A 72,089-nucleotide genomic window follows, 5' to 3' on the forward strand; every position below is an offset into this window, starting at 1 on the left:
TGGGACCATTAATACAAGCTTTGGCATACAAATATTGTCATATTAAGTTCTTATAAATATTGCTACGTATATCTTTGTATTTGTTTGAAAAGTAACTAAAAACTAGGTTGATTAGAACTATGAGAACTAAACACTTGAACTTTTTTCAAAAATCATACCAAAGAAATAAAATATACTTTTTGACACTTTTATCGACTTGATATAGATGTTCTTTGGCATAAATTTTGACACTTCTTCCAACGTGTATATAGAAGGCTATTTCAACAAATGTTTCGACAGTTATTTTGATAACATGAGTACCATCGAAATTGACCCCGTCTCGAAGGCTAAAGATCTTGTAGTAGTGAGTAATTAATGTACACTTTGTTTTAGACATTTTTAAAAATAGGCATTAGTTACATGGTGGCATATAAAGAGATAGTTTTATGAGATATTGTTTATAAGGCACAACCATTGTCTATACGGCACAGGCCGTATAGACATTTTTAAAAATAGGCATTAGTTACATGGTGGCATATAAAGAGATAGTTTTATGAGATATTCTTTATAAGGCACAACCATTGTCTATACAACACAGGCCGTTGTTAAGCCATTGGGAGTTTATTAAAGATATTCCTTAACGAAAATATAAATTAAAGATTCTATTTATGGTTATATATTCATAAGAGTTTTTAGTTAACTTGTTTTGGTAAATGAGAGACCATAGTAGTTAATGTACACTTTGTTTGAGACATTTAAAAAAAGGCATTACTTACATGGTGGCATATAAAGAGATACTTTTGAGACTTTGTTTACTAGGCACAAACATTGTCTATATGGCACAAGCCATTGGGAGTTTAAAGATATGCCTTAAAGAAAATATAAATTAATTTTTTTTTTGATGTATGGTTATATATTCAAAAGAGTTTGTAGTTAACTTGTTTTGGTAAATTTTGACATGAGGAATCTTGGCTATTTTCTAACGAATGTAGATACACATAGTTTAATTTCTATAAATGTATCTACGTAGCTCCATCAAATCTAGTAACTCTTGGAGTGGTGTTTTTAAGACAATCACATAGTTTTCCATGTAGAATAGCCCCAAACATTTTTCCTAACCCTTAAAATAGTGATCAAGCTCAATAACTAGGTTGTAGGTCAACAAGTATCACTAATTGTAGGTCAATAAGCATCATTAGCTTCATGAGCATCACTTAAGGGGGCAATGTTGAATGTGTCCTCATACTCAGAGCTACTTTTAATTTGGGCATTTTACGACAACATTAGGTAGGTTTATGAGCATCATCACTAAGAAAATTAAATGCCTTATATTATGTATAGCTTTTATGTGGTGTAACCCCTCAGGAACAAAAAATCAGATTACCCTTTCTTCCAAGGTTAATAATCTCTAGCATTAGCATGTGTATTTGTTGAAGTCACCCAATTAGACCTCCCTGTGATTAATTATGATTAGCCCATTGCTATTGTTAAGACCTTTTTACTCGAAAAATCCTTATTATTAGAGATGGAGAACATGAGAAGTGAAGATGTCCTTAGGATTTAATGTGCATGTGGGAGAGCATACATTTGTACGACGAGTCGAATCACGTGCATGCCTTACGCATGTGGTGAGAGGATGGTGGCCGAATGGGACCAATTGGATGAAGCAGGAGACATAGGATGGGGTGATTGGGAATCTCAAGAAGACATGAAGGGTCTAAGGAAGGAACAAGAAGATGATGGTGCCTCCAAGAGGAGGCAACAACAAGACTGGATATCTTCGTGGTTACAGGCTCAACAATGCTAAGAAAACCTGCACTGTGGCAAAGTACATGTGAATATCCCACTCAAGCTGGTCAAAAGATAGGTTGATGTCTTTTCCATATGTAGTGTTATCGTGTTTTGTCTCGAGAAGCCGCCTAACAAGACAGAGCTGGGGAATTGCTTCAAGATGAGGTTCTCCATGAGAAAGAAGTCTCTCAAATATACTATCTTGGAAAAGGATTCTTCAAAGCTCTCTTTGTCAAAGGCCATATAGTCATTGATTTATTTGTGAGGGCTCCATGGTGCATGTGCAATAAGCTCCTGCATGTAGCGATACCTTTTGACCCCGCATTTGACGTTAATAGAAGCCTGGGAGGCTTACCGGCTTGTGAGGAAGCTTTTCTCTAGGCCCACCCATGGAGCCAGCGAGCCAAGTACAACAAGGCCTAAGAGCTCATGAGAGCGTTTCCGGTTGACGATCCACGTATCTTGATGGCACAAGCTTATATCCATTACGCATTCTGCAATGATGTGTGGAGGTTCGATATCCAAGGTGCCCAGAAAAAGGACCACACCGATCCTAACTTCTTGGCCATGGAAATTCTCTTCTGTGACGAAAACGCAAATCTAGTCAAAGTGAAAGTTCGAGATGTGAGAAATAGAGGCTAAGGTCTCGAAAGCCATAGTTGTTGCACAGAGGAAAACAAAGGAAGATAGAACATGATGAACAAGAAGATGAGGACGGTTGCACGAATACCAAGTGTATTAATTGTTTTCTGTACAAGATACAATTGAGTACAAGGAGAGCCTTAATATTCAAGGTTGTGAGTTAGTTACAAATATGGTTATTGCACAAGAGAAGTGTTTGGTGGTGGGTGGCTATTGGTGCTTGTACATGATGATGCATGCTATGTGCATAAGTAATGCTGGTGTAAAACATACTTTAACACTCCCCCCCTCTAAAACCGAACAGTGGTTATGTAAGGGAGTTATGCATGATGCATGTATGGTATTTGTTTGTACAATATGTATGGTATTTGTTTGTACAATATGCATGAGAGTGGTTACATGCAATTCATCCTAGATCGAAGGGCCATGTAAAAATATGCACAACCTGTGTGGATGTTGATGATGATGTTGAAGAACCCTTCAACAGTAGAAACTTCTTCTTCGCGCGTGGTTGTGAGCGCGCTTTGCTTGCGAAAGCATGGACAAGTCGTTGGAGTGAAGTGGAGTGACGTGGACAAAATGCCGTGAAGTTGTCAGAGATGCGCCGAGCGCGCGAGCGTTGCTTGTTTGGTTAGTGGAGGAGATGTCGATGAAGTTGACCAATGCTGAGGCCAAGGATAAGTGAGTCGTTTTGCAAGACCCAAGATATGCACGAACCAAAGAGGCCGTTCAGGTGAGAACCCGAAAAAACATGAGACTTGTGCATCAAAGGATACATGCTTGTTGGTACACAGGTTACCTGTGGGTGTGGGTGGGGAGTTGGCTTTGTTGGGTGTTCGTATGGGAGTGGACAACACTGGTTGGGTGGTACAAGGTTGATGAAGCTCGTGTGCTTGGGTCAGGAGGAACACATGAACAAGGAAACACAACAATATAGAAGTAAACCCAAATAAGGAAACAAAATAAGATGTCTCACCAATTTCTCCCCCTTTCTTGAAAGGCACAAATAGAATGAGTTGATTGCAGAGGCTTGAGGTAAGCGGTTTATAGGGTCGGGATGAGATATATCTGCACAGCAACAGATTTTCGTTGGGTTAGATCAGTTTGAATAGATCCAAAAAAACAAACTTGTATGGTGAGTATACGATGCCAGTCTTGGCATGGTTCCCTTCACCAAGAGACAACAATGCATCATGAGTGGTTGGAGGTACTGCAAATTTGATGTAGAGGCAGCGAGGCATTGGTTCCTTGTGGAACCAGCAAGGCTGAGAGCACAGTGTTGTGCTAAAGATGCTATAAAAACGAGGGGACCCATAGAATAGGGTCCGACATCTCCTTGAGATGCATATGGGACCTCCATGGAGGTGAGGCAGAAGGATCCACCAAGGGGTTCATGGAGGTGAGGCAGAAGGATCCACCAAGGGGTTGCTACAGGCAACGGAGACCTCCAATATTGGAAGGGACCATGGCATCCTCTAGTGTAGAAGTAGGCCACAATCAGGGGGCATGCTGACTAGAACACAGAAGAGCCCCCCACTGTCGAGCTGGATTGACGTGTGCCCCTTGTTGATGCATAAAACGTTGAATGATGTGTGCCCCTTGATGCACTTTTTTGTTGGTGCAAGGCATGTTCCTCTTTTGATGCCACCCCAACTCGGCTCAAGACTAGCTCCTGTCCTGTGGATGCCCTTATAGACATGAGCATGGCCATGATTCTCCATGGATGACCTTCAGGTCCTTTACACTCTATTTAAATTACACAACATTATTATAGCATTAGTGCATGCAAAACTCCCTCACTATTACATGCCTCAACACTAGCTCCTCTTTCGTGGTGCCCTAGTTATAAACATGAGCATGTACCGTCTCCATGGATGGCCTCACGGGTTGCTTCAAATCGTTTTTTACACTCTATTTGAATTCCGCCATATTATTAGAACATAGCATTACTGGCATGCAAAGCTCCATCACTTTTACGTGCATCTTGTATGTGTGAATTTGTAAATGCTTACATTGATGCATATATTTTCAAATCTTAGTATACAATAAAGGGCGGTTACTATTTTGCCATCAGGTTCCGGCTAAAATGCTTGAAATTATATTGGATGTGTACATTTAGTAGTCGTCAAAATGGAGAATAGTTCTGTTCTCGCTAAGCGCGAGTAGCATTAAGGCAATTAGGAGGAGGGGAATGAAATGCCGTGAAGTGGAGTGAAGTGGAATGAAATGTCGTGAAGTTGTCGGAGATGCGCCGAGCACGAGCGTTGCTTGTTTGTTACTGGAGGAGATGTCGATGAAGTTGACCAATGCCGAGGCCAAGGATAAGTTAGTCATTGCAAGACTCGAGATATGCACGAACCAAAGAGGCCGTCCAGGTGTGAGAACCTGAAAAAACATGAGACTTGTGCAACAAAGGATACATGCTTGGTACACAGTTTACCTGTGGGTGGGTGTGGGTGGGGAGTTGTCTTTGTTGGGTGTTCGTATGGGAGCGGACAACACTGGGTGGTATGAGGTTGATGAAGCTCGTGGTTGGGGTAGGAGGAACACATGAACAAGGAAACACAACATAGAAGTAAACCCAAATAAGGAAACAAAATAAGATCTCACCAATTTCTCCCCCTTTCTTGAAAGGCAAAGATAGAATGAAGTTGATTTTGCAGAGGGCTGAGGTAAGCGGTTTATAGGGTCAGGATGAGATATATCTGCAGCAGTAGATTTTGGTTGGGTTAGATCAGTTTGAATAGATCCAAAAAAACAAACTTGTATGGTGAGTATGATGCCAGTGTTGGGATGGTCCCCTTCACCAGCAGACAACAATGCATCATAAGCGGTTGAAGGTATTGCAAAGGGCTGCTACAAATTTGATGCAAAGCAGCGAGGCATTGGTTCTCTGTGGAACCAACAAGGCTGAGAGCACAGTGTTGTGCTAAAGATGCTGTAAAAGGTAGGAGACCCATAGAATAGGGTCCAGCATGTCCATGAGATGCATATGGGACCTCCATGGAGGTGAGGCAGAAGGATCCACCAAAGGGTTGCTACAAGCAACAGAGACCTCCAATATTGGAAGGGACCATGGCATCGTCTAGTGTACAACTAGGGCACAACACAAGGGGCATGTTGACTAGAACACGGAAGAGCCCCCCACTGTGTCGGAAGGAAGCTAGATTGATGTGTGCCCCTTGATGCATAAAACGTTGAATGATATGTGCCCCTTGATGCACTTTTTTGTTGGTGCAAGGCATGTTCCTGTTTTGATGCCACCCCAACTCGCCTCAAGACTAGCTCCTCTCCTGTGGATGCCCTTATAGACATGAGCATGGCCATGATTCTCCATGGATGACCTTCAGGTCCTTTACACTCTATTTGAATTCCACAACATTATTATAACATTAGTGCATGCAAAACTCCCTAACTGTTACATGCCTCACGACTAGCTCCTCTCTCATGGATGCCCTAGTTATAAACATGAGCATGTTCCGTCTCCATGGATGGCCTCATGGGTTGCTTCAAATCGTTTTTTACACTCTATTTGAATTTCACCATATTATTAGAACATAGCATTAGTGGCTTGCAAAGCTCCATCACTTTTACATGCATCTTGTATGTGTGAATTTGTAAATGCTTACATTAATGCATATACGTTCATTCTCTTGGACATGTATCAGAAATTCATCCATATGTAATTGTTATGGCAAAATTCAATTATCTAGTGGACCAAAAAGGGGTTGTGTACTCGGGATCCTATAATGTGGTGCTACCTATAGCCAAAGCATCCCCACCCAAAATGTGCATGAGGATTACCTTTAGCGCCTAATATTTCCAACGTGTATACCCTTGCATGGGAGCTTTCTCTTGCACATAAGGGATTTCCAAGATAATGGGTTACCTAGGAGGGTGGGTTTATTATCTTGGCATCCCCTTGATTGCATTGCTACAATACAGATAAAACCACTACCAACTCAACAACCTAGTTGGTCAAACATGTTATTTTCAAATCTTAGTATACAATAAAGGGCGGTTACTATTTTGCCATCAGGTTCCGGCTAAAATGCTCGACATTATATTGGATGTGGAAGTCGTCAAAATGGAGAATAGTTCTGTTCCCGCTTAGCGCGTTGAATGGCGAGTAGCGTTAAGGCAATTAGGAGGAGGGGAAAGGCCCGTCAGTAAGAAACCGACCTGAGGTGACGTTGGAGCGCATGCAGGAAGCAGTCTCGATACGAAAGTGTGGAGATATATCTGCTAAACTGCGAGTAGCTCTGGACTAAGGTAGTGAGTGATGAGGTGGAGTTTGGACTCCTGACGTAGAGTGCCCAGTAGTTTGCACGCGTAAAGCTTGGATGTTCTGACCCCTAACATGCAGGGGGTGTGGCCTTGCAGATTAGAAGCTGTGGCATGCACTTGGAGTGTGCCTCCTTCTTCTAGCAGCTCGAGCAGCTGCATCACCAAGTGCTTTGTTGTGGTTATATGGGTCGTACCGCCATATTCCGTAATACAAGCCAAGACAATGATCAGAGACAAGTTTCTTGATCAGAGACAAGTTTCTTGCGTGCATCTGCTTGCATAAGAGACTCATACTCCCTCACAAGCGCAAGGCAGCCTTTCCACGCGTCTCAAATGTACCACTCCTCGAGCCACTCCACTTTGTATGGATCTCCACTAATTAGCAAAGCCCTCCTCCATGTACCCAAGTGGCCTTTGCCATTGGCGACGGTGATTGCAGCAAGCCGCATCAGATGCTTGTGGGGCACTATCTCCGTGCCGTTGTGTTATGTCATTTCTATAAAATCTTTGCAGAGCTTATACACAATCGGGGAGTTGTCCTCGGAAGTAAGGGCTGTGCAGCATGAAGGAGTGTACGTTCCCTTGAAAATCTTCTATGCTGAGGAGCTCAGACTCCAAACCATCTATGCAAGGTCATCGTCCTCAGATACATCTCCCTTGATTGTCCTCGACATGCTTGGATCTTCCTGTGATATATTCTCTCTTTCCAATGGCAACAACACCTCCACAGCCTTGTCCTTCATCGCTCTAGAGACTAGCACTGAAATGTAATGACATGCCTCCGTTTATCCATGGTGTTCTAGCACACACTAATTAATTTCCGTCTCCTCCGCATCGAGCTGCATACTGTTTGATCGGCAACCTCTGACAGTACTCATTTCCTGCTTGTCAGCATAATAGATTCGCACATGTCACTTACGTGTCTCATCCACTAAAAGTTAAATGTAGACTTTGGACATAGAAACATCATAGAGTGATTCTTTCTTGTAATCCACTACTATATGAACATTTCATTAAAAGAAGAAGAATTAATATTTAATGTGAACCAATCATTGCATGCATTTGTAAGGTATGTTAACATGCATTTATGACATAATTTTTATCTCAAATTTAAATAACAATGCTACTTATGCAATAATAAGTAGCTAGGAATCAAAGAGTAAATCAATTAGGACCCAAATATTGATATTATGACACTTAAGAATATTGAAGTGCGACAAAGTAGCCTAGAACAAAGAAAGCAAGGAAACTTGCACTTCTAGAGATTATAATTTTCAATGAAGAAATAACTATCTTTCATTAAAATGTGTGACACATTACTACCATGAACAACTCCCTTAACTTTAAAACATTTTTATATTCAAAGATGTTCTTTACTTTGAAACATTACTATTATTAAAGATGCTCTTCACTTTGAAATCAAACAAAAAAGCTAATATTTGTTACAGTTACTTTTCACAAAAGTAATGATACTTAATGTACACTTCATATAGTGCATATATTTCAAAAAGTAGTTTGTTCATCAAGTTTAAGGGTTCCCCAATGGCAAAGAGCATGACAACTCATTAAACTCCAAATTGACAAAAAACAACAAACTCTAGTTGCTTTTAGGAAACAATACCTCCAAAATCACGTGCCACCAAAATATCAAAAGCAAACCACTAAAAAACCCCAAAAAAAGCATGTGATCATAGGTGGTTATCAAAGAGCACCACCACTCTTTGAAATTGTAGAAGCTCCACTATGAATTGCCCATGTTACATAGCAATGCGATGGATGTGATTGCTTAGATTTACTTGAACAATCTTGATAGAAAGTCTTGTTGGAGATTCTTTAGTCTTTTATTGCTTCCCATAATCTTCTATACATTTTGTCGACATTGTGTAGACCCATCACTTCCAACGCAATAATCTCCATTTGTTCAGTCTCCATTTCAAGCATCGCCACTGTCTATGCATGCATAACATGACCAATACATACACAAAACAAGCAATATGAGAGAGGCATTACTCATTTGATTAATAAGTATGTGCACTCACATACAAAGTAGACAACTTAAAAAATGTTAATATTGGTAAAAAATTATTCATAAATTCCTTCTCTTTTTCTCACATACATTTTAAGACAACATAAAAACTATTGAGTTGCCTTGCTTTGGTTATGTACTTTCTCATTCTTCTTTTGTGATCTCTCATGTTTCTCCTAAAAGTAAAAGAAACATATGAAACAAACCCTTTCTACTATATAAATATCATAACAACTTAAGAGAACTCATGGTATGGACCTAGATATTAGGAAAAGAATGTTGACAAATACATGTACTCACGTTATTAGATGTATCATTATAACATGATGGTCTTTTGATGATCCCTAGATGATCTTGATGTTATCATTCCCTAAGAAATAGAGTATGAAGGAATGTTCATGTAAACATCACTTCAAAGTATGCTTGTGGATATACTTTTTCAATATGAAAACATAGTTTGTAGAAACAAAGACTAAAGCATAAGACCATTATAGAAGGTAAAGAGGGCTCACTTACATTGTCATGCTCCTTTGTTTCCTGGTTTGTCTTGTTATGCAACTCATTAAGGCCTAAAGAAAAACAATGAAAAAGATTAATTCAAAATATATTTGAATCTAGTGACTTCACTAAACTTTAAACTTAGACAATATATTTCCTTTTTTTATATAAATTCTTATTTCCTTTGCTTGGGGTTCTTGTATGCATTTTTTTCCTAAACCCCAAAAATCATACATATTTATATGATCAAAATTAATATGAGTTATAGCCTCTATGTTGAAAATTCTTTTGGTACACTTACCATCATTGTGTTGATACTAACAAAAAAAATCTTTTCTTTTTGGAGTATAAATTACATATACCTTTAAAACTTGAAAAATCAGAATTCAAGAATTACCTACTACCACCTTAAACTAACTTATAAAAGATGCCAAATGCCAAAAAATAAAATCTTCCCACATGATAAACTTGGAGAGAGTAAAAGAGATGTAGTCAATAGCATACAAGTTAGCCATGCCACTTACAAGTTTAGAGGCATGTCTACCCTTCCTCTTGAAGTCCTCAATGTCTTCATGCATATCTTCATAACTTGGTTCTTCAAAATTTATGTGGTATAACAATATATTTCAAGACATGAAAATGAGAAAATTATACATGATAAGTATGTGTTATATTAGAAATATGTGAATTTTAATGCTTTGAAAATTAATGCAATGTTATCAAAAACTAAGAATATTAAGGACATTCCACTTACAAGGTTGTGGGCATGTCTATTATGTATCCTCTTCTCCAAGTCATCACTCTCTTCATGAACAACTTTAAAACTTGGGTCATCAACATTGGTGAGCTATAACAACATATTTTTAAAGAGAAAATGTCACACAATTAGTAGAGTGACACAATAAAATGAGCCTTGGAGACATCAATATAAATCTTAGTATGTTTGTGAAGGCATGCTAATTTTTAATGTACATTGGATTCATGTGTTTTTGAAAACATATTTCCAAAAAGTCTAAAAGTAAAGGTGAAATATATTCAATAGCAGAAAAGTCAAAAGCCATGTCACTTTACAAGTTTAGAGACATCTCTATTTTGGAACCCTTCCTCGGTGCCCTCAATATCTTCATGAATATCCTTTGAACTATTTGGGCCTTCAACATTTATATGCTATGATAACATGTATTTTAGATACAAAAAAATGAGACAAACATACATGATAATAATGTATTATGTTATAAATATGTGGCACTGAATGCTTTCAAATGTAATACAATGTTATCAAGAACTAATAATTTTGAGGCCATTCCACTTCCAAGGTTATGGGCATGCGTATTATCTATCCTCTCCTCCAAGTCATCAATGTCTTCACATGAATATTCTCATAGCTTGGGTCTTCATCATATCTGGGCTATAACAACATACTTTATAGACAAAAAATGACACAAGATTAAAAACTTAGCATTAAGAATCTCATCTTACTAATATACCAAGTTGAAAGATCATGAAAAAACTTGTTAGCTTAATAAGAATCTACATGCATGCCTATATTTCCTAGAAGATTAAACCTCACCACAATAAATTTGTTTTATCGAAAATCATCCTTTTCTAGATGAATTTTCTCCTTTATGTAGTGTTGTGAATCAAAATCCGTGCTTGTGTGATCTCAAGTAGTCCTACCACACAAGCAACATGATGTGTGATCGATAGATTTGAAATAGAAGAGTTCACTTAGGTTAAATTCAATAGATTTGAAATATAAGAGTACACTTAATTTAAATTCAATAACCACCTAACTCATTTTGTAATTCAGATAGGTTTCCTGCCTTACCCAGCACATGTGGATGAACCAAAGATGTAAGAGAGTTAGTTTCCTTGAAATTCCTTGATTCTTTTGCACATTATCTTGCTTCCAAATGGTTCAAAGTTTCATCCTAGAAGGTATAAACACATGTGGCATTAAAAATCATTAGGGTAACTTGAAAACAACTCTTAGATACTATGTGTGTGTGTGTGTGTGTAATCCTTTGGCCTCATTATCCAAGGATAACAATAAACCCAAAAGTATCTATGTCTATATTCAAGAAGAGTGGTGATTGACCTTATGAATGCACCATTACCAAAAAGGGATACGTCACCATCTAGATGACAAATTTCAATGTACTCTATGCCACTAGAGTGTTGCATGCTATAGTGCCATGCTAGAACTTGCAAGGGAATCTCATTGATGCTCCCGGACATCTCAATATGCCATAAGAGACCCTGCTTCTTGCAAATGGAGCATCTCTTTTCTGTGGCATAACATCGTATTCACCTTGCATCCAATTTGATCTTATTACTATGAAGATCTTGTAAACAAGGGGTTGTAGAGATGGTGGCACGTGTATTCTTCTTTGGATTCGCACATGTCATTTAAGTCTTTTTTTTAAATTGAGTTTTCCCCTCATCCTATTTTCCTTTAGACATGGAAAGTTAAACTTTGAGAAATGAGCATTGCCTTCCCTAAAAAATTAAAAAAAAAATCAATAGTAGATATTTATATATTTATTTGTGCTTTTATAGAGAACCAAGTGGGAACTACGTGGCCCACAGTAAAAATTTGGTCAAAGAAAGGGGGCAGAGTAAAAATTTGGTCAAAGAAAGGGGGCAGATTGGAAAAACAATCCCAAGGGGTTGCACCATAGAACATTTCCTTCCTTATACGTTAAAGCAATATCAAAGTCAACAAAAGAGATAATATGCCTACAATTTGAAAAATGTCTACTTCATGTGGTTGCGCACCCACACAAGAGCCATTAGAGAACACTCAAGAAAATGAAAACAATGCACCTTTACCATCAATTATACTAATCGTGTTGTTTTAAAATCTTAATAATGAGTATGTGATGTTATCAATGAAATCCACATGTTTAGGCACAAGTTTAATTTTTTACGATCATGTGTGCCCTTAAGAAATAATGGCATTTCAAAATTTTGCACCAAGTATTGGTAGTTATAAATTTCCTAAAAGGGCCATGGCGAGTCTTGAAAGCCACTATGCTTCAATATGTAAATATTTAAAATGGCATAATGTATGAATCAATCACGTACGTGTCTCATCCACTAAAAGTTAAATGTAGACTTTGGACTTAGAAACATCATAGAGTGATTCTTTCTTGTAATCCACTAGTATATAAACATTTCATTAAAAGAAGAAGAATTAATATTGAATGTGAACCAATCGTTGCATGCATTTGCAAGGTATGTTAACATGCATTTATGACATAATTTTTATCTCAAATTTCAATAACAATGCTACTTATGCAATAATAAGTAGCTAGGAATCAAAGAGTAAATCAATTAGGACCCAAATATTGATATGACACTTAAGAATATTGAAGTGCAACAAAGTAGCCTAGAACAAATAAAGCAAGGAAACTTACACTTTTAGAGATTATAATTTTCAATGAAGAAATAACTATCTTTCATTAAAATGTGTGACACATTACTACCATGAACAACTCCCTTAACGTTAAAACATTGTTATCTTCAAAGATGTTCTTTACTTTGAAACATTACTATTATTAAAGATGCTCTTCACTTTGAAATCAAACAAAAAAGCTAATATTTGTTATAGTTACTTTTCACAAAAGTAATGATACTTAATGTACACTTCATATAGTGCATATATTTCAAAAACTAGTTTGTTCATCAAGTTTAAGGGTCCCCAATGGCAAAGAGCATGACAACTCATTAAAATCCAAAATGACAAAAAACAACAAACTCTAGTTGCTTTTAGGAAACGGTACCTCCAAAATCATGTGCCACCAAAATATCAAAAGCAAACCATTAAAAAACCCCAAAAAAAGCATGTGATCATAGGTGGTTATCAAAGAGCACCACTCTTTGAAATTGTAGAAGCTCCACTATGAATTGCCCATGTTACATAGCAATGCGTCAGATGTGATTGCTTAGATTTACTTGAACAATCTTGATAGAAAGTCTTGTTGGAGATTCTTTAGTCTTTTATTGCTTCCCATAATCTTCTATACATTTTGTCGACATTGTGTAGACCCATCACTTCCAATGCAATGATCTCCATTTGTTCAGTCTCCATTTCAAGCATCGCCACTGTCTATGCATGCATAACATGACCAATACATACACAAAACAAGCAATATGAGAGAGGCATTACTCATTTGATTAATAAGTATGTGCACTCACATACAAAGTAGACAACTTAAAAAATGTTAATATTGGTAAAAATTTATTCATAAATTCATTCTGTTTTTCTCAAATACATTTTAAGACAACATAAAAACTATTGAGTTGCCTTGCTTTGGTTATGTACTTTCTCATTCTTCTTTTGTGATCTCTCATGTTTCTCCTAAAATCAAAAGAAACATATGAAACAAACCCTTTCTACTATATAAATATCATAAAAACTTAAGAGAACTCATGGTATGGACCTGGATATTAGGAAAAGAATGTTGAAAAATACATGTAATGTTACTAGATGTATCTCTATATGGTGATGGTCTTTTGATTGTCCCAGATGATCTTGATGTTATCATTCCCTAAGAAATAGAGTATGAAGGAATGTTCATGTAAACATCACTTCAAAGTATGCTTGTGGATATACTTTTTCAATATGAAAACATAGTTTGTAGAAACAAAGACTAAAGCATAAGACCATTCTAGAAGGTAAAGACGGCTCACTTACATTGCCATGCTCCTTTGTTTCCCAGTTTGTCTTGTTATGCAACTCATTAAGACCTAAAGAAAAACAATGAAAAAGATCATTTCAAAATATATTTGAATCTAGTGACTTCACTAAACTTTAAACTTAGACAATATATTTCCTTTTTTTATATAAATTCTTATTTCCATTGCTTGGGGTTCTTGTCTGCATTTTTTTCCTAAACCCCAAAAAACATACATATTTATATGATCAAAATTAACATGAGTTATAGCCTCTATGTTGAAAATTCTTTTGGTGCACTTACCATCATTGTGTTGATACTAACAAAAAAAAAACTTTTTTTTTTGGAGTATAAATTTCATATACCTTTAAAACTTGAAAAATCAGTATTTAAGAATTACCTACTACCACCTTAAACTAACTTATAAAAGATGCCAAATGCCAAAAAATAAAATCTTCCCACATGATAAACTTGGAGAGAGTAAAAGAGATGTAGTCAATAGCATACAAGTTAGCCATGCTACAAGTTTAGAGGCATGTCTACCCTTCCTCTTGAAGTCCTCAATGTCTTCATGCAAATCTTCATAACTTGGTTCTTCAAAATATATGTGGTATAACAATATATTTCAATGAACATGAGAAAATCATACATGATAAGTATGTGTTATATTAGAAATATGTGAATTTTAATGCTTTGAAAATTAATGCAATGTTATCAAAAACTAAGAATATTAAGGACATTCCACTTACAAGGTTGTGGGCATGTCTATTATCTATCCTCTTCTCCAAGTCATCACTCTCTTCAATGAACAACTTTAAAACTTGGGTCATCAACATTGGTGAGCTATAAGAACATATTTTAAAAGAGAAAATGTCACACGATTAGTAGAGTGACACAATAAATTCAGCCTTGGAGACATAAATATGAATCTTAGTATGTTTGTAAAGTCATGCTAATTTTTAGTGTACATTGGATTCATGTGTTTTTGAAAACATATTTCCAGAAAGTCTAAAAGTAAAGGTGAAATATATTCAATAGCATAAAAGTCAAAAGCCATGCCACTTTACAAGTTTAGAGACATATCTATTTTTGAACCCTTCCTCGGTGCCCTCAATGTCTTCATGAATATCCTCATAACTATTTGGGCCTTCAACATTTATATGCTATGTTAATGACGCTTATTTCGACGATCACTACTTTTCATTCAAATTCAAAATCTTTCCAGATCTTGCATGCCCGCAACATTGCAAATTATCTTGCGCACGACCAGGTGTGGAAACTAACCGTGAAAAACAATGATTCTCTTGTAGTGAAATAAGCCACTTCTCTCAAACCTACAGAAACGTGAAAACGTGGACAAGTGACTTGGCGTGGATCAATTAGAAATCTCTAAAGTCAAAATAAACATCGCAAAATTTGCAAAAAGTGTTAAAAACACTTTTGTTGGTTTTCTTCATGTATTTCAATCCTCGCTATACTGTACTGGCTAGGCCATGCATGAAATATAAAAGAGGCTCCACCTTGCCCTCATTTAAACCCAGATTTGCATACATATTCACAACATACATGGAGCCCATCTTGAGTGTTATGAACATTTCAATTTTTATCAATTTATAGGAGAAAATGTTGTGCCTGTATAGTTGCAAGTACCAACTTTCCATTGCATCTTTAATGACTTGGCACCCTAAGTTTCAAGAGAGATTTCTAGGGAGGCCTCCTTGTGTGCTAAAGCCAAAGGATTGGAGAAGGACATGGGAAGTGGATCCAAGTTTTTTACCTCCACAAATGAAGTGGCTATCCACCTTCCATCTACTCCCATATTGGAGTTATCTTCTAGTAAATAATCTTGTTGAACCAATGCACATATTCAAGAACATAGAAAATATGCTTTGGAAAACCATCACAGGTACTAAAGAGATCAAGGCACAAAGGGATGTTGATCTACAAGAGGTGGATCGCATGCAACACTTATGGGAACAGACAGACTTGATGGGAAGGTGATTCTCCCTATATCACCTAGCGTCTTGCCCAAAGAAGAGAAACGACATGTAAACAATTACATCAATAAATTTAGTACTCCCACTAGTTGCATGGATTTCTTGAAGGGAGAATTCACAAAGGATGACTTCAGAGCTTAGTAGCTTGAAGTCTCATGACTAGCAGAGCATCTTACAATTTGTGCTACCAATAGCCATTAAGGATTGCCTCACTGAGGATAGAAAAGCGACAATATAAAAGATTGGTGTAGTGGTATAGTGGATATCAAAGAAGGATATTAGAAGAAATATATTGGAACCATATCCTTTAAACTCCATTGAAGTAGTTACAATGGCAAATAAATTCTTTCCAACAAGTTTTTTTACCATTCAATTGCACCTACTCGTTCATGTAGTTTGATGACGTTGCTATAGTAGGTGCTGTCCATAGCTGATGGATGTTTTTTCTTGTGAAATTTATGAAGACACTAAAAGGTTCTACTCGTCAAAGTGATCATCTTGAGTATAGTATGATTTAGAACCTACTCTTCAAGAGCTTTCTAACAATATGTCACATGAGGGGGTTTTGAAAAAATCTTAAAAGGGTTCATTGTGCCCCCCTATTTTGATCTTGTAAACAATGAATTGGGATTTTCCCAAATTTTGTAATATGGTCTTTTAAAGATATTCCTTAAAGAAAATATAAATTAAAGATTTTATTAATGTATGGTTGTATATTCAAATTAGTTTCGAGTTAACTTGTTTTGCTAAATGAGAGACCTTAGTAGTTAATGTACACTTCGTTCGAGACATTTAAGAAAAGGCATTACTTACATGGTGGCATATAAAGAGATACATTTTTGAGACTTTGTTTATTAGGCACAAACATTCTCTATACGGCACAAGCCATTGTTAAGCCATTGGGAGTTTAAAGTTATAATTCCTTAAACAAAATGTAAATTAAATATTTTATTGATGTATTGTTATATATTCATAAGAGTTTGTAGTTAACTTGTTTTGGTAAATTTTGATACGAGGAATCTTGGCTATTTTCTAATGAATGTAGATACACATAGTGTGATTTTTATGAATGTATCTACGTAGCTACATCAAAACTAGTAACTCTTGGAGAGGTATTTCTCAAACAATCACATAGTTTTCCATGTAGAATAGCCCCAAACATTTTTCCTACTCCTTAAAATAGTGATGAAGAACTAATATTAGCTCTTTTGTTAATTTTCTTCTTAGTTTTAGGTCAATAAGTATCACTAGCTATAGGTCAATGAGCATCACTAGTTGCATGAGCATCACTTAAGGGGGAAATGTTGAATGTGTCCTCATACTCAAAGCTACTTATAATTTCGACATTCACGACAACATTAGGTAGGTTTATGAGCATCATCACTATGTTTATGAAGAAAATTAGCTGTTTTGTTAATTTTCTTCTTAGTTTTAGGTCAATAAGTATCACTAGCTATAGGTCAATGAGCATCACTAGCTGAATGAGCATCACTTAAGGGGGAAATGTTGAATGTGTCCTCATACTCAGAGCTACTTATAATTTGGACATTTAGGACAACATTAGGCAGGTTTATGAGCATCATCACTATGTTTATGAAGAAAATTAAATGCCTTATATTATGTATAGATTTTATATGTACCCCTCAAGAACAAAAAATAATCAGATTACCCTTTCTTCCAAGGTTAATAATCTCTAGCATTAGCATGCGTATTTGTTAAAGTCCCCCAACTAGACCTCCTTGTGATTAATTATTAGCCCATTGCTATTGTTAAGACCTTTTTACTCAAAAAAGCCTTATTGTTAGAGATGGAGAACATGAGTAGTGAAGATGTCCTTGGAATTTAATGTGCATGTGAGAGTGCATGCATTGGTACGACGAGTCGAATCACATGCATGCCTTACGCATGCAAGTGGTGAGAGGATGGTGGGCGAATGGGACCAGTTGGATGAAGCAGGAGACATAGGATGGGGTGACTAGGAATCTTAAGAAGAGATGACGAGGCTAAGGAAGGAACAAGAAGATGATGGTGTCCCCAAGAGGCAACAACAAGACTAGATATCTTCACAGTTACAGGCTCAGCAATGCCAAGAACCTGCACTTTGCAAAGTATGTGTTAATATCCCACTTGAGCTGGTCAAAAGATAGGTTGATCTCTTTTACATGCGTAGTGCTATCATGTTTTGTCCCCGAGAAGCTGCCTAATGAGATAGAGATGGGGAAATGGCTTCAAGATGAGGTTTTCCATGAGAAATCAGTCTCTCAAATCTCGTATCTTGGAAAAGTATTCTTCAATGTTCTCTTTGTCAAAGTCCAGACAGTCATTGGCTTGTTTGCAAGGGCTCCATTGTTCATGGGAAAAAAGTTCTTGCATGCAATGATACCTTTTGAAAGGCCTAAAATGAAAGATTTGGCAAGTGCTTTAGGACCAATATTATTTCTGCTAAGGGATGATGATAATAGTCAGCATTCAAATAAGGTTTGGATCTCTTGGAACACTTTGGCGGAAACACCAAAAACGTTGGAAATGGATCTAACGGAACTAGGAAAAATCGAGTTGAAGTTAAAAATTGGGTGTCTTACACGAGCTTGCATCAAATGTGGAGACTTTGGGCACATAGCTAGAAATTGTGAATCGAAAATCAAAATGGAGATAGATGGAGTAGGAAGTAAAGGAAGGAAGAGGGTTTAGAACAGGGGAACAAAGTTGGAAATTCTAATAGATAGGCTGATAAGGAGGACAAGGGAAAGGGGAGGATGACTATGGAAGAAAGGGAACCTGAAGAGAAAGGTGCACAAGGGTGAGAGATAAATCTAAGGGGGCAAATAATCTTAGACAAGTGAAAGGAGAGGCTAGGAAGAAATTATCCAAGATGGGAGAAAAAGGGGTGGGTGCAAACCTTTGGAAGGGCGGAGTCCACCTATTTACTCCAATCCTTTCAATCCACCCTGATAACAAGATTCTAGTTGTAGAAGTTTAGTTAGAAGAAGAGAAAGTGTGGATTATTAATATACATAGGGCTCATAACCATAAAGTCAAAGGAGAAATGTGGGAGTGAATTTCTAGACTAGATTTTCATTGTCCTTGCATTATGATGGGGGATTTTAATATGGTTGAGAAGCAAGTAGATAGGTGTGAGAAAGTACAATTTTGATGGGGCAAGAGAAAAAGAAATGGGATAATCCTAGATAAAAGATGGGGTTGATTGATGGCTAGGAACTAGGGCATGTAGGTGTGCCAAAAGTCTAATTTTTATGGGGCAAGAGAAAAAGAAATGCAAGAACCTTAGAGGAAAGATGGAGTTGATTGATGGATGAGAATTGGGGCCATGAGGATCTCCTTTGGGGGATAAACCTACTTCAGCCTGCAATATTTTGGATCATCTTCTAGACATGATAAGGTTTTCTTTAACCATCAAGCTATGAAACAGGTGCTTTAACTTGCTAATACTCTTATATACGGGATGTTAATCATTTTTGGAAGCTCATACTTGAAAATGAAATTAGAGATGGATCATCATACCTTGTGGCTCATAGTATTCTTTGTCTTGCACCACTATATTTAGCTAATGAGTCTACCACTTGTTAGTTTCCTTTCCTCTCTCTATATCCCATTGGAATATTTTTAAAGTCCTCCAGGTGCTTTTGAAGATTTCGGGCCATTCTCTTTGTAGTGAAATGCTTATATGTGAACTTTATCACCTTACAATGCTTTAATGTTTTTCTCCATGATCTAGTGTGTTCTCCTTCCATTGCCTTTATTCTAGTATTAATCTCCTCAACTTGTACGTGTATTCCTTTTATTATTAATTGACTGAGTAGAATTAGATTCTCTACTCCTAACCTTGTCTAGGCTTCATCTCCAACTAAGAAATGTATCCTTCAATAGTATCCAAGAAGACCATTGACTCCATCACCCAAAAAATGTAGAAATGAAGTAACATTTTGAAAGGGAGTGGAGCAGCCGACAAAGGATCCATTGGGTACATCCTACCATCTATCCGTAGATCAATGTTCTTTGTATTATTTCTCCACATACCTTCCAAGTTGGCATCTGTGTAAATTTAACCACCTCTAGTACTATGAAGGTTTGCATAACCTAAATTGAGGAGGCTTATTAGTGATATTTTGGAGAGGAATTTCGTACATGAGGAGAGATAAGAATCCCAGGGGTATTATCAAGGCAAGAAAAATGGCATGAAAAGTTCAAAGGAGAGTGCAAAATGCAAGCAGGAGAAGCTTTACAAGGAAATTCCTTAGAGAAGTGATTTGCAGATCAAGGAGAAGAAAAACCACACAAGAAAAAGTGGTATAAGGAAGTGTGCAGATTGCATGGAAGAAAAGTGGCATAAGGAAAAGCTTTGGTGAGTGATGTGGGTGATGTAGATGAGAGGAGAGGTAGAGTGGCGCAGCTGTGGGGTGAGATAATACTGATTGGAGGACATTACCTATGGAGTAGGCACAACAAAGAATATTGGGTTTGTATACTGGTGAGCCATTTGGTGTGTGATCCATGTTCTAAACACACACAAATAAAGGTGGTTACGCGTATGATTATGCAAGGGCACTAGTGTTTAGGATTTAGGGTTTGCATAGCATAATCATGGGGAATCATCATGCTTATCCTTACGCTCCATCTCTCCCTCATTTAAACCCACATTTGCATGTGTATTCAACATACATGGAGTTCGTGAGTGCGATGAACATTTCAATTTTTGTTGATTTAGAGGAGAAAATGTTGTGCCTGTGCAGTTGCAAGCACCAAGTTTCTTGACGTCAAAATGTTTAGATGCAAATAGATGCAAATCCATTACATCTTTAATAACTTGGCACCTTGAGTTGCAAGGAAGATTTCTAGGGAGGCCTCCTTGTGTGCGAAAGGTAAGTGATTGGAGAATGGCATGGGACATGGATCCAAGTTCTTTACCCCCCGAAATGAAGTGTCTATCCACCTTCCATCTACTCCTAGACTACTGGAGTTATCTTCTAGTCAATCACCTTCTTGAACTAATGCACTTATTCAAGAACATAGCAAATATACTTTGGAAAACTACTACAGGTACTAAAGAGATTGCGGTGTTAAGGCCAATTTCATGCAAGAAATTTGTTCAAGTGCAAGTGACCTAAATAGTCAAGTTGGAATGCTTGATTACTGTGAAACGATATAAGACATTATAAAGGTTGGTTTGAGAAAGCTTTCTATGTTTATTTTTATGTGAAGTTGTTCAATGTGGTGACTCAAGGACCAAAAGAAACCATGCACAGAGATAAGAGTGGATTTGTTCAAGTAGACTCCACAAAGATATGGGGAGACTAGAGAGATACATTTGTGCTACCAGAGCATTCTGAGAAGGTCATCTTCAAGACAGACTCTAGAGATCATAGGTGGTTGTTTGTAATCAAAATTGATCCACACAGTAAACAAATATTTGAAGATATGGAAATATCAGATGAAGTAGAGGTTGAGGAATCCACTCAAGAAGCATGAGAAGAAGATATTGATGGGAGAAACACAGCTGAGATACCATAATTGCGTATTTCCAACCCACTAGGAGGCATAGGGATGAGGATATGTTCTAACACTATAACACCATATTAGTGAATTTGGGAATTTTCCAATTTCTATTTTTGAATACTTAAAAAAGGGGACATGGATAACATGTTTGTAAGTTTCTCAAAACCCTATCATATGACCTATCATTGGAAAGCGCTTGAAAAATGGAATCTAAAGAGCTATAAAGCGCTCATTTTGGATTAGTGGTGTTCAAGTTATGGTTAATCCAAACTTTTGACCACGTGTCTCAAACTTGTGGGAATTCCCATATTCCCCAATATGGTGTTCTACAAGAAAAAGCGTCCATAGCTGCGTTTGTAGATGCATTTTCACAACGTGCTTTAAAATGTTACGGGCGCGTTTATAATCGCATCTAAATTCACATCTATGTGCACATCTATTTTGATATCTATATACGCATGTATATGCGCGTCTAAAATGATATAAATGCGTATATAGACACGTATATAGACGCATATATAGATGCCTTTATAACCTCTATTATAAATGCGCGTATAGAGGCACATATAGACACACTTATAGACTCATAAATTGATGCGCTTATAGATGCGCTCTGGAAATTTAAAAAAAATCTAGAGAGCTACCTGTGGTGGCAGGTGTACAGCTGCATTTTCTACACATGCAGCTACATTTTATGCACATGCAACTACATTTTATGCACAGGCAGCTCTCTAGTTTAAGGTTTTGCTTACTTGTACATAGACGAATCAAGATCAGCAAAGATATAAACATAAAAACTTAAATTAAAGATAGATATGCACAAAAAGATTTGTGAACACACTTCGAATATTGATTAAAGAAGATGAAAAATTACATTTTATATCCAAAACTTTCTCCATACATGATCGTAGCCACCATAAGGCTTGTATAAAAACATAGATATATAAAGAAGATAAAAAATTTCATCTTATATCCAAGAAATTGTCCATACATGATGGTAGCCACATGAGGCTTGAAAAAGAAACATAGTTGCATAAACCAAACTATATATGAAGAAAAACTATAAGGAAAACTACTCGGAGGAGTCATCACTCTCCGAGTCTTGTCCTCCTTCTTGTCCACCTTGTGCCTACACAAAGTGAAGATATATATAAATAAAAATAGAAAGTATTATAAAGGTCAAAACATGTTTTGTAAATAGAAATAAAAAGTATTACCTGCATTGGTGTTCTCCTTGCTCGAATGTATTGTTCATCGGAGATGATCCCTTCTCGTGAAGGTAATCCCATGTATCTTCTCTACTGTGGCGATGATGGTAGTCATTCTCTGTTGGGGTGATATTTCTACCCACAATGTCACACTACATCACAACACAAGCATTATAACACAACTCAAATAGAGAGAATACAAAGAAAAGACATGAAGTTGCACTCTACATACAAACTCGGCCTCCTGTAATGCACGACCTCCACATCAGAAGTGCAACGATCCATATCGCTCCATTTGTATTCTCCACGCTTCTCTTTGTTGTTGGTTCACTACTCCTTCTAGGACCTCCTTCTTGGCTTTCTTCCACTCGCCCTTATGAGCAGTAGAAGGCTTGCCGTGTCTATTTTGACTGGCATTTATTCGGGCTTTCTTCTCCTTTGCATGTCTCCTTACTAGAGACCTCATATTCTTAAGTATATTTGATTTTGTGTTGCGTCCATCTACTGTTAAATCTTTGGTTGTGAGGATTAGGATACTTCTTGTGGACAGCTTTAATGCAATCATCCACGAGGCTCTTCCTTTGCTGCTTAAAATGTATAAATCAGTCTTTATAGTGTGCAAAAACTACTTGGCGCAAGTAGTTTCCCACCTCCTTCCCACGAGAGTCATCAACTATGTTGCCCACATCTGTTATATCATAATATGATATATCACCATGATGTGGTGGTGACTCTGAAGAACTATCCCCACTCCCAAAGCACTGCCCTAGGCATCCTCTATCTCCTGTACCTCCACTCCTAGTGCTAGTGCGGTGTGAGGTACGACCACCACTATCTCCATGACTACCCTCCCTACAACGACGGCTGCCACTCTCATGAGAGCCATGATTACTGTGAGGTGTCACATCTCTTGAAGGTGCAAGTGTAGGAGATTCTGTAGCACTAACTAGGGCGGACAGATATAAGGGGTGAATGTAAAGGCAGGTGAAGTGCCTAGCAAGGGTAAAGTGCTTGGCAAGAGACTGTGTTGGGATGTGGGTGGGCTGTGGGCGGCGGACCTGATGGTAAAGGGGTGCCTGTTGCATAGGCTGCCAACCGCTCGGGGATGGAAGTATCACCAAAGATGCCCTCTACCTCCCTAGTAAACCATCGTTGAGACGACTCGATGAGAGCCTCAACTTGTGGGTCTGTGGTGGTGGGGGGGACAAGAGGACAAGGACCCATGCACATCTATACAAACAAAGCTTTTTAAGGCCTTAAGCATGAGGCCTTATGCTGCATAAAGCACTATGCATAAGGCCTTATGCATAGTTTTATGCATGAGGCCTTATGCATAAAGCTATGCATAAGGCCTATGCATGAGGCCTTATGCATTAAGCACTATGCATAAAGCACTATGCATAAGGCCTTAAGCATGAGGACTTATGCATAAAGCTTTATGCATGAGGCCTTATGCATAAAGCTTTATACTACATAAGGCTATGCATGAGGCCTTATGCATAAAGCTTTTGTATGAGCCCTTAAAGCTTAACATGAGGCTTATGCATAAAGCATAAGGCATAAAGCTTAAGCATAAGGCCTTCAGCATAAAGCTTAAAGCATAAGGCATAAAGCTTAAGCATACGGCCTTAAGCATAAAGCATAAAGCTTGCGCATGAGCATTATGCATAAAGCTTAAGGTAAACCTACAAAACAAATCCCCAGCACCCAAGGGTGTAATAACAATAGAGGAAAGAGAGGAAAGATATAAAACCACTTACCTCTTTTTGGTGATTATGAAAGAGAGGATTAGAGGACCTACAAAACCAACAAAAGGGTGAGCAAAAGATTAGTAATGTATACATATAAACTAAGGAAATATTAAGAAGATTATTAATGCATACATACAAAAGATTAGTAATCAAATATTAAAAAATATAAGCTTATGCATAAGGCTTAAAGCTTATGCATAAAGCTTAAAGCATAAGGCTTATGCATAAGGCTTAGCATTAAGGCTTATGCAGAAGGCTTATGCATGGGCTTAAAGCATATGCATAAAACTTAAAGCATAAGGCTTATGCATAAGCTTTATGCATAAAGCTTAAAGCATAAGGCTTATGCATAAAGCTTGTGCGTAAGCTTTATGCATAAGGCTCATGCATAAGGCATAAAGCTTAAGCATAAGGCTTTAAGCATAAATCTTTCGCATAAAGCTTAAAGAATAAGGCATAAAGCTTAAAGCATAAGGCTTAAAGCATGAAGGCTTAAAGCATATGCATGGGCTTAAAGCATAAGGCATTAGGCTTATACATAAAGCATAGAGCTTAAGCATAAGGCCTTAAGCATGAGGCCTTATGCATAAAGCATGCATGAGCATTATGTGCATAAAGCATAACGCTTCAGCATAAGAAACCCTTGCACTAAGGCTAGAAGTTGATTTGAATTCTGCTAATGAAAAATCCAGCCAAAACTATGTGAAGCAAGCTTAAAAGAAGCTTTTAACAAGGCTTTTAAAAGGTCTTAAAAAGTCTTAGTAGTAGCCTTTAATAAGTCTTAGTAGTGGCCTTTAATAAGGCTAGTTAAAAAATAAATCTGTTGATTCAATGTTGAATATATATATATAATTTTTATTTTTATTTATATTTTTTTCGACCTCTCTGTCTCTCCTCCTTCTTCTTTTACCCTCTGCTCTTCTCTATGTCCTTTTCTTCCTTCTTCTTCTCCTTTATTCTCTTAGTTTTTTCTTCTCCTCACGGGCTCACCATAGAGCGCCACTTAGCCCTCAATAATCCCATATAGCATTGAATGTAGAGAAGGTGCCAAGTATAAAGGGGAGAATAGAATGAACTTGCCTTTGTCTCTTAGGAGACACCCATGTTGGTGTGTGGGGAGGTGGAGTTGCCGGTCCCAATCTACACTGCCCGTCCATCCACCGGAGTTCGATCTCGTTGCCGCTCGTTCGTTGCTTCTGTTGCTGTTGGTGCTTGTTGTCAGTGTTCTTACCGATGGTTGGGGTTGTTGTCGGTGCTTCTTGTCGGTGTTATTAATGCGAGTGGTTGGGCTTGTTTCCACCGGCGCTTTGCAGTCAGATATACTACAAGCTCCTTATCCTTGCCGGTGTTGCCTATGTGCTGGCGGTGCTGGGTGTACTTGCTAATTGTCAGTATTCTTTGCTTTTCGGTGGCTAATGCACTGTCCACTTTAGTAGTGTGCACTGTAGACAATAGATAGGTGGCACTTTGACAATTGGTGTCACTCTCGGGTTCCATGCCGGCGGCTCTCATCTTCACGCAAAGGATAGCACTCTTGGCTCGTTTTTGGGTGACCAATACACAACCTTTTTTTTTAAATTTCTAATAAGAAAAGAACACTGCATAATTCTCTGTGTTCCTTGGCTCTCTGGCTCTAATACGAATATTGGAAGCTCATGGTTGGCTCTTTATTTAAAAATCAACTTGAAAGAAATATACAAGCTTAAAAATAGAAGAAAGCTATTCACTCGACACAAGAATGAGTTAAATCTCCCCCACCATGAGAGTGGCTCATATCCTCTTCATGGTGTATTTAAATATATTTCCTTGTACAAAAAGCAAGAGCCAAAAATACATGTAGCCAAAAATATGGGTCTCCACATTGGGCTTGCATAAGCCTAAATATAAAAGTGTGAACATTATAAGGTTCACTCATTAAATAGATCTAATGTATATCAAAATGTTGCACACTATTGTGCACATAAAATATCACTACCACTATCGATAAATAATCACCACGCACCATGCGTCAATAGATTTCCGTCGAAGTAAGCCCAATGGATCCATGCACATCCCGCACACTAACCTTGCCATAGATTTGCATTGACATTAAGCTCAAAATATGTGACTAGAGGTGATCAGTCTCGCTTGCACATAAAATAAACATCCATCAAATAAATCCATAAATTCCAAATAATGTGAATAATTCCAGCACATTTTGACAATTTCCAAATGTACACATCTAATATAATTTTGAGCATTTTAGCTGGAACCTAATGGCAAAATAGTAACCTCCCTTTATTGTATACTAATTGAAAATAACATTGGTGTCATGATTGGCCCCTTTTATCAACTCACAATCTATGTACTTTCTGTCTGCCTTCAATTTTGGGTTGTCGCATATCAGTGCTGTGTTTATGTAGTTTGTGTGTGCCTTGGTGTTCCCTCAAACTTGTGTTGTTGCATATCGGTGCTGTGTTGAAGCTGCGGATTATGTAGTTTGTGTGTGTGCCTTGGTGTTCCCTCAAACTTGTGTTGGTGCATATCGGAGCTCTGTCAAAGTGATATTGTTTTTGAGGTTGCTATAGTGAGAGTTGTTAATTCTTGTTGAGGTGCACATCTCTAAAGAGTCTGTGGTCATTGATGTCAAGATTGGTTTGTGACCAACTACGTTGTTTAGTTGGTAGTGGTTTTATCTGTATTGTAGCAATGCAATCAAGTGCTTTCACTAAGGAGGGGATGCCAAGATAAGAAACCCACCCTCCGAGGTGACTCATTAGCTTGGAAATTTATCCCTTATGTGCAAGAGAAAAGCTCCCAATATGGAAGGGCACTAAAGGTACTCCTCATGCAAATTTTGGGTGGGGATGCTTTGGTTATAGTTAGCTCCACATAAGATCCCAAGTACACAATGCCTTTTTGTGCCACTAGATTGTTTGAATTTTGACATAACAATTACATATGGATGAATTTCTGATACATGTCCAAGATGAACATATTGTATCAAGATGAACATATATGCATGCATGTAAGCATTTACAAATTCACACATACAAGATGTACGTAAGAGTAAGGGAGCTGTGCATGTCACTAATGCTGTATTCTAATAATGCTGGTGAAATTCAAATAGAGTGTAAAAATCGTGACGGTTACTCGTATTGGATTTGCAAGCCCTTTATTGTGACTTTCTCCTGGCCCTTCACCACGATGGTGATGACCAGCTTGTCCTCATTCTGTATGCCGATGCGCTTGAGGTTATCTCCGATCTCGAATTTCACGTTGGTGAAAAGGTGGTTGTGTTTGCTCGCCGAGGGTATGATGTTGAAGGTGCCCACGTACTCAGCGCTGCTCGTGTCGGTGTTGGCGTTAGCATCCGGCAGGTTGACGAACACCACCAGCTGCATGAAGCTATCCCTGGTCAAATCCACACCCTGGATCACCAGCACTTCCTCTCTATGACGAGGTTTGTTACCGGGCGCCCGCTCCACAAGTGCCGTGAGCTTATCTCCCAGGTCAACGGTGCCGTTTTGAGGCGAAGCTCCGATTTCCGGAACACCGTTGGCGGCAGCGGCAGCTACTGCGCTGCCGTTAGAAACCGGCAGCGGCGAGTAGTTCAGCCATTGCTCATCCGTCCTCACCTTTTCGTAACTCACGCCCAGCTTCTGGTTGTCGAGGGCATCTCGGACTTTCACTTTGACTAGATTCGCATTCTCGTCGTAGAAGAGAAACTCCGCGTCCAGGAAGTCAGGATCGGAGTGGTCCTTTCGCCGGGTGCCTGGGATATCGAACCTCCACACATCCCACAGCCTGTCCACGTTGCTGTGGTGAGCAAAGAAGATGGGGTCGCGGGCGGCAGTGGTAAAGGTGCCCATGTCCTCCGACAGCGGCTTGATATTTGGGTCGCCCGTCCAATAGTGGATGGCATCGTGCACGGTGAACTCGACGCTGCCACTAACTGGAGCGCTGAGTACTGTGGAGCTGGTAAGGTTCATGCCAAGTCTGTGCATAAAGAAACAGGGCGGTTAGATCGGTATTAATCCTATGGTTTTATGAGTCAACAACATGAGATTATATGATCAGATGATTGAATATTGCGAGGCGCCGCAGTTCATGAAGTACCTGTACGCGCCCCCCATGAAGAGGTCGGGCGTGCTGGGCGTGACCACTGCCTTGTACATGGCGTTGAGGTTCTCATTGACCACCACGGAGTTGTTGGTGCTGTTGTCATTCACGTTGAGCCTGACCAGCGTCGGAGGGAGGTTTTCCTGGTTGCGCTTGGCGTCGTAGAGCGCAGTGCCATTGCGAACGAACATGGCCGGCATCACGTTGCCACCATCTCGCTGGTCGTCCCAGTTCCAGAAGACCAGAGAGAAATCCGGGTCGTTGAGCAGGCTGCCCAGAATGCGCTCGTGGAAGTAGAGGTACCAGCGGTGCCAAGGCAGAAAGAGCCAGGAGAAGTGAATCTGCAAAGGCATATCACCGGCAGCTCCACCCTGCGTGTAGGCGCCGTTGCAGAAGGCGCAATGGATATTAGCCTGTGCCCCCAAGCTACGAGGATCGTCAGCTGGCAACGCTTTCATGAGTTCGTAGGCCTTGTTGTACTTGGCTATGTACTCCTCGCTGGCTCGGTGGGCGGGCCTGCGGACATGCTTCCTCACGGGAGGGTACGCCTCGAAGGAGAAGTCCACCGCTTTGTGCGATGGCACAGAAAGGCAGCAGTTGAGTTTCACAGTCTGCCGCGGATTGGTCAGCGACGTATCGCTTGCAAGCTGGCACTGGCGTAGGTCTGGCGCCCGAATAGGGGCCGCCTGCCCACGCTTTACAACAACCGTACTCAGCAGCACAGCCTGTAGAAGTAGCAGCAGCGGCAAGAGATGGATCGGGCGCTGATGGGAGAAACGCAGCTGAGATACCATAATTGCGTATTTCCAACCCACTAGGAAGCTTATTAGGGATGAGGATACCCACTATGTTTGCTGCAAGTAAGTAATAGCTAGTAGGCTATTACTAGTTAGATACCCACTAGGAAGCTTAGGGATGAGGATACCCACTATGTTTGCTGCAAGTAAGTAATAGCTAGTAGGCTATTACTAGTTAGATACCCAACTGTGTGGAATTATACGACACTGGCTCTGAACCACTCTCGCAGCTTTATAGTTAGATACCTGCAGATATATCTCCACACCTGCAGATGAAATATCTCTACACTTTCGTATCGAGACTGCTTCCTGCACGCGCTCTAAGGTTCCAAAGTCACCTCAGGGCGGTTTCTTACTTCCCACTCTTAGCGTGAACAGAACTCTTCTCCATTTTGACGATTTCCAATCTAATATTTCCAGCATTTCAGCCGGTGGGCAAAGAAACCTGACGGCAAAAGACTAACGGTCACCCTTTATTGTATGACTTTCTGCTTGATTGATGTAGCATATATAGCGCCTACGCTTTGCCACACTCGTAGAGCCAAAACAAAAATTGTTGCTTTTTTTTTAAAAAAAAATTACTAGTGGACAGACCCGTCTCCAACCTCCAAAATTCAAATTTTACTTCAATCTTCTTCCTTCTCGTAAATTCGTCACGTGGAAGTTTTGTGAAACTTTTTCTTAAGATAATATAGAGAAGAGAAGTGGGGACTTGCTAACACTTTTTCTACAGGTAGAAGTGTTGCACATTCACTTACACCTTTGCCCTAGAAGTGTTGCACATTCACTTACACCTTTGCCCGTGCACCCCATGCACTTACACCCATATGTCCACATCCATCTACATGCACACACAAATACCTTATTCATGCATGCACACATTCATTGACAGGTATGTAAATACTCATTCACACATACACATTCATTCACATGCATGTAAGCATTCGCCCCTACATTCACTCATGCACACGCACCACATACGTACATCTATATTTGCACCCTATTCATACCCACACATGTACAGCCAGATCATGCTCCCTTTTTCACACACGTCCTCTACTCGCCCATCAAATGGGCAACCACACCTGGCCGCGTGTATGCCCCCCCTCCTTTTCTTACTAGGTGGTCTTTCAACTACTCCTAATTCCCTTAACGCTAATTGCAATTCAATGCACTTAGCATTCCCTTATGCATGAACAAAAATCATCTTCGTTTGATGTTTTCCCAATGTATACATCTAATATCTCGAAGATTTTGATCAATTGAGCTGGTGTACAACAGAGCCTAATAGCAAAATAAGAACCTCCCTTTATTGTATTTCTTCAAGGACTAGGATTGAAAATACCATGTTGAAATTTCTGCTTGCCTTAACTTAATGGCCAAGATTTTTGAGAATATTAGGTATACAATAGATTGATGTGTACACTTTAGAAAATATTAGATATATTTATGCTTGCCTTGAGCTTAATGGCTGAGGTATTTGAAAATATTAGCTATAAAACTGATTGATGTGTACAGGGCGGTTCCTTACTTCCCACTCCTCCTAATTTGTCTTAACTCCACACCTGCAGATGAGATATCTCCACACCTGCAGATGAGATATATCTACACTTTCGTATCGAGACTGCTTCCTGCACGCTAAGGTTCCAAAGTCACCTCAGGGCGGTTTCTTACTTCTCTTAATTGCCACTCCTCCTAATTTGTCTTAACTCTACTCGCAAGTGAACGCGCTTAGCGTGAACAGAACTCTTCTCCATTTTGACGATTTCCAATCTAATATTTCCAGCATTTCAGCCGGTGGGCAAAGAAACCTGACGGCAAAAGACTAACGGTCGCCCTTTATTGTCTGACTTTCTGCTTGATTGATGTAGCATATATAGCGCTAGATCACACCTACGCTTTGCCACACTCGTAGAGTCAATGTAGCATATATAGCGCTAGATCACACCTACGCTTTGCCACACTCGTAGAGTCAAAACAAAAACTGTTGCTAATTCCCAAATCTCATGGTGGAACTAGGGAGTCGGCTCCTGCACTTATTGTTGAGGTTTTGGATATGATGGTAAAGATAGTTGAAGAAGAGGCAAATGGTCCAACGGAGATCAAATGGAGTTGATTGCTTTGAAGACCTTCGGAGGTTCTTGCACATTCAAAGAGGATCTAGGTGATAAGTTGTACCATGGACTTGGTTGTTACCTTAGTGGGATGTAGTAGTCGACGGGTGTATTTTTTTCGTGAGCATTTTTTAGTGAGTTCTTTTCGGTGTTCAGGCGATCGATTTCTCTCTCTACACTTCTTGTATCCGTCTACTCCTCTCCCTCTACTGTCACACCTATGAGATGTTGAATGGGCCACTATCATTGTTGCAACTCATTTATAAAGACACCATATTATGATCTAAAACTTCCATTACATTCCAAAGAACACTTTAAAAGACCACATCATTACATGACAAACACCTAGGAGTACTTGAACACACACAACAATACATGAAAGCATGTGTGTACACAATGTTCTTTACTTCCATGGGCCATTATCACTGCAACTCATTTACAAAGACACCATATTATAATCTAAAACTTACATTGTATTCCAAAGCAAATTTAGAGGTCACAACGTTGCATGGCAAACTCTGGCCAAGATGTTAAACACACGCAACAATACATGAAAGCAAGGGTGTACACATTGTTCTTTACTTCCATGGGCCATTATCATTGCTACTTCTTCATAAAGACACCATAGAGAGATGCAACTTCTATTATATTTCAAATAAAAATAGCAATATTGTTGCATATTATGACAAACACTTGCGACTATGCTGAACATATGCAACACTGTATGAAAGCATTTTGGGTCTCAACTATCATCTTGGCCTTCTCCGTCTACCCTAAATTTGAAGTGAAAGTGGCAACTTTAGCTTGAAGAGGAGCCTCTTTTACCTCTTCAATGATGCCAAAATCTCTCCATATCCCAATGATTATGTTCTACTTTCATTTCTAGCATGTTCTTATCTACAAGGTCGACTACTTTCACCTCTAGCATGTTCTTGTCTGCAAGGTTGACTGCTTTCACCTCTAGCATGTTCTTATCTGCAAGGTTGACTGCTTTCTTTGTTGTGAGCTTCTTGTAGAGATCTTGCACTTTAGAGGTTGTTGTCCATGCTTCCATAAGGGCATTCGATCTAGGTTCCTTTTCTTTGAGGTGCATGAAATATTGAAGAGCTTTGCTTAAGATGCTTGCAAACGTAGTAGTATTAGAGGGCTTGCTGGATGAAGCCATGATAAAAGAGTTTACAAAGAGCCTATGCAATATGAAGATATGAGGGAAGGGTGGGGTGGGATGTGTTCCTAGAAGAAGAGTATTGGAACATGGCAATCTCTTCTGTATTTATAAGGGGAGGGTGGGGTGGGATGTTTACCTAGAGGAAGAGTATTAGAACATGGCAATCTCTTATGTGTTTAAAACTTCTCAGAGTGTTGGAACATGGCAATCTCTTCTATATTTATAACTTCTTTGAGTATTGGAACGTGGAAATCTCTTCTATATTTATAACTTCTCAAAAATAAAATTTACTATTTAAGCATAAAAATAACTATTTTAACATAAATGTAATTATTTTAAGGTCTCGCTGAAACTCTCTTTCACTCACACTCTCTCCTGTCGTTGTTGAGATCTCTTTGTAATTGCTCCATCTCTCTCAATTGTCAATTTAATTACCTAAACGGTCATAGAAGCAACTAAAAACAATGCCATTGACATAATTTGAGTGTACAACAATAATGTCTAAATATATTTCTTTCATTATTACAAGCAAGTGAAATACATCAGTATGGACGTCGAGGGTGCCGGTGGAAGAAGGAAGGTGGTATGGGGTAGGGAGCTTTACTAAATGGTGTAGATGCAGATGGGAACAACGGCCTCTTAAGTTCGGGCCATGGTTCCCATGATGAGGGCATTGTAAAAGAACCATAGGGGATATATGTTGCACAACATGTCGATATTGGGGCTCCCTTGCAACACCCAGGTGGCCATGACAACGCACTTGATTGTGTTAGGCTCATGGGTACTAGTACAAACTCATACATAGCTGACTTTAACAAATAGTTGCTATAATTTTTATTTTGTTCCAATTGCAAACATGTTCTGACTCATCCTCTAGTACAACACTTCCTTTAGACGCCTATGATTTCATATGATCGGGAGAGGAGGTGTGTCCTCATCTCCATCGACATCTTCTGCGACATCCACTAGATCCATGTAGCATGAAGCTAATGAGGCACATGTGTAGTACGAGTCTACAGAGAGTTCAATGGTGTGTGAATTGTCGAGGTACTCAACGAAAAACATGATGGTAATGCCGTATCCATGAGCTAGAGTTTGGAAGATGTCATGATGCACTGGTACCATAGAGATAGGATTAGCCTATGGTAAGTGATATTTCTTTTTCTAAGCATTCTACATTGACTTATTCAAATTCTATATGATCTTGATAGACAAAGTGATATATAACATGCATCTAGGTACAATCATCATGGCCAAATCTAGTTGTACATCTTTCTAAGGAGGATGACGATGGCTTTCAGGGGCTTGATCGATCTATGCTTCCTCACATGCACCACAATCAAGCTGTTCTTTAATTATAAATGGAGGTATGTGTGCACCAATTACCTCTTGGTTCTCAGTTCGAGTCATATGTTGGCAATTATTCCTTACCCAGTCACCCACTACCTCTCATAGAGACATATAATTGCAGACATTAGAGCGGCTGGTTTGGGAGTATCACTTCCAATGTTGATGGAGAGGTTTTCAGCTTTTGGGGTACTTGGTATGTGATCGCGCCTTATTGCATAGGATTTATATGTCCCAGTTCACTCTGAGGTCACTCTTATGACATTTTTTGGACCTATCTATTCATGAAGTTAATGGCATGAGCTTGCTCACAACATCATGAGTATGACCACATGTGGACTATGTGCTAATGCTGCCTCTCTCAGTCTAGAAGAGGCGTTATCGATACCGAATCAAAGAAATCGTATATCGATTAGCAGACCTTACACTCTCAAGGAGATATATTGGGGCTAATCAATAGTAGTAGAGGGAGGAATGAAAGAACTAATTGTACTTTTGTGGAGTTTGACATTGGTCATGAGTTAGTGCACATGAGTAGAGATGTAGCTAGATACATTGTAGTCAATGCTATTAGATCATTGCGTGCTGGTTGGCATAGGCAACCGCCAGCTCCACATAGAGAACAGATGTATTTATAACGTTTTTAGTGCATATGTAATGGTCTTCGATGCATGACATTCTAGTAGTATATTTATATTTTTCACTTATTATATCCTGTGGCATCAAGGGTCCTATTAATTTGAGCATATTTGAAATAGCATGTGTACATGATGTCAAAATTTAATTTGGTGAGACTTTGCAAATGTGTTCATCACTAGTCTTATTATGAATATTCTGTCTTTATGATTGTCTAATTTGTATTGGATCACAGGCTCTAGACTATGATATTGTAAAGGATGTGCCCTTATATCGTCAAGGTCAGTCTCGATTATTAGTAGAGTGTATGTGTGCTTTGTATACATTAGAGTGTTAGCAAGTATTAGCAGTAGCTTAAAATATGTGGGTGTACGTGCTAGGTCCATGTGCACAAGTGAATATAGGGAAAAGACCGTGTGCACATGTGCAAATAGGGTGCGTGTGAGTGGGGGTGAATGTGTGCATGCACGGGTGGATGTGCACATGTGCCTGTAGCGACAAAGAAATTGTCGCTAAGCAACTCTTTACTTTTTTTTATAAAAGCAACTTTTTTGTTACATTAAAAGTGCCACTATGGGTGTTGCAAAGTATATATGAGTAACTCTTTATGGCTAGGCCCCTGTAACCTTATAATGAGGGAATGATAAGCATGTTGAATTGTGAGTAGCGTTTACGATGAGGAGGGGTGGACACAAAACCAAGTTCCTTGGCAACAACGCTACGTTACACCTAACACAGAACCAAGTTCTTGCTGACAATAGTGCTTGTGATGTTGAAACTGAGGATTAAAAAAATGAAGCAGCTTTAGAAATAGGTAGACATGCTTTTTTTTTACTAAAGTCAAATTTAAGGAAGCCTTAGCCTTGGTTCGTTTTATTTTCTAAAAGATACACATCAATCGGTTTTATAGCTAATATTTTCAAATACCTCAGCCATTAAGTTCAAGGCAAGCATAAATATAGCTAATATTTTCTAAAATATAAACATCAACCTGTTGTACACCTAATATTTTCAAAAATCTTTGCCATTCAGTTAAGGCAAGCACAAATTTCAACATGGTATTTTCAATCCTAGTCCTGGAAGAAATACAATAAAGGGTGGTTCTTATTTCAAATGCCATTAGGTTCTGTTGCACACCAGCTGAATTGATCAAAATGTTCGATGTATACATTGGTAGAATTTTTGAATTTTGGAGGTTGGAGACGAGTATTTTTTTTTTTAAAAAGCAACAATTTCTGCTCCATTGAAAGTTCGGCTCTACGAGCGTGTGTCGCAAAGTAAAGCTGTGAACTCAATCACACCTAAGCGCTAATCGGTTTTATAGCTAATATTTTCAAAACTCTCGGTCAAGGAAAGCAGAAGGTGGTTACTCTTTTGCCATCAGGTTCCTTTGCACACCGGCTGAAATGCTCAAAAGATTAGATTGGAAATCGTCAAAATGGAGAAGAGTTCTGTTCATGCTGAGCGCGTCGAATTGCGAGTAGCGTTAAGACAACTAGGAGAAATGGAAAGACCAACCCCAGTAAGAAACCGCCCTGAGGTGACTTTGGAACCTTAGAGCGCGTGCAGGAAGCAGTCAGTCTCGATACGAAAGTGTAGAGATATCTCATTTGCAGGTGGGTGTGGAGATATATCTGCAGGTATCTAACTATAAAGCTGCGAGAGTGGTTCAGAGCTAGTGTCGTATAATTCCCCAAAAGCTCCCAGCTAGCTCTCCTCCCAAAAGCCTACTAGCTATCGCAGCATACATAGTACATATCCTCATCCCTAAGCTTCCTAGTGGGTTGGAAATATGCAATTATGGTATCTCATCTGCGTTTCTCCCAACAGCGGCGGCCGATCCATCTCGCTGCTGACTACGGTTGTTGTAAAACGAGGGCAAGCGGCCCCTATCCGGGCGCCAGACCTACGACAGTGCTAGCTTGCAAGCGATACGTCACTGACCAACCCGCCACAGACAATGAAACTCAACTGCTGCCTTTCTGTGCCATTGCACAAAGCACTGAACTTCTCCTTCAAGGCTTACCCGCCCGTGAGGAAGCATGTCCGCAGGCCTGGCCACCGAGCCAGCGAGGAGTACATAGCCAAGTACAACAAGGCCTACGAACTCATGAAAGCGTTGCCGGCTCACGATCCCCGTAGCTTGGGGGCACAAGCTAATATCCTTGAGCTCAAGGGTTTTCTGCCAAGTCATTTGAGGCATTTGTTCATGGAGGCAGATGTATGTGCGAGGTGGTATGCACATGGTGACTTCATCAACTCATTACTCGCCTACCTCGACATGGGGGGTTCAACATGGATCGCATGGAATCATTTTGTTCTTGGCAACTTGTATGAGTGTCCTACTCTCTTGAGTTGTTATGACTATGTCCCTGAGAGTGTACATTATACAGGCATAGATCCATGTGATGATGATGTTCGTGATGTGGCCATAGATGGTTTTATGTGTGATGATGATCATGGTGATCATTCATGGGATACATGTGGTGAGTTATGGCATGACAGGATTGGATCCTTGGAGGATGCATATCAAGCATGCTTATACTTTTGTCACTATCATAATGGTGTTTGCAAAATTGTCAATACCAATGTCACAAGTAGGGAACTCGAAACATAACTCTTTCCATAGCTCAAAAGAGACAAAATATAGAAATTATACATACTTATCTGGCTATGTGGAGCCATGTCTAGCTCTTGATCTTGATCCTCCAAGGCCAGTTTCAACTCTTGACCTTGACCCTCCTCCTCCTAACCCTCCTCAAAACCTCCATCCCCCGTGGCCCAAACAAAAACAATCCAAAGGGTTAAAATTGCTCAAGAAGCAGTTAAGCAAACACTTCAGTGTTTTCATTGTCGTGGATTGCATAAAGTGGCAGAATGCACAGTTTGGAATACTTCCATGCCCACAATCATTGACACTTTGCAATCCATATGTGAACGATGTGGCATCTATCACATATTATAATATTGCCTAAGGCGAGTTGCTTCAGTGTAACCTATCTCATAGAATACAACTCTTAACATCTTGAGTGTTTAAAATGGGCAATTATCCATGGTACCCTTGAATGTTCTTACCCGCTTACAAGCTAAAGCACAAGAAATAGAAAAAATAATACAAAATAAAATACTTCGAAATGGGTAGAAGAGCATGTTTTAAAGAAAAAACCAAAAGGTGAAACAAAACCTTCTAAACCCAAGAAAAATAAGGGCTAACAAACTATTGAAACCAAGGTTGAAATAAAGGACAAGGGAAAGGAGCATGTGGAGGACATAATCCCAAAAGAGCCAAAAGCTACACATGGTGCAGAAGCATCCACGTCACAGTGCTACCACTTACACCACAAAACAAATAGGTAAGATAGAGAACAAAATAGCAGGAAAGAAAGTTCATTCTCGTCGCATGGGCAAATATGATGAAAACATGAAGATCCAAAAAATTTTAGAAAATGATACAAGTTCTAGTACATCACTTAGTGAGGATGAAACAAGATCTAATTCGTCACTCAGTGCCCGTCATAGATCAATCAAGAAACTAGAACCTGCCCAACTATCCCAAATTGAAAATCATGAACACATGACATTTGTGCAATGCAAAAAGAAAGCTTAGGAGAGCATGCTTAGCATTGTTGAGTGTCATACAAGATCACCGGTTGTGCTTGAACCTCATAATGTCAAACTTAAAAAAACAACCAAAATACAAAAACCGGAGGATTATCGCTTCCCCTCTTAAGAGGAAGACTTACTCTCTACTACAGAAGAGTCATAAGAGATAGATTACATGAAGTATGTGGTTGAAAAAACACGTGAGAAATTCAATGAATCCCTTATGAAATTAAAGTAGTCTCTCAAATCTTCATTTGGAGGAGTGCTCTTCTCTCATGGTGAAGCCAACATAACGTCAGCACTTACACCTTTAAAAGATAAACATGAGTTATACCAAGACATCAAGAGCTACATAGAACAGGACTGCGAGGATTCGCAAGTTTTCAAATAGACCTCACTTAAAGTTGACAAAGGCCCGAGTGTGCCGTTATACACATTGGGTACTATTAGAAAAGGTGAGAGCCAAAAATTGGGGTAGTTGAGCAGGCTATTTAGAATGCACTCGTGGAAGTAGAGGTCCCAGCGACTCTCAGACTTTATCAACAAGAAAATGCTCGAAATTATCTCCTATATATTGTGGTCCATTTTGAGTTATATGTCAGATTGGCACAATTCCATATGAACTAAAATTGCCTCCACATGTTACAGTTCATCCAGTCTTTCATGAACTTAGTAGATTGAAAGAGAAACTAGGAGGTGAGAATAACACAGTTACTCTTCAAGAACTCGTTGAAATCAAAGATTTATCCTATGTTCTACATGAACCTGAAAAGGTACTATGAAACTTCGTAGTCGACTAATCCCTGAGGTTAAAATTATGTGGAAAGATAGGAAAATAGAGGATTCAACTTGGGAGTAAGTTGAGAATGTTCAGCGTAGATTTCCTTCTTTTCATTGCAAGAGTGCAATGTTTTGAGAGAGGGAAAGTATGTTATGTGCACATTATATGTGCATATACTAGGAGGCTAACCCACATTAGGCTTGTGAGCATGGGAGCATGGGAGCATGGGAACAAGCTCTAGTGTGTGGAGCATGGGTTAGGGCTAACCTTAAGGGTTGATGTTAGGGTCAGGCATCCAAGGGTTACACATGGGAATTGGAGAGTCAAGATTCACTTGAGGGCCCTCCTATATTATAGGGACAAGGGGCATATTCAAGGGATGTTCTCTTGTGTAGAGGATTGTATCTACATTCTTGCCATTTCATACTAAAGCCGAGTGTGCTGCTAGAATGATGTCATATCTCTTGGTGGTATGGGATACCAATGTAAGGTATGTAGTACTTCATTGTATTGTTGTGTGCACCCTTGGGTTCGGGGGTGGTCGGGTGGATGAGTTTATGCCTGGTTTATGCATGTTTATGCATGATGATTATCTAGAGAGATTATAGGGTTTTAATAGTATAGTGGCTGGTACAACAAGTACAAGGGCTGGTACAACAGGAATAGTGGCTAGCACAGTCGATACAATGGCTCGTATAGCAGGTACAAGGGCTGGTATAACAAGTACAGTGGCTAGAAATCATAATAAAATGATTAAATACCCTTGCCTTTAGTATTTCTTATCATAAGTACTTTGGCAACTCTTGGTATATCTACTCAATTCTAGACATAATGACATGCACCTTGGTTTATTGTAAAAGCTTCTCTTAGAATAAAGAAGTTCCTATGGGGGGCTAGCTGTTCCGGCTTAGTGTGGTGTTTTTATATTGTATATGGTTCTTTTGTTGTGTTTCCATGTTCTGTCTAGTATTTGAAGTGTTTGTCTATTATTGTTTCGAGTTCCCTACTTGTAATTTTCACAAGTAGGCATCTCAGATCCTGATTTAGGAGGGTCGCACATGCATTGTCTTCATGGCTCTGCGCTCATTATCACGAGTTGCAACTTTGTGTTAGGGAGCACATCTCATTTGCATCATTCGCACATGCTTTCAGCACATCAAGGTTTAGACCTATTGATCGTCATTTGCCAATCCCTTCTTATCATGAGGCAGCATACTCATGCCACGGATTACTTTAAAATAAACTAACGCTCCTAGTTCAAAAGACCAAGGTGAGCATCCTCTATCAACATTAAATCGTGCTCTATCTTGAGCACTCCTGGTAGAATCTCGAGCTTCGGTCAGCATTTCCTACATATCACGCAAGAAATCTCTTGATGCATCAAGCTTAATGTCCTTAAGATCGACATCAATCGGTGCCCTGGGTTGATACCCACACATAAGCATGAACGGATTAAAACCAGGATCCGTATGTTTAGAACTGTTATAGGCAAATTCCATCATTGGAATATACTTTTTCCAATTTGATGGTTTACCAGAGACATATGTACACGAAGCATATCCTCTATAATCTGATTCACATGCTTTGTTTGCCCATCAGACTGCGGATGATGAGAGGACCTCATACTCAAAGTAGTTTCCTCATTGTAAACCATTCAGAATAAAGTAGGAAGACATGGCATTATAACAGCAAGAACTAGCGATCCATCGGCGGTCTTACGTACCCACATCTACATAGGGATTTATTGGCGTCTCGAGTTACCCATATCAACATAGGGAGTCATCAATGTCTTGATGAGTCACATATGTACATTAGGTGGACTGTATAAATCACCTAAAGGATGAAACTAGAAAAAGAAATGCCAACAAAGGAAGAATCCAAATTTCCTTATTCTGAACACAACAAGATAAACTCGTTGAGCTCTAAAGAAAGAGATTTCAACAAGAGAAAATGTCGACGAGATTACACTCATCAAAACATGTAGGCTATACATAAAAGAAGTTTATCTAGAGAATGCCTACACTATAACTTCAAATGAATTCAGAAAATGAGATTGTCTTGACATGTTAGGGTCAACATGCCAAGTGATGTAAGCAAGGCAACAATCTTGATCCCAAATTATCCCATAAGATAATATATGCGAGGAATCTAGCGCCCCATACCACCATGATACCACCCATACATACCTTATCAATTTGGAACTCCCTAGTATGCCATCTTCGAAATATGAATAAAATCTTGCATAAAGGGAATGAATTGGTCTTATCCCAGACTTTCACATACTAAAACCTGTCTCTATATACCTGAGAGACCACATCAAGGAATAACTATTTTTGAGTACATCAAGGAATAACAATTCGAATTCTTAGCGCCTTTCTAATGATAACTACCCAATAAACACAATAAAGCTGGGGTAGAAAAATAACTCACCTAGATACATAAGAAACTAGGTATCTAAGTTGGAATATATATACAAGAGTACAAGGAACATACTCCAAAATTATGTGCAAAAATAAAGGCAAATGCTACCTTCAAAGCACATGATATTATCCAAAAGACTCCGAAAGCATGGACATTGAAAGCTTATTTGAATTTTCTTTTCTCTGAAAATTTTTTCTTGGAGTCCTTTGGCTTTCCTGTTTTCCTGGGAAAACCTATTGACCTTCCTAATTCCGGGGATCTTTTGAGCTTTCGGATTCCAAAAACTTTTGACCTTTCTCATTCTGATTTTTTTGTCTTCTTATCTTCCTGAAACTATTGGATTTCCATATTCCGGGAAGACCATTGGGATTCCTAAATTTTTGGACCGTTCGTATTCTAATGCGTTCGGGGTAAATTAATTTTTTTTTTAATTTCTAGAAATTAGTGAAAAATTAGACAAAGGTTATTTTAAATTTTTGAAAAATTTAAAATTGGTGATTAGCATGTGGTGTGTCCATTTGGGCACCCGTGACCATTTAAATTCCATTAAAAAATGTATTTTTTTTCCAAAAAATTAGTAAATCCATTAAAATTATAAATTTTTATTGGATTTGAGAATTGTCGGGCGGAATTGAAAATTTCGTGAAGGATGGGATTCTCATGAGAATTTAGGAATATTTTAGAAATTATTTTTAGAAATCTTAGAAATTGGTATTTTTAAAATATCAATGGTATTTTGGCAAATCTAATTGCTAAAAAGTTTCTGAAAAAATGTAGGTTTGGTGGAATTCAAAATTAGAGTATTTTGAGGCTCTAGAAAATTAGAGAAAGTATGTATCGCCTTTGACACTTTTCCATGATAATTTATTTTGCACTTGTTTATGTGTGGTCTATGCTTCATTTCCTAAGCCTAAGACAAATTCTATCATGGGTTAGTTGATCTGTTTGTTTTGGTGGATTTTATTGGATGGTTTCCAAGTTTTATATGGACTCATCAGCCTAGATCACTTGTGTCTAGGGGTTTTTAATAAGTGCTTCACACATGTTTTTCACTTTCTTACTTTAGAGTTTTGCTTGAACAACACCATGTTCATATAGTCCGGATTGATAAGTTGGCCACCAATTTTAATGCTTCTTTTGGCATGATTAATGACCATTAGATGGCATGCAATTATTTTTATGAGATCAACTATGGTTTTCATGGATTCAAGGTGCTTCTATGCTTCTGTCTTCCATGGTTTCTGAAATCCGAAAGGTCAAAAGATCCCTGGAATTCGGAAGGTCAATAGGTTTCCCGAGGAAAACAGGAAAGCCAAAGGACTCCAAGAAAAAAAATTTAGAGAAAAGAAAATTCAAATAAGAAAAAAAATCAAATTTCTTTTTCTCTTTTTTTGAAAAGTTTTGAAAAAAAACTCCTTTTTTTATACTTTAAAAGCGTTAATTAAAGGTTTTGTAAACTTTAATTAAAAAGCTTATAAAAATTTTTTATGGAGGGGGGCTTTTTTTTCCGACGAGGACAGCCCCCCCTGTGCCGCGCGCACACGTGCGTTACGAATTGTGAGATAGAGGGAATAGGGAAAGCCTCTCTCTCCTCCCCTTCTTCTCCATTCCATTTTCTCCCTCTATCCACCCCCTCCTTCTTTGTTAACAGAGAGGAAGTTGATTAAGATTTTTATTAAACTATCTTAATCATAATTATAACGTAATTATGATTAATATTTAATCAAACTGTGCCTTCTAAGAGGCGTTCACACACGCGGGAGAGAGAAATTGAAGAAAATTCTGAATTTTAAGGGAAGAAAAGAATCCCATGCACACGGGAGAGAACTCAATGCATCAATTGGCTACCCCACACTGCATTTTAGTAGAAATTTGGCAAAAGTTTGATAGCATCTCTGTGGAAAACCCACCAAAATGCATAAAAATATATATATTTATACCATAAAAATGCTTTAAATTTTTCTAAATAATTAGAAAAATTTTCTAAAAATTATAGAAATTCAAGAAATTCATTCTACCAAAAATATCCATAGTAAAATGTGTGGTATTTTGGTATAAATTCCATAAATGCTTATTTTAAACCAAAAAACTTTGAAAAAAATAGCATTAAACTCACAAAATTCTCCCTCAACGTCGATTCATCCATTGAATCAAAGAAACACGCATTCCAATCACCATATCGACAATCCACATGCGTAATCACCAAAACAAACTAACAAAATAACATTTTTTTTTAGTAAATATTAAAATTTACTTTAAAAATGCTAAAAATTAGAATAAGAAAGAAAAAATAAAAATAATTAACTAGAGATTGCTATGATACCACTGTTAAAACCCTAAGATCTCTCTAGATAATCATCATGCATAAACTCATCCACCAGACCACCCCTAAGTCCAAGGGTACACACATAAATACAATGAAGTACCACATACCTTACCTTGGTGTCCCATACCACCAAGAGATATGACATCATTCTAGCAGCACTCAACTCTAGTATGAAATGGCAAGAATGTAGATACAATCCTCTACACAAGAGAATATCCCTTGAGTGTGCCCGATGCCCCTATTATATAGGAGGGCCCTCAAGTGACTCTTGACTCTCCAATTCCCATGTGTGACCCTTGGATGCCTAACCCTAACCCTAACCTCAACCCTTAAGGTTAGCCCTAACCCATGCTCCACTAGAGCTTGTTCCCATGTTCCCATGCTCACAAGCCTAATGTGGGTTAGCCTCCTAGTATATGCACATATAATATGCACATAACATATACCGATTGTACTAGCCACTATACATGTTGTACTAGCCCTTATACTTATTGTACTTATTGTACCATCCACTATACTAGCTATACCAGCCATTGTACTAGTTGTACCAATTGTACAACCAGTACATTATACTTGTTGTACCAGCCTTATACTTGTTGTACCAATTGTACGTGTTATAGCAGCCATTATGCCTATTGTGCCAACCATTTTACTAGTTGTACTACTGGTTGAATGCAGAGTTTTACTTGTTGTACCAATTCTATTGCATGAATCAGTACCCACACGGAGGTATCTGGTTTATATTGTTAGCTCAGCATTTCTATAGCTATGTGTCCAGCTAAATTTTATGGTTGCCTTGTGTTGGGCTATGTTATGGCATTTGTATATGGATAATCTGGCATCTCCCATGGGGAGAGTAAAGCTCTTAAAGCTTGTACATGATATTATTATCCTTGGGTAATAAAATACTCCAAGGGGGGGTCGGCCCATTACAGCCTTTATGTAGTGACACATATGCAAGCTCCACTTTTAGCATTTGTGGATGTTTTGTCTAGCTTTTATGTTTTATGCAAAGTGATGATGGATATATGTGTTAAGACTATGGCCGATTTCAATGTATAATTGCATTAATGGTCAACTATTTTACGAAACCCTCAGGGGGGAGGTCACTCATAAATATGTAAGCGTAGCACGTGGGCTCAACAGAAGGGGTTTCTTTAATCCCTTTTTTACACATTTTTTATATACAGAAGAGTACCATTTAATGGGGGTATTACAAATTGAATAGAAAAAGGGTATATTTTATTGATGATGAAAAATTTACAGATAAAGGGTTTTTAAATTAGGCCTTGAACACACGTAATATAGAGAATTTACATATAGTGACCCCCCCGGCGAAACCTCGAGGTACCCCAAAAGTTGCAAACGGAAACCCTCTATGCTCACTCGACATCGACTCGGGACGAAATCCATCTATGATCTTCAGCACCCCTCAAGTATTGCAGAACCCTCATCACTAGGTCCTGCACCACTCGGGATGCAGCCCTCTCTTCTCCTCACAACCACTCAGGTATTGCAGCACCCTCGTCACTAGAGCCTACACCACTCGGGATGACAGCCCTCTCTTCTCCTCACAACCACTCAGGTATTGCAGCACCCTCGTCACTAGAGCCTACACCACTTGGGATGGTAGCCCTCTCTGCTCTTCATCACCCCTTAGGTACCACAACATCCTTGTGACCAAAGCCTACACCACTTCACCTTCGGATGCCCTCGGAGTGCCTCTATATCCATTCACAAGAGCCTTCAATACACCGACCACCTCACAGAGTGCCTTTGCCTCACATCGCTTAGCCTTTGGCATCGACCGTGCTTCAGCTCTCTGACAACGTCTTTAATTTTGGACCGGTCTTCTACTCCGAGTCTCCTCACTTCAAAGGGCCTCTTGTACATGTCTTCACTCACCATCATATATACACTCACTCACCCATTTCAAGTTTTGTTTCTTTCCTCTAATCTCTCGCACATCTAGTCCTTTCATCCTTTTTCCCTCACAAAGCCATCCAAAAAGCTGTCTCAAAATAGTCCCATGAATCAACTCATAAACAACCCCAAAACAAAGCCTCAAATCAGACCCATAAGAGCTCTCAAAAACTATCTCAGACTCATCCAAAAAAACCCTAGAAATAGTCCCAAATCCGCCCATTAACAAGGTCTGATCAATAATCAAAATAATAGTTGAGAGAAAACACTGATCGAGGTAAACTTGCCTAAAAATATCAACTTTATGCTTTTTCGAGGCTTGTAGCCCAAGTTTACTCTAGGCACCTCCTTCTCTCCACATATACATACCCAAAAAGTAATAAGTCTAGCCCGTTTGTGTGGTGGTTGGATGATGGCCTCTATAACACCACCAATAGACACACAGGAAGAAAATGTAAGAGAATCAAAACTTGGGGACACTAGAATCCCAACTCAAAAAGCACCAACCAGCTTTGACTCTAATCTCTGACTTCCACCTGACACAAATGAACACCTCTTCCCTCTTAATCCGACTTGGCTGTTACCTCCAACTATCCTCCCTAATCAAATCAAACCTTCAAGACTTTAGATCTTTAATCTAAAAGCCTTGGCTGACCCCAGCTGACACGAAGTTAACCTAAATCTTGTCCAGTTAACACAGATAGATTATATATTAATTGTCTTCCAAATCAGACACTAGCTGATAACCCGAGGCACAAAACTATCCACCAACATATCAGCACACTTCAAAACCTTTCTTCAAAACTCCATAGCACTTGTCAACACTGACCTGAATTGACCTCAGCTAATATAGAAATGACCAAAAAACTAACTCTGAAATTCTCCTTTTCTCTCTCCAGTATGATAAGAGTCCTCCTGGATCCTCTACAATCCTCTTTGCAATTAGCTAACCTTATAGCCGTTACCCTAGGGGCTTACCAAACTCTTGGCTGATCTCCAAAATTCTCCTTTTCTCTCTCCATTATGATAAGAGTCCTCCTGGATCCTCTACAATCCTCTTTGCAATTAGCTAACCTTATAGCCGTTACCCTAGGGGCTTACCAAACTCTTGGCTGATCCCCTTCTAACCTTCTATCAACAAAAAAAATGATTAAACCTATCTTAGAAGTCTAGCTCAGAAATAATCAAATTCTTATCGTAGCATTAGGAACTCAATGGAGTCTTTTTGGGCCCTTTAATTTGCCATGAGATTATGGAAACGTTTAACTTTTTGACAAATAGGAGCCCGCCATGTAAGCAAAAACCATGGGTTTGTAAGAGAGGTGTAAGAGTGGTCAAAGGGTGCACTTTTCCCCCCAAAAGGGAGAGGGGACAATTTTACAATTTTCGGACCTCCATAACTTCTACATACAAGCTCCGATTTGAGTGGAGAATACATATCCGTGATCTACGCATCAAGAGCTTTCCATAGATATGTTACATGATATGGTTTTATCCGCTAGATTTTAAATTCCATTTTCTCCCCAAAATTCAAATTCGAATAAAGTAGCCGTTTTGAAGCTTCAAATTAGAAAATGTTTCTTCTTAAGAGAAAAGGTTTGACTCCCTTAAACTGCCAAATAAAAGGGCCCAAGAAGACTCCATTGAGTTCCTAATGTTTAAAATGTTGCTATATATATAGGCAGTGATGTGTGTGAACACACTTAGGACCGCCGAGGCACTTTTTCCCTCTTTAGGAGGTTTTTTTTCCCGGCTTGTATATACGCCCATCATTCTAGGGCTAACTTATCTTTTGTACATTGACACAATCTAATACATTATGTGTTGTGTGCATTCTTGCTTCTTCTTCTACAAGCTTTGTGTGCTTTCCTGCAACCCTAATTCAAACAATTGGTATCAGAGTAGGCATCGGCTCCTAGGGCTACACCGCCAGCACCCTCCGACTCACATTCTCCGATTGAGGTGAGCTTTCACGAGCACTTGCAGGTCCCTATACTCTGCAGATCAAAACCCTGCATTCTCAGAAATTGCATCTGAGGTCGTTTCGGGCTCCGTTTTTGCATTTCAAGTTCTGCACAGGTGTTTTCGTCATTTTGTGTAAAAATTTTAACAGTGCAGTTTTCTGCAAAACAGGCATACGTACTCTATTGTGGACTATGGTACATAGCACGAGTTGTTTTCTGTTCAGTCTTTGCTTAATTACAGGTGGCTTTTGCATCAGTTTGAGTCAGTGGCCATGGTGCACTTTTTGTCAAACATAACATCACCCCACATATTCGTTCAGCTAACACAGCAAAACAGGCTTGGGATATTCTAGCGGGTTTGTATGCAGGTCGTAACGAGGCAAAAATCTCTTACCTGCATAAAGAGCTAGAATCGAAGATTATGCAGGAAGATGATGACATGAATGTTTTTCTTGCTATATTAAAGATCTCAAGGAACAGTTGATTTCTATAGGTGAGATTATTCCTGATCATTCTCTTGTGCAGACTGTTCTTGATGCTTTACCTGAGTCATATCAGACTTTTGCTTCCACGTGGAGACTTGTTACTGAGGACAGACCTGATGTTGTCAAGTATGATACTTTAGTCAATAAGATCTTGCAAGAAGTGCAATCCAGGCAAAACAGGGCTAGGCAGCATGCAGTTGATCAAGCATTTATTGCTGCCCAGTAGAGAAGAAGTGGTAAGGCAGCCCCTTCCACTGTTTCTTCTCCTATTAGTAGGTTTGCAACTTCTTCTCCTTCCACAGGTAACAACAATAGGTCTGAGAAGGCTCTTGATAAAGGCAAGAAAAAAATTGAGGTGCAACTATTGTAAGGCAACTAATCATGTCATTAAGAATTGCCCTAAGCTAAAGGCTAAAGAGGCAAAGAAGAAAGAGTCAAATGCAGCCACAATAGCGGATGCTTCTACAAATGCAGATTTTGCAAATGTTGTGCAGGATACAGAATGGGCGTTTAGCGTGTATTGCCAGTATGACCCATCTGTACATGATGCATGTTTGGCAGTTTCTGTTAACTCTGATGTATGGTATTTTGACAGTGGTGCTACAAAGTACATTACCTTGCATCGTGATATGTTCACTTGTCTTGAGACTGTCCCCAATGGGAATACTGTCACATGTGCCAATAATGCTTCTTACCCAGTGAAGGACATTGGTAAAATTATGCTTACTGCTACAAATGGTAGCGCTTTCATACTTTCAGATGCTTTGTATGTGCCAGCGATAAAGAGGAATCTATTGTCTGTCTCCGCACTTGCTAGACTTGGACTTGTAGTCAAATTTGTGGATGACAGATGTGTTGTTCATGATTTGACTTCTGGTGATACGATTATTGTATCTGGCACCTTGTTTTGTGGGCTCTATAGGCTCAATTATTATGAGAAGTGTGTGGAAGATTCAGCAAATGCAGTTTCTGATGAAAAGGCAGTTTCAGATGCAAAACTATGGCATGCTCGTTTTGGTCATCTGAACTTTGCTAGTTTGCTGCGTTTGCAGAAATTTGATATGGTTGCTTCATTGCCCCATCTTGAGACACCATTGAAACATGTTTGTGAAGGCTGTATTTTGGGCAAAATGCAGCGTTCTGCGTTTCCAAAGGATGGTTCTGTGCGGGCCACTCGCAAATTGCAACTTGTACATAGTGATGTATGTGGGCCTATGCAAACTCCGTCATTTGGTAAACACTTGTACTTCATGACTTTCATTGATGATTACTCAAGGCATGCATGGGTATATCCACTGAAGGCAAAGTCCAAAGTGTTTTTGTGCTTCAAACAGTTTTTGCTTATGGTTGAAAATGTATCCAATTGTACTCTGGGCACCCTCCGCCGTTCTGATCGAGGGGGGGAGTACATGTCTAAAGAGTTTGATGCATTTCTGGCTAGTCGTGGGATAAAACACCAATGTACAGTGCTGTATACGCCTCAGTAAAATGGTGTTGCTGAGAGGAAAAATAGGTCTTCTATGGAGATGGCACGATGTATGGTCAAGAGCCAAGCTTTGCCACATGCGTTTTGGCTTGAGGCTATCATGTGTACTGCATATGTACTCAACAGGTGTCCCACTAAGGCCTTGCAGTCTATTACTCCATACGAAGCTTGGCATGGCAGGAAGCCTTCTATTGGTCACTTGTATGTCTTTGGTTGCTTGGCCTATGCTTTAGTGCCTGTGCAACAACGTAGAAAATTGGATGATAAGGTTGTCAAATGCATTTTTGTTGGTTACAGTGTTGAGAGCATTGCTAAGAGCAAGGGTTACAGATTGTATCATCCGCAGTCAAAGCGTATCTTGATTAGTCGAGATGTTATTTTTTGGAAGATGCTGTGCAGCCTTTGTTATCATGTACCAAAGAGACAGGTGTGAGCTCACGAGATGTATTTGATATGTTGTTGCCTCTCTTTACAGGTGGGAATTCAAATGTAAGTCCTAATGAGGCAAATATTCAGCCTATGCAGATTTCAAACGACATCATAGATCAGCCTATTTCTGATGCAGATTTACAGGATGTAATTTATGAGGATAGGGCTGAAAATGAGCAGGCTAGAGGTATGCCTAAATGGCTGGTGCAAACCTTGTGTGATAGTAAAATTGATGCACCTATGTCTAGTCGTACTCGTTCAGGTTTTGAGCATGCCTCTTATGCATCAGATTGTTATGCTTTGGCTGTGTCTAGTATGTGTGAAGAGGAAGAACCTCTTTCATTTGATGAGGCACAAAAATCAGAAAATTGGTTGGCTGCAATGTAAAGTGAATATGATGCTATAATGAAGAATGGTACATGGTCTTTGTGTGATTTGCCTATTGGGTAAAAAGGTCATTGGATGTAAGTGGGTTTTTAAGTTGAAACGAAAGCCAGATGGCAGTGTTGATCGCTATAAGGCTAGACTTGTTGCAAAGGGTTATGCTCAAGAAAAGGGCATTGATTTTGATGAGACCTTTGCTCCCACTTGTCGTATGACTACCATTCGTAGCATTTGTGCATTGGCAGCTCATAATGGTTGGAATGTACATCAGTTGGACATAAAGACTGTGTTCTTAAATGGAGATTTGCATGAGGAAGTGTATGCATCACAGCCTCGTGGTTTTGTTCAAAGAGGGCAGGAAAACAAAGTGTGTAGGTTGAAAAAGGCTTTATATGGTTTAAATCAAGCTCCACGAGCTTGGTATGAAAAGATACATGCATATTTGACTGCACATGATTTTTAGAATAGTCCAACAGAAAGCACTTTGTATGTTAAATGTGTGGATGATGTACATCTAATCATTGCTCTCTATGTCGATGACATGCTGCTCACAGGACCAAATGAGAGTCATATTACTGATTTTAAGGCTGATTTGAATGCCTCTTTTGATATGTCAGATTTGGGGCATTTGCATCATTATTTGGGGATACAATTTAAGCAGTGTGATGGAGGTATTGCTTTGTGTCAAACAAGTATATTGAGACATTGCTGCGGAGATTTGGCCTTAAGGACTGCAAGCCTATTTTTACTCCAATGGAAACAGGTTTGAAGTTGAGTCTTCATGAGGCTGGAGATCACTTTGATGTCACACTCTATCACAAATTGCTATTGGTTGCCTCATTTATGTATGCATTACGAGGCCGGACATTCAGTTTGCAGTCTCACAAGTGAGCAGGATTATGCATAGCCCAGGGTCTCAGCATTGGAAGGCAGTTAAACGCATCTTTCGCTACTTGAGTGGCACCATACATCTTGGGTTGTTTTATCCCAAGGGGGGATCATTACCGCCAGATTTACATGCTTTTTCAGACTCAAATTGGACTGGTTGCTATGACACAAGAGTGTCCACAAGTGGTTTTTGTTTCATGCTCGGTAGCTCATGCATATCTTGGTTGAGCAAGAAGCAACCTACTGTGGCCACTTCTAGTTGTGAAGCTGAGTACAGGGCAGCTTTCACAGCTACGGTTGAGTTTGTGTGACTCAGACGGCTTATGGTGGCTGACTTGGGTGTTGGACAGGAGTCTGCCACCTCTACCTACACTGACAGTCAGAGCGCATTGGTAGTTGCAAGAAACCCAGTTTTTCATGCTCGCACAAAGCACATTGAGGTGCAAAATCACTATGTGAGGGAGAGACTCTTAGCAGGAGAGATCAGCTTGGCCTATGTACCAACACAGGACAACCTCGCCGATCTTTTCACAAAGGCGCTTCCTCGTGAGAAGTTCGAAGCTTTTCGCAAAGCTTTGGGCTTGCTTCCCTTTCTGGACTGATCTACTTCGGGCATGGCACTTCCCTATACATAGTGCCAGCTCTCGTTCACACCATCACTCCCAGGGGGGATTTGTTACCATATATATAGGCAGTGATGTGTGTGAACACACTTAGGACCGCCGGGGCACTTTTTCCCTCTTTAGGAGGTTTTTTCCCTCGGCTTGTATATACGCCCATCATTCCTGGGCTAACTTATCTTTTGTACATTGACACAATCTAATACATTGTGTGTTGTGTGCATTCTTGCTTCTTCTTCTACAAGCTTTGTGTGCTTTCCTGCAACCCTAGTTCCAACATAAAATAGATACCCGCAGTAGCATATTTCAAAGACAAACACATCTTCTTGATCCCCAGAGTGTCCTCTAGTGACAGCCAACTACAAACACTTGATCCTGAACTTCTTAGATCACATCCAACAAGAGATTACCTCTGCTCTAGTGAACTGCAATTGTTGTGAGGATCTTTCCAATGGCCGATCTCATAACCCTTGAGGTCTCCAAGCTCTACAACTCGTTGTGAAGCAACTCCACCACGCCTCCCCCGCAAATGTTGTCTCACCGCCGCATTGCACTATGTGTACTCGTGCCTCCTCTCACCTCACTTCACTCACACACACTCGCTAGCATCCATTAGCGAGAGACATTAGCAAGAGCAAGAATCTATTGCACAATGGGAGAGTTCTTTGTATTATGAGAAATATTGACTTATATACATGGCCATAAGTGTTCACACGCACTTAAATTGTGGCCATCTTGGCACTTTAGTCTCATAAGAGGCCTAATGCTATTACAATGACTACTCTCATAATATATCCATGAAGTACATCAGTTGGGACTTCATCCTAACTTACTACCACACGCTCTTGAAGCGAAAATCACCATAAGTATTCTATAGGACCATTACGAACGCATGTCCAAGTTATGGATTTGGACACCATAATTTGCTTCATATCTTAAATGTATGACCTTTTAGTGTATCTACCTTGACTTCTCGATATAAGATAATGGTAGTAGCTCTTGTTAATCCTAGGAATGGGTTAACATTCTCCCCTTCCTGATGCCAATCATGACCTCATAATCGCATTGAAGACCTTTGTGTAGGGGAGAATCGAAAAGCTTTGTTGATGGCCTTTGATGCTAAGTGACATTCAATAATATTTGTTCCTCCAAAAGGAATAAGAAACGCTAGTTAGTAAATGAGGGTACACATTAGTAGGAATTCCTAAAAACGGGGTGGGGGTGGTGGGGGGTTTTGCGAGTGATCGTAATTTTATATTTTTGTGAGTATGTTTTTTTAAAATATTTTTGCTCACTGATTTCTTGGCAATCATAAGAAATGTTACATTTGATTTCTGTTATTTGGAAAACTAAGAGATGTCAATTATGGGAGAGAAGAGAAGGAAAGATCCCAAGGAGCGTAGACATAATCATCAGAAACGAGATTGTGTTTCTCAATTCCTCATCTAATTCATTGAAGCGATATTCATCACTTGAAGAATTTGGCCTTTGATGATGTCCTAGTTGTGGTAGGATTCTTGTCAAATGTTGTTGAGTAGGACTTGCTCTAAAAGATCCCTGCCCCCTCTGCTACGCAACCAATTCCGGGGGTGCTAGCAACGGAAGTAGCACTTCTTACGTAGGGTAGAACCTCTCACTCGGGGCCTCGCCCACACGGATATCCAGACAAGAGACCAATCCCTCGGCTCTTCCAAAAACCGAACCCGGAAAAACTTCCATCGCCCAGTAGACATAGGAGATTCCTCTAAGATATTTTTATTCTAATGTAGTCAAGAGCCTTAAGTAACCAAACTGATCCGACCCAACCCGTAAGTCACATGGTCAGATCAAGGAAAATACTTGAACTTGGATCATAGAGTCCAACGCTTTTTCCCTCATCAAGAGGCACAGCTGTTGATTCTTTTCCATAGAACAAGGGTTATCTGAGATTTACTTCAACTATCGTAATTGAGTCTCATTTTAGGGATCCATTAGTCCAGCCTAACCCCATCCAGTCCCATGGGTTAGCCAACCACCCAACCACTGTAGTGATAGGATCCATTTAGGAATTTGGTTATATTTTGTCTCGGGTACTAGTAAAAGAGTTCCCAGGTCCCCTAGCCGGCGCTTCAAGCAAACTTCAAGATAGTTACACCACTTACGCACCCAATATGAAATTGCCTATTTCACAAATTCAGCTGTCTTTAAAACAATATTTTAATGAAACCATAGTATCACTGATCATAATCCTCCAAAATATCCTGCTTGAATTCTAATTTCCAATCATTCCTTCAGTGGTGTACCTATGGCATCCTTGGCAACTAGAACGTTCTCGTGAACCACGTGTTCTCTCAGGGGCCTTTTCAATAGTTCCTAGCTCATAGTACCCAAAAATATATTCACTTAAGAAAATCCAAATGGACTCTCCGTTGAGGATCAGCAAGATCAACCAACAGATCCATATAAAGAGCCATGGACTCATCCGTTGAGGACCAGCAAGGACAATCATATAGATCCATGCTCGAGTTCAGAAAACAACTCTAACACCTTGTTCCATTTTCTTCCTCAACATACGTGTGGGTATCTTCGATGACCGAGAGCTCGAGCATCAGCACCCTCTAGGCTCCTTCGCAGGTCACCTAGGACTTCACTCATAGGCTGCTTCCTTGGTCCCTTATCCAGCGTACCGGAAGCTCACCATTTAAATCAAACCGAGGCTGCTCAAGACCTCGGCCGACCTTGCTATGTGAGACGTCCTCCGTTGACCTTCTGTCAGCTGTTGTTGCAACTTTATCACTTAGGTCTCCACCACCACGACCTCATTCACCATATGGTCAAAATGCTTCCCCAGCATTCTTGACATAAAACAGTCATTTAAAAATAGGTCATAAATACAGTTTCTAACGAACTCTCATCTTTCCACGATGTGAAACATCATTTCTCGTTATTCCACATTCTTCTTCATCAATTCACATTGCTTAATCCACATCTATCCTCGTCACATATCATCCATTCATATCTCATCCATTCACATCTAACCATATCCATATCACATCACATCACATCCATTCACATCTAACCATATCCATATCACATCACATCACATCCATTCACATTGCATCTCATCCATTCACATCTCATCCATTCACATCTCATTCATTCACATCTAACCATATCCATATCACATCACATCACATCCATTCACATCTAACCATATCCATATCACATCACATCACATCCATTCACATTGCATCTCATCCATTCACATCTATCCCAATTCACATCACATCTCCTCCATTCACATCTATCCCAATTCACATCACATCACATTTCATCCATTCACATCTATCCCGATTCACATCACATCGCATCTTATTCATTCACATCTATCTCGATTCACATCACATCACATCTCATTCATTCACATCTATCCCGATTCACATCACATCTCATCAATTCACATCTATCCTAATCTACATCACATCACATCTCATGCATTCACATCTATCCCGATTCACATCACATCTCATCCATTCACATCTATTTACATCACATCCATTTCATATCACATCACATCCATTCACATCTATTTATATCACATCACATTCACATCCATTCACATTTCATCACATCCATTCTCATCCATCTCATTCATTACATCCACATCACATCACATACATCCCATCCACATTACATCACGTCCACATCTCATTCTCATCCATTTGCATCACATCGCATCCTTTCACATATCATCACATCTCAATCTCATCTCATCACATTCACATCCACATCTATTTACATTACATCACATCTCATCCACATTTAGTACTGTTTTCTACTTTCGATACCGATGGGACTTTTCTAAGTTTTTGCCAATTGCTTGGCCTAGTTAAAGGTACTTTTCTCGATGGATATTTTCATATTCTTTCTTAAATTTCTCAAGTGAAATACATTCAATATTCTTCTCTTTGAGTAAAGTATTCATGGGATTTACAAAAATCAATTCTACCCATATTTTCCAATAAAATTAATAATGCTGAAAATTCCACTTTTGATAAATTCTTATAATTTGAATTATGCTAAAAATTCCTCTTTTTCCATTTAATTTCTTGGATCTCAAATATCATGGGAATTCCTCTTTTTGCATTTAATTGATTGAATTCCAAATGTCATGGGAATTCCTCTTTTATCATAAAATAAATTTATCTAAAATTTCTCTTTTCTTTAATAAAAATATCCATTATTTCAAATATATCAAGAATTTCACTTTTACCATTTAAATGATTGAATTCCAAATGTCATGGGAACTCCTCTTTTATCATTTAAATTTTCTCATGCATAAAATAAATTTATCTAAAATTTCTCTTTAAATAAAAATATTCATTATTTTAATATACTAAAATTTCTCTTTTTCCATTTAATTACATGGATCTCCATTATCATGGAAATTTCTCTTTTTTCATAAAAATAAAATTACCGAAAATTTCTCTTTTCTCTAATTAATTATTTATGTATAAATATTAAAAATTAGTTTCCCATGAATTTGATAAAAATCATTCTTTTAGCATAGGATGTCCAATCCTAGAATATGGTAGAAAGTCCTCTTTACATATTATACAAAAAAATGAGTTATGTATTAATTTCTAAAAATTTTACCATAGCTTCGTTGCTATTATTGATAATTTTTAATATTTCTAGAAAGAATAAGACTTTGTAATACAATTATGGTAGAATACTATCCTTAGACTTAAATCCAATTTATGGAATTAAATCATAAGTTTACCATAATTTTATTAGCATAAAAGCATAAAAATTTCATTTTGTTAACCTCTAGCTTAACAAGCTTAGAGATTGATTTTGAATTAAGAATTTATCAATGAGAAGCATTCATTTGCAAGAGAAATAGTCATAGGAATGACTATTCTTTTGGGGGGAGAGAGTTATACATAAAAGCATCCTAATTAAGCATAAAAACTAACTTTTTGTGATTAATCATTAGAATTCTTATAGAAAGCTTAATTTGCATTGAAAACAATTAATTTGAAACTTCTCAAGCTTGAGAGGGGTTGAGAAGTGAAATCTTTTGAGAATATTAAGGAAAACCATGCAATTACTTCTTACCTCTTGATTTGGCTTGCTTCTTTATCTTAGAAGGAAGCCCCCAACCAATCAATTGGTTTAGTATGTTGAGAAGAAAGCTCCAAGAGTTGTTGAAGAGAGAGAGAAGCTCCAAGTTCTCCAAAAGTAGAGGATTTTTAAGGGATAATAAAAAATATCATTATTTTCATGTAGTAATACTGGCATGGTATAGTTCACAAATTTTTTTACAAAAGACTAAGGATCTATTAATAAGTGAGGGATGCCATTAACCAAGTCCAACTGGGTTCTAGAATTTTCCAGGTTCATTTTGACTCAATTTGGAGGACAAGATTTGACCAATTTGGCTCCCTTTGTTATTTGGTTTGATCCAGGAGAGAGGAGAGATAAAAATATCACAATTTTTTTGAATTAAAAACTCATCCACATGTGTGAATTAGACGCCTACTTCAACACTCCCCCCCTCCTTTTACCAAGGTGTCAAAAATGCATCATTATTCCAAAATATCTCAATTTTTTAGTAATACCTCATAGTTTTTAACTAATAAACCTTGTACTCAGTCAACTCTTCATCTTATGTGAGCATTTACTCCTTTTTGGGTATTTCCTTTTATTCTTTGGATTTATCTCATCCTAACACCTAGATTAATCCTATTGGCCCATAGGAATTTTAATTGGACCATAATCCAGAAATTTCTAAAAATCTAGACCCTTAAGCTAAGGTCCCTTATATCATTTTTAATTGATTCCTAATGCACATTGGAAAGTTTATTTTGAACTTCTGTTTCAGGGGAAGCCATTTTAGACACTAGGAGGATTTTTATATCCAAAGATATCTCAATTTTGGATTATCTCTCTCTAGACATTTTCTCTCTCTAGGCCAAAACAGGGTAAAACAAGATCTTTCTTCTATTTCAGAGAGGGGAATAATTACAAGAACAGAAGGCGAGGTTCTTACACCTTTACACCTCAAAAGCTGGAGGGAGGAATCTTACATCCTATCCCACTTAAAAAATGCGAGATGTCCTCATCTCGCAGGTGGAGTATAATCTCTTTCATCTTCTTCTTCTTCAATCGCTTCCAGCATTACTACCTTGGAAGTGGATGGCCGGTTTGGGAACATGTCTCTTTGACTTTCCCTATTCTGAGGCGGAGGTCTTGCATTACTTTGGATTGAAACTAAGGGTTGGTTAGAGGGTCTACCTCTGGGATTTCCTTGATTTTGGGGCGAAAAGGAACCTTATTACTCTGGAAGGAAGGAGCTGGAGTCTAGAATCTTGGTACCTGATTTCCCCGCTCTGAAAACCTTGATCCAAAACTTGATCTTGGTTGTCTTAGTGGAGTTTTCTTTGTGGATGAATTAGAAGGTTTTGGGCCCTCCTTCACATTGGTTAACGTTGAGGTTGCGGTTTTGAGACTCATGGGCGTAGTTGTCGATGAGGCTTGAGTCTCTTGTGGAGTGGCTAATGATAAGGCTTTTGAGCATGCAGGCATCTCCTTTGGTGAGGTTGGTCGATGAAGAGGCATTGGCACTCGAGCTTTTCCCTTGTGTTCCTTTTTAGACATAAATGGTTGCGCTTGGGGAACTTCTTCAGGATTAGCTATTGATTGCAAGGTTTTGGCATTGGACTTTGTTGTTAAGGATGGAGCTGAAGGGGTACATGCTTTATCAGAGTTGGTTATTGATGCAGATGGTAGGTCATGTAGAGAGGCTTCCGAGGAAGAGGCATGTAGCTTCTTGCATTCAGCATCATAGAAATCCATTAGGGTTGGATCCTCTTCCATCACGCAGTATGGTATTGTCAACAACAAAGTCATGTAGAGAGGCTTCCGAGGAAGAGGCATGTAGCTTCTTGCATTCAGCATCATAGAAATCCATTAGGGTTGGATCCTCTTCCATCACGCAGTATGGTATTGTCAGCTTTGTGTAATTGACCATCATGATGACCTTATCGCTAGCAAAGAAAAATGGTGCTTGGGCAGGAATAGTCCATTTATGCCCCAAGATCAAATCTACTTCCAACACATACTCAACCACCACAAAAAAACTTGCACAAGTAAGGGAGTTAGTTTCAACATACATTGTATGTTCAAAGTATCCCAAACTTGGCATGTTCAAGTGTTGTGTGAATGGAGTTCTATTAGGATGAGTGGTGATTGTTGGTTGACCTAACAAATCCCATAACTCGAGGGTAATGAGGTTGTGCTCTCATTGTGGATAAAGTTGTGATTGGATTGTGGTGATTTTGTTGGAAAGTTCCAATCCAACCATAATTCTTAGAATATTCTGAGTAAGATATGTTGGAAGTTCCAACTCCTCCAAGGTCTCTCCCTCTTGCAATAGCAATTACACAATGCCTACAGGAGTGTTCAAGGTGACTCTTGCACGGATTCATCAATTGAATACAATGAGTCATTTACCCAAGTGCCTTCTAGGATGACATCATACTCAAGGGAATCTGGGATAACATGGAATCTAAATTCCACAATTCCACCGATTGTTTAAATAGCATAGCTAAAGTTTTAAATAGCAAGAACAAGAGACATTAGCAAGAGCAAGACTCTATTGCATACAATGGGAGATTTCTTTGTATTATGAGAGATATTTAATTATATACATGGCCATAAGTGTTCACACTCACTTAAATTGTGGCTTTCTGGGCACTTTAGGCTCATAAGAGGCCGAATGCTATTACAATGACTACTCTCATAATATATCCATGAAGTACATCAGCTGGGACTTCATCCTAACTTACTACCACACACTCTTGAAGTGGAAATCAACATAAGTATTCTGTAGGACCATTACTAACGCATGTCCAAGTTGTAGATTTGGACACCATTGCTTCATATCTTGAATGTATGACCGACCTTTTGGTGTATCTACCTTGACTTCTTGATATAAGATAATGGTAGTAGCTCTTGTTAGTCCTAGGAATGGGTTAACATTCCCCCCTTCTTGATGCCGATTGTGATCTCGTAATCGCGTTGAAGACCTTCGTGGAGAATTGAAAAGCTTTGTTGATGGCCTTTGATGTTGAGTGACGTTCAATAATCTTTGTTCCTCCAGAAGGAATAAGAAATGCTAGTTAGTAAATGGGAAGGTTATAGATTAGTGGGAATTCCTAACAGGGTGGGGGTGGTGGGGAGGTTTGCGAGTGATTGCAATTTCATATTTTTGTGAGTATTTTTTTTTTTTAATTTCTCATTGATTTCGTGGAAATCATAAGAAATGTTACCTTTGATTTGTGTTATTTGGAAAATGAAGAGATGTCAATTATGGGGGAGAAGAGCAGGAAATATCCGAAGGAACATAGACATAATCATCAGAACGAGATTGTGTTTCTCAATTCCTCATCTAATTCATTAAAGCGACATTCATAACTTGAAGCATTTGGCCTTTGATGATGTCCTATTTCTGGTAGGATTCTTGTTAAATGTTGTTGAGTAGGACTTGCTCCTACATGCTTCTTCCCATGTTCTTTTTATACTTTTATGTATTTTAAGTTCTCTATGAAGCAAATATACATGAAGGACATGAACATAGACATAATCATCAGAACGAGATTGTGTTTCTCAATTCCTCATCTAATTCATTAAAGCGACATTCATCACTTGAAGCATTTGGCCTTTGATGATGTCCTATTTCTGGTAGGATTCTTGTTAAATGTTGTTGAGTAAGGACAAGCTCCTACATGCTTCTTCCCATGTTCTTTTTATACTTTTATGTATTTTAAGTTCTCTATGAAGCAAATATACATGAAGGACATGAACTGAGTCAAATGGACTCTTATTGAGCTGCTACTTGTTGAAGTGGCCACTTGCTGGTGAGGCATGAAATAATTACTTCGACTTCTGAGGCTAATATAGATATCTTGACTAAGAGGTTTATAATTTGAAGGAAGACTCTAGGTGATGGGTTGTACCATTGACCACGCTATCGCCCACCATGCCCCCCCATCAAGAGATGTACCTGGAAGGTTGGCGATGCTGAGGCTCTAGTGCAAATGTTCACCATTGCATGAGTATGGATATGTACTCATGGAGCTCTTGTTACATTAACTTAGCCAAAAGAATAGTAAGCCATAAGCTTAACCAAAATGTGCTGGCTATTGAAGATTGTTGGGAGTTTCTCATGATATTCTACCCTGTTTAGGTAGGCTATTTGTGTGACTCCCTTGTGTTTTTTTGTTATCTTTTTCTTTGGTGATGAGAAGAGTGTTGAGAAAACGTGGTGCTCATGCTAGATCAAGTGTGTGGAGGAGAAGAACTCACAAAATACAAGAACAATATCTTGCTTATTAAGTTGTTTATAAATACAACTAGGCCTTGCTCCATATAAATGCCTCATAGCTCCACCTTTAAATAGATGAGCTAGTGGACCTTAAGTCCATTCAGACTCACACCTTTCTCTTCCCCTTCTACATAACCTTAGTCCCTTAATACCCCCCCTCAATACCAACTATGAAAGGATGGAATAGGTGGTATTGGACATAGGATGCCTTTATAACATTAGGCGTACAAGGTTTGGAATATAGGTGTGATTACATTGAGAAATAAAACAATTTCTCAGCAGAGGTAGAGGCTGATACAAAGTTGGCCTCTAACTCTTTGTTAGGACATTTAGAAGTGATATGTCCCGTTTGTTTACACTTGTTACAATTCATTTTGTTGGGATATTTGATCCAACAATTATTTGCCAAGTGACCCACCTTTTTGCAATGGGCACATCTTACTTTGACCACTTGATGTGACAAAGCTTGTTCGATAGTCGATGAAGTGGTTGCATTTGAAGATTCAGCTCCTCCCTTTGGCCTCTTTTCTTCATCAAGACACGATTGAATGACTCCTTCGAGGGTGGGATTATTCTTTAGGGTGGTGACTAAGGTGGAGTACACCTTCTTGACTGCTTTTAGCAAAACAGCCACCCCACTGCATCATCTTCATCCATTCTTGCATTCATTGATATTAAGGGACTAAGGTTATGTAGAAGGGGAAGAGAAGGGTGTGAGTGTGAATAGACTTAAGGTCCACTAGCTCATCTATTTAAAGGTGGAGCTCTGAGGCATTTGTATGGAGCAAGGTCTAGTTGTATTCATAAACAACTTAATAAGCAAGATATTGTTCTTGTATTTTGTGAGTTCTTCTCCTCCACACACTTGATCTAGTATGAGCACCACATTTTCTCAACACATACAAATGCCTCATAGCTCCACCTTTAAATAGATGAGCTAGTGGACCTTAAGTCCATTCACACTCACACCCTTCTCTTCCCCTTCTACATAACCTTAGTCCCTTAATAAAGAGTGTTAGTAAAGTGAGCATTAACAACACTGCAGTGATGTGGGAAATTAGTAGAGTAAATAGTTTGTGTCGTGAAGCAACAGACTGTAGGTCGTCACGACATTGAAATCTCAACACATGAAAGCTTAAAGCGTGAAGGCTTAAGGCGTGAAGTCTTAAAGCATGAAGGCTTAAGGGGTGAAAGCTTAACGCGTGACAGCTTAAGGCATGAAGGCTTAATCCGTAAAGTGTTAAGGCATGAAAGGACTTAAGGCGGCTTAACTCCTGAAGTGTTAATGTGTGAAGGGCTTAAGTCGTGAAATTAATTATCATAATTTATTATTATTACATTAATTTAATTCTTGTTACCACCTTGTGAGAGCAACAGTTCTTGTGGCTACTCTCCTTTTTTAGAGAATAGGGTTTATGTCTGCCGTGTAGCTTCTGCACATATGCTTTTCATCCAGAGGGGTGAAAAGAGCATTGTGAGTTTTTGATGCGCTTATAAGTATCCATTGTAGATGTAGGAATTGATTCCTTAATTTATGGTTTAAGTGTTGTCAAGGTGATAGGTACAGCTTTTGGTTGGTTACCACCATTGGGGTTGACTGAACAAGTAAGCTCTTGTGTATGTGTTATATGCACGAGAGGGGTGGCTTTCTTGGTTTTGCGTGGGCCTCCATTCTTGTCAAACTTTAGGTGAAGCTGTTGGGGTTGAAGGTGTTGATGAAGCTTTCTTCACTTTGTTTGATCTTGGCAACCATATGATAGGACTACCATCATAATACCCTTGTTCCTGAAGCATGTGCACAAGCACCCATATTTTATGAACATTATGAATTTGTGTGGTTGATGCTTTTGGTGCTGAGGTTTCTTTTTTTGTGAAGGCTTAGGAGACTTTTGGATGTGCTAGGGAATCTAAGCTTTGGTATTACCTTAGTAGTACCCTTGAGCTACAGGTAACCTTTTTGGTACCCACACTTGTTGAGTTGTGGGAGTTCTTTGAGGAACTCGCATAGGCATTTGTGGATGATGTTGTGGAGTACTTTTATTCTTCCTTGGCTATTGCTTTTTGTGTTGAGGAAAAGTTTTTGATTGTCAAGGCACCAAGATTGGAATAGCATTTGTAGCAGTAGCCTTGAACTATAAGTAGCTGCTTTTCCACCCACATTTTGATACCATTAAGATACCTTGATCTTGGATATCTTGTTGGTGTTTTCTTTGTGGATGGGAGGTGGATGAAGTGGAAGGTTTTGGGCCCTCCTTCACATTGGTTAGCGTTGAGTTGTGGTTTTGAGACTCATGGGAGTTGTTGTCGACGAGGCTTGAGTCTCTTATGGAGTGGCTAATGATGAGGCTTTTGAGAATGCAAGCACCTGCTTTGGTGAGGTTGGTCGAAGAAGAGGCATTGGCTCTACAGCTTTTCCCTTGTGTTCCTTTTTAGACATAAATGATTGCGATTGAGGAACTTCTTCAGGAATAGCGAGGTTTTGGCATTGGACTTTGTTGTTGAGGATGGAGTTGAAGGGGTAGATGCTTTATCAGAGTTGGTCATTGATGCGCAGATGGTAGGTCATGTAGAGAGGCTTTCAAGGAAGAGGCATGTAGCTTCTTGCATTCAGCACCATAGAAATCCATTAGGGTTGGATCCTCTTCCATTATGTAGTATGGTATTATCAACTTTGTGTCATTGACCATGATGATGACCTTATTCCTAGCAAAGCACAATGGTGCTCTGGCAGGAATAGTCCATTTATGCCCCAAGATCAAATCTACTTTCAACACATACTCAACCACAAAAAACTTACAAGTAGTTTCAACATGCATTGTATGTTCAAAGTATACCAAACCTGGCATGTTCAAGTCTTGTGTGAGTGGAATTCTATCAGGATGAGCTGTGATTGTTGGTTGACCTAACCAATCCCATAACTTGAGGGTCATGGGATTGTGCTCTCATTGTGGATAAAGTTGTGCTTGGATTGTGGTGATTTTATTGGAAAGTTCCAATCCAACCATAATTCTTGGAATATTCTGAGTAAGATATGTTGGAAGTTCCAACTCCTCCAAGGTCTCTCCCTCCCATAATAGTAATTACACAATGCCTACAGGAGTGTTCAAGGTGACTCTTTGCATGGATTCATCAATTGAGTACAATGTGTCATTTACCCAAGTGCCTCCTAGGATGACATCATACTCAAGGGAATCTGGGATAACATGGAATCTAAATTCCACATTTCCATCGATTTTTTAAATAGCATAGCTAAAGTTTTAAATGGCAAGAGCAAGAGACATTAGCAAGAGCAAGACTCTATTACACAATGGGAGAGCTCTTTGTATTATGAGAGATATTCACTTATATACATGGCCATAAGTGTTCATACTCACTTAAATTGTGGCCGTCTAGGCACTTAGGCTCGTAAGAGGCCTAATGCTATTACAATGACTACTCTCATAATATATCCATGAAGTACATAAGTTGTTGGGACTTCATCCTAACTTACTACCACATGCTCGTGAAGTGAAAATCACCATAAGTATTCCATAGGACCATTACGAATGCATGTCCAAGTTGTACATTTGCACACCATTGCTTCATATCTTGAATGTATGACCTTTTGGTGTATCTACATTGACTTCTTGATATAAGATAATGGTAGTAGCTCTTGTTAATCCTAGGAATGGGTTAACATTCCCCCCTTCCTGATGCCGATCATGACCTCGTAATCGCATTGAAGTCCTTTGTGTAGAGGAGAATTGAAAAGCTTTTTTGATGGCCTTTGATGTTTAGTGATGTTCTAATGTGATAATCCCCGAGGAAGAGTTAGGAAAGACACGCCTACTCTTGAGAGGAAGGGAGGTTCAAATAGAGATCCCTCGAAGTCGACCCAAACGTAAATGCTATAAGAGCCATAAGAGAATCCGTAAACAAGATGAGAGGGAACGACGTGAGAGAATACAAAAAGAAAACGAGGAGTTTAAGAATGAACACTCTCGACCACCACCTCACTTCTCAGGAAAGAATGGATATCTATACTATGTCCAAGCACAAGATAGTATCAAAGGGAGGTTCAAATAGAGATCCCTCACTTCTCAGGAAAGAATGGATATCTATACTATGTCCAAGATAGTATCAAAGGGAGGTTCAAATAGAGATCCCTCGAAGCCGACCCAAACGTAAATGCTGTAAGAGCCATAAGAGAATCCGTAAACAAGATGAGAGGGAACGACGTGAGAGAATACAAAAAGAAAACGAGGAGTTTAAGAATGAACACTCTTGACCACCACCTCACTTCTCAGGAAAGAATGGATATCTATACTATGTCCAAGCACAAGATAGTATCAAAGACCAAGTAAAACGATCAGATGGATTCCAACCAGGAGAAAAGCTAAAAATTGTTAGCAAAAATCACAAAAAAACAAAGAGACCAAAACAAAAACTCAAGTCTCAAACCGATTCAAAAGAGAGTGCCAGAAGTGCAAAGATAACGGTTGAACAAAAAACTCTGATGCAAGATTGCAAAGAGGCATGGTCTTCAATTAGTGATGACTCAAGTGGACAAGAACAAGGTCTCAATGTTCCCCCCAACTTCACACAGTACACTCTTCAAGATCGGAAGATTGTTCTTCAACAGCCCATGCAACAAAAGTCAAGCATGCCAGGGGTTTTATATGATGGTCCAGAAGATGTAAAAAAAATTGATATCGCTAAGCCAGGAGAAGAGCCTCGCTATGTGTGGATTGCCACAGACTTGCCCTTAGATGAGGAGAAGTTATTAATTCAAACAATAAAGGAGTATTTTTTGCTTGGAGTTATAAAGACCTCAAAGGAGTTGATCCAAGCATATGTCAGCATACAATTCCATTGCGAGAGGATGCAAAGCCTTCCAAGCAACGTCCTTATACTTACAATGAGAATTTTGCACGAAAGATATAAGAAGAAATAGACAAGCTCTTAGCGCAAAATTTATCTATGAGATTGGACACACTGAATGGGTCTCCCCTATTATAGTGGTGCCCAAGAAAAATGGAAAACTTCGAGTATGTGTAAACCTCAAGAAGGTAAATGCAGCTACTATACGTGATCATTATCCACTTCCAATCATGGATCATGTTTTGAAACGTGTTGCAGGGAAAAAGGCATATAGTTTCTTAGATGGATTCTCCGGTTACAATCAAGTGTCAATTGATCCGAAGGATCAACATAAGACAACCTTTGCAACTGAAGATGGCATCTTTGCCTATCGTGTTATGCCATTTGGTCTAACAAATGCACCTGCAACCTTTCAGTGGTTAATGAGTCATGTATTCAAGGAGTACCTAAGGCTATTTCTTGAGATCTTCATGGATGATTTATGTGTTCACTCACAAGAGCGTGATGATCATATAGAACGTCTCAGACTTGTGTGTCAAAAGTGTCAAGTTTATCATATATGCTTGAATCCTGACAAGGGCAAATTCATGGTAAGACAAGGGAAGATTTTGGGCCATATTGTTTCTCGCAATGGTATTTCAACAGATATGGATAAAATTGATGTCATTATCTCATTACCTTGGCCTATCAACCCTAAAGGGGTACAAATATTCATGGGACATTGTGGCTATTATCGTCGATTCATCTACATGTACGCTGTCCTAGCCAGACCATTATATGCTGTTCTTGTAAAGTTTAATTGGACTAACGAGTGTGAGGAATCCTTTGAAAAGTTGAAGCAAGCATTAGTGTCTACACCCATCTTATGGGCATCAGATTGGAACCAAATCTTTCATGTCCATATTGATGCTTCAAACTTTGCAATTGGATGTATTTTGGCTCAATCGGGAGAACATAATAAGGATTTCCCAATCTCATATGCTAGTCGACAGTTGAACAATGCTAAGAAGAATTATACCACAACAGAAAGAGAAGGTTTTTCCATGATATATGCAGTGAAAAAGTTCCGCCATAACCTTTTGGCAAACAAATTTATATTTTTTGTGGACCATCAAGCACTGCTATATTTGGTGAATAAGCCTTGTGCAACTGGAAGGATTGTGAGGTGGTTTGTCATCCTTCTTGAGTTTGATTTTGAAGTGGCAGTCCGAAAAGGAACAACTCATCTTAGGGCAGATCATTTGTCTCGAATCACCTCTGGAGAAGCTCCTGTGGGTGTGGATGATAATATGTTAGATTCAACACTTTTCCTTGTAGAGACAGCTTCTAAATAGTCTGAACCCATCTTATAAATTTTGACAAGTGGGAAGATACAACTAGTGGGTCCTAATGTGGACCTATGGCGACCATTCAAGTTAATCTCAGGGAGATTATATCGTCACAGTTATGATGGAGTGTTGCGGCTTATACCTAGCCCTGACCAATATGAGGAGATCTTGGCATGGGCACATGAGGGTATTGGTGGAATCCATGCATCAGCTACTACTTGTGTGCGACGTATAACTCAGGATGGGCAATGGTGGCCTACCATGCATGCGGATGCTGAAAAATTTGTTCGTAGCTGTGCTTCATGTCATATTTAACAACCAATTCATAATGTCACATTATTCCAAATTTCAAGTTCTACACCAAGTTGGAGTAAGTATACTGTGAACTATCTTCAGCATGGTCATACTGATCGAACAATTCCTAAATATCGAAAGCGTGCTATTGAAGTTGAAGCGGCCAACTATATGCTGATAGAGGGCCAACTCTACAAGAGGGGCAAGGATGGCAACTTGCGCATGTGTGTATGTGAAGCTGACTACTTGAAAATCTTAACTCATGCACATGTAGGTGTTGGGGGTGGACACTTTTCGGGCAATACCACAGCAAAGTTGATTAAGTGGTTTGGGGTTTGGTGGGGCCAACCATACAAATGGATGCCGAAGAATATGTAAAATGTTAGAGAAAGCTTAAGAAACGTGGCCTAGGACCGTTTGTGATTAAATGAGCTTACTGCAAGTGGTGCAGTGTGTTTAGAGACACTAGAAGGTGAGCAAACTAACTTCATTAATGGAAGTCGTCTCAAGAAATACAATGAACCATTAACTGAAGCCATGCATGCTGCCCACACACGGAAAGAAGCACATGACCTACTTAAACATCAGGCTCAAGAAGAAGCTAAAGCTAGAGTTGCAAAAGCCAAGGAGCATCGCAAGGCTTCTGTGTTGACCTTACAGTTGGCTACTGATGAACAATATGTCGATCCTTTCAATATTCATGTGTGTCTTCATCTTCATGAGACTACCTACTTTGTCTCTGCCTTAATTGACTCTGGTGCAGATTATAATGTTCTCTCATTTGACACATGGGTAGCCTTGGGACAACCAACACTTGTGCACATTCCTATTGACTTATGAAGCTTCTCAGGTGAAGATAACCCTATAGAGGGAAAATGTGTCATTATGATATCCATTCAGGATTACCAGATGTCAGTTCCCTTTTATGTGGCTAGTAAGTCCAAGGCAGTGGTAGAGGTTGTTCTTGGTCGATCATGGTTAAGTGCTACCAATTGTTCATTAGATTGGAAGAATAGATAATACAAATTGCAAATTGATTCTGATTGCATCTTAGGATCTGCTGCTCCACGGGTTTTATCATGTCAAAAGGGTGGTAGTTCTACCTTACACAACCCAATTTCAACATCTACTCTTCAAGCTCCAAGACAAATGATGTGGATAATCGATGAATCCTCAAATGAGGGCCATGGCTGGCATGTTCCAACTACTCTAGTCACTGCTCAAAGAAGGCCAAGCAAGAAGGAATTGTCAATTTGGCTACCTAAAGATGCGTACAAACTTGTACCATCTAGCCTAGTTGTTAAACCTCCTAAAAAGCATATCCTTTCCAAGCCTAAACCTCAGATTGTTACTCATTGGGTCCCAAAGCATGTTCTTAAAGCACAAGGCTATTATAAGGGTGCAACAGCACTTTGGCTTCCCAAATGCCATGGTTTGCTAGAGCCAGAAGAGTGTATCAATAAGATTCCAAAAGCCACTCTTGGTTTTTCATATCAGTGGGTGGGTGCAAAGGAAATCCACACAACCTCTTCAAGATAGGATAGGTGGTTGTGATAGCACCTACAAATCTCTTCAAGATAGGTGGTTGTGATAGCACCTACAAATCTCCTTGTGTTGACCTTCCCAAAACATGTATTGAATCACCAGTTGTCCCAACTTCTCCTTGTTACACACTTCCACCATTAACTTGTGTACCTTTACATGAGTCTCCTTTGAGCATAGATTCTAGCACTTCACTGCCTAAATCCTCTTATCTTGCTCAAATTCCTCGACAATTGCTATCCGTCCCACCTCTTAAGAAGGACATACCCAAAACCAAAGGTAAGACATTAACACTACAATTGAAGCTCTTTGGTAGACCAATGTTTAAATAGTCTCACTTTTACTAATGTGGTTCTTTCTGCCATTACAGGATTGTGTTCTTTTTGAGATGATCTTATCTACTTGTTTTTGATAGGGATTGTAATGCTAGATATGAGTGTATAAAGTTTGAAGTTTCTAAATTTCATTGTTCTACGCCTAGATACCTCCTGATGGATACTTGGCGAGATACATGTCCGCCATGCATTGACCCTGATAGTACTCAACCTGGACATCGCGGGGGTTATAGTGCTCCTCCTTTTCAAACTCATTCTAGGTACTTTTATGCTCCCTTAGGTGAAATTTACTGTGGGCATCACTTTGTCACTTTATTTTATCAACAGCATCATCCATTTCCACATTGTCAAGAGTGTGCACGACTCGTATTAGGGGAAGCTTCACACATTTGTTGGCTATGCCGCTCTTACTTTCGATGATATGGCACGGGCTTAATGAAACAAATTGTGGGAATTACACCCCAACGCCATAACCTTCTTGATATGAGAGTACCAGACCGAGGACCAACTCAACGTAGATTACCTGAGGAGGTTCAAGCACAACAATGGAGGGATACCTGCATAAATGACTTGCAACCACCTATCTTGCAAGCCCTTCTTCCCCCAGCCTCAACATGTCAATTTTGGATCACTATGAGCACCTATATTGAGCAATTCCACTACTAGAGGTTTAGGGCATACCGACGTTAGAATACCGACGCAAATGTCGAACGTCGGTATGTCCATCCTAAACTTGGAGGCAAAAAGTCGGGCGGGTAATTTTTAAAAGTTTATATATCGACGCTTATACCGATGCGTATACCAACGGATATACCGATGCATATACCGACGCATATACCGACAAATATACCGACGTATATACCGACGCATATACCGACGCCCCCGTAAGTTTTTTACAGCCGAGAACCTATTGTTCTCTGTTTTGCGCGGCGTCGAACTGCATCCAGAGAAGGTATGCGTCTGTCCATCTCCTTCAAGCTTTCGTCTTTTTCCATTCAACCCACTCTTGTTGTTGTTATTGTTGTTGTTGTTGTGTGTGTGTGTGTGTGTGTGTGGAGAGACTTAGTGAAATGTGTGTGTAGATCTCCCTCTCTCTCTCTCTCCTTGGACGGTTTGCCTCTCCCCATCTCCTCATCTTCTTATGGCGTTTTGCCTCTCCTTCTTTCCTCATCTTCTTATGTGTGTGTGTGTGTGCGGGGAGAGATTAAGGTAAATGAAGATTAGGTTAAATGTGTGATGTGTGTGTATATCTCATTCCCCTCTCTCCATCCTTCTTCTTACCTTCTTAATTATGTATGGAGAGAAGATTTGTATGTGTGTGTTGTGAGAGATGTAGAGAGTGAGAGAGCTTGTGTATGTGAATCTATTACTAATGTATGCAATGTGTGTGTAGGTTTGTTTCTTCCACGTGTGTCCTACCTTGCAGATATGCTTCGAACACGCACTATCCAATCCACATTTATTACTAATGTATGCAATGTGTGTGTAGGTTTGTTTCTTCCACGTGTGTCCTACCTTGCAGATCTGCTTCGAACACGCACTATCCAATCCACATTTGAGAGGTAAGCATATTACCAATTATGTTGTTTTATTAATATTACTTCTCTTTTTGTTCTCAATTTGTAATTTTTAATAGAAATTGAGTATGCAAGCATGTTGTATTTAATTTGTTCTCAATTTGTAATTTTTAATTGAAATTGAGTATGCAAGCTTGTTGTTTTATGCACATATATGCTAATATTAGCATATATGTCAGTGCATACAAAATTAATGTATGTGCTTATTTGTCTTTATACACACACACACACTTTGAAAGAGAGAGAGAGAGAGAGAGAGAGAGAGAGATTTTCTTTTTGGCGCATACCCAAGGCGTTTCGGTCTCTTTTTCGACTTGAAATCTAATGTCTAAGACATGCATGTGAATGCTATGTCTATATGTATATATTCTGTAAGATTCCTCCCCCAACCCCTTTTTGATGTCTAGTATCTTCCCCTGTAATCAACTCTCTTCAGAAATATAAAGACCCTGTTGCTAACTATTTTAGCCTAGAGAGAGAAAAATTATTCTAGAGAGAGAATATTCAGATTTTGAATATTTTTGGATAGAAAAATATCTCTTATAATTCAGATGAGTTCCCCTGAAACAGAAATTCAAAAAGAATTTTCCAATGTGCAATTGAAATTAATTGGAAATAGGTATAAAGAACCTTAGTCTAAGGGTCTAGATTTTCAGAAATCTTTAGACTATGGTCCAATTAAGGTTCCTATGGGCCAATAGCATCAATCCATGTGTAGGGAAGAGATAAATCCAAATTTGTAAAAAGAAGATACCCAAAAATGAGTAAATGCTCACATAAGGTGAAGAGTTGAAAATGTACAAGGTTTATTAGTAAAAAACTATGAGCAATATTAAAAATATGAGATATTTTGGGTATCCAAAAATGAGTAAATGCTCACATAAGATGAAGAGTTGAAAATGTACAAGGTTTATTAGTAAAAAACTATGAGCAATATT

The 72,089-nt window shown here is 39.1% G+C and overlaps 1 protein-coding gene across 1 annotated transcript; it reads right to left on the bottom strand.

Annotated features, from left to right (window-relative positions):
• Positions 1–27,496: 27,496 nt before the first annotated feature.
• LOC147610967 (polyphenol oxidase I, chloroplastic-like) lies at positions 27,497–29,443 on the bottom strand. Its single transcript, XM_086785126.1, has 2 exons — positions 28,471–29,443; positions 27,497–28,350 (listed from the first exon to the last, which is right to left on the bottom strand). Exons 1-2 carry the CDS (start codon positions 29,265–29,267, stop codon positions 27,501–27,503), a joined length of 1,647 nt encoding a protein of 548 aa, XP_086641252.1. The 5' UTR covers positions 29,268–29,443; the 3' UTR covers positions 27,497–27,500.
• Positions 29,444–72,089: the final 42,646 nt, after the last annotated feature.

Source organism: Cibotium barometz, chromosome 48 (assembly GCF_041138505.1).
Source record: "Cibotium barometz isolate CiBa-2024 chromosome 48, ASM4113850v1, whole genome shotgun sequence".
NCBI lineage: Eukaryota > Viridiplantae > Streptophyta > Polypodiopsida > Cyatheales > Cibotiaceae > Cibotium > Cibotium barometz.

Bases quoted from the DNA above. Each gene is read 5' to 3' on its own strand.
- LOC147610967 (XM_086785126.1), bottom strand. From the start codon at position 29,267: ATGGTATCTCAGCTGCGTTTCTCCCATCAGCGCCCGATCCATCTCTTG. The intron at 28,351-28,470 runs GTACTTCATGAA...CTTTATGCACAG, and splicing joins TTCATGGGGGGCGCGTACAG to ACTTGGCATGAACCTTACCA.